The following is a 61,229-nucleotide window of genomic DNA, read 5'->3' on the forward strand; positions in this document are numbered from 1 at the left end:
TTTTTTCCCAATTAAGGAAAGCAAATGGCGAAGCCAGCAGTAAAGCGTAGCTGGGTGCGTATGATTTAGCACTGTTCTTCACGCAGCTCACACGTCTCCACCGCCCGTAAGGACGGACAGAGGCTGGACAAATAGATTTGTTTTCAGTTTTTTCCCACCAAAAGGCAGCACTGCGTATATTCTATGAACATGAGGATTCGGATTGGCAGCAGTGGACGGCGCAGACCTGCGGGTAGACGATAGGTTGCTCGAAGCACTTTCTGCCATCCAGGACAGGACCTGCTCACACTGCTCATTTTCTAATAACCGTCTCCCGCGTGGACCCATTAATTGGGCGATGAATGTGGGGACGCCAGAAACGTGCCTCTCTCTTAATCGCGCAGCAGTCGGCTGCGACACACCTGGATCAGGAGCTTGGCCTGTGCCCACACCCTGACTTGGCCCTCCGCGTCCTCGGCCGCGTCCACGTCCTCTAGGCCTACCCCTACCCCTCAGCATGCTGTATTACCAGTGATTTGATTTCACAGGCAGGAAATAAATTGGCGCAAGACTGCAGGCCAAATATAATTTTTGCCCTTTTTGGAAAACGAAAGGCCCCACTGCCTCTAGTGAATGAATTATCTAAGTTTAATAACTGTGCTGTGTCCCTGCTTATGTGTCACAGAACGTGAGGGTAGCAGAGTTATTATAACTCTGGCAGAGCAGGTATTTTTTTTCCCAATTAAGGAAAGCAAATGGCGAAGCCAGCAGTAAAGCGTAGCTGGGTGCGTATGATTTAGCACTGTTCTTCACGCAGCTCACACGTCTCCACCGCCCGTAAGGACGGACAGAGGCTGGACAAATAGATTTGTTTTCAGTTTTTTCCCACCAAAAGGCAGCACTGCGTATATTCTATGAACATGAGAAGTTTAATAACTGTGCTGTGTCCCTGCTTATGTGTCACAGAACGTGAGGGTAGCAGAGTTATTATAACTCTGGCAGAGCAGGTATTTTTTTTCCCAATTAAGGAAAGCAAATGGCGAAGCCAGCAGTAAAGCGTAGCTGGGTGCGTATGATTTAGCAATGTTTTTCACGCAGCTCACACGTGTCCACAGCCCGTAAGGACGGACAGAGGCTGGACAAATAGATTTGTTTTCAGTTTTTTCCCACCAAAAGGCAGCACTGCGTATATTCTATGAACATGAGAAGTTTAATAACTGTGCTGTGTCCCTGCTTATGTGTCACAGAACGTGAGGGTAGCAGAGTTATTATAACTCTGGCAGAGCAGGTATTTTTTTTCCCAATTAAGGAAAGCAAATGGCGAAGCCAGCAGTAAAGCGTAGCTGGGTGCGTATGATTTAGCACTGTTCTTCACGCAGCTCACACGTCTCCACCGCCCGTAAGGACGGACAGAGGCTGGACAAATAGATTTGTTTTCAGTTTTTTCCCAACAAAAGGCAGCACTGCGTATATTCTATGAACATGAGAAGTTTAATAACTGTGCTGTGTCCCTGCTTATGTGTCACAGAACGTGAGGGTAGCAGAGTTATTATAACTCTGGCAGAGCAGGTATTTTTTTTCCCAATTAAGGAAAGCAAATGGCGAAGCCAGCAGTAAAGCGTAGCTGGGTGCGTATGATTTAGCACTGTTCTTCACGCAGCTCACACGTCTCCACCGCCCGTAAGGACGGACAGAGGCTGGACAAATAGATTTGTTTTCAGTTTTTTCCCACCAAAAGGCAGCACTGCGTATATTCTATGAACATGAGAAGTTTAATAACTGTGATGTGTCCCTGCTTATGTGTCACAGAACGTGAGGGTAGCAGAGTTATTATAACTCTGGCAGAGCAGGTATTTTTTTTCCCAATTAAGGAAAGCAAATGGCGAAGCCAGCAGTAAAGCGTAGCTGGGTGCGTATGATTTAGCACTGTTCTTCACGCAGCTCACACGTCTCCACCGCCCGTAAGGACGGACAGAGGCTGGACAAATAGATTTGTTTTCAGTTTTTTCCCACCAAAAGGCAGCACTGCGTATATTCTATGAACATGAGAAGTTTAATAACTGTGCTGTGTCCCTGCTTATGTGTCACAGAACGTGAGGGTAGCAGAGTTATTATAACTCTGGCAGAGCAGGTATTTTTTTTCCCAATTAAGGAAAGCAAATGGCGAAGCCAGCAGTAAAGCGTAGCTGGGTGCGTATGATTTAGCACTGTTCTTCACGCAGCTCACACGTCTCCACCGCCCGTAAGGACGGACAGAGGCTGGACAAATAGATTTGTTTTCAGTTTTTTCCCACCAAAAGGCAGCACTGCGTATATTCTATGAATAATAACTGTGTTGTGGCCCTGCCTATACAATTCTTTCCCTGCAGTATCAATGGAGGGTGGAATGCTCTGCAGAGGCGATTTTGAGAAGCCCACAAAAAATGCAGCACAGCTAACAGCAGCCTGGACAGTACTGCACACTGATAAATATGGCCCTAGAAAGGACCGTTGAGGTTCTTGAAGGCTACACTCACTCCTAACACTCTCCCTGCCTATGCAGCACTTCTGTCCCTAATGCCAGGTGCAACGGTCTGCAGAGGCGATTTTGAGAAAAAAAAAAATCCCACTGCTAACAGCAGCCAACACACAGCTATCAGTGGCCCTAATAAGGACCTTTGGGGGGTCTTGAAGCCTACACTAACTACCAATTCTTTCCCTACAGCAGCTCCGGTATAAACAGCACTGTCCCTCATCTAACTCACACCGCATCTGAGGCGAGCCGCGGGAGGGGCCGACTTTTATATTAGGCGAACACCTGATCTCGCCAGCCACTCACAGCAGGGGGGTGGTATAGGGCTTAAACGTTGCAGGGGGAAGTTGTAATGCCTTCCCTGTCTTTCAATTGGCCAGAAAAGCGCGCTAACGTCTCAGGGAAGGAAGTGAAAGTAACCAGAACACCGCATGGTGTTCGTTACGAATAACGAACATCCCGAACACCCTAATATTCGCACGAATATCCAGCTCGGACGAACGCGTTCGCTCATCTCTAGTGCTCGCACATCTCTAGTTACAGATGGTTCCTTTGATCGCTTCAAGGACTGCAAGAAGCGTGAAGAGATTGAAGTGGGCAAAGCAGGACAATTCATTCCGTTTGTGTGTCGCGTTGGGAAACTTTTGTGCACCCACAGTATAGGCGAACCCCTGAAACTTTTCTGTAGCAAGAGTATAGGCGAAACCCTGAAACCTTTCTGTAGTAAGCATATAGGTGAACCCCTAAAACAATTCTGTAGCAAAAGTTTAGGCAAAACCCTGAAATATTTCTGTAGCGAGAGTATAGGCAAACCCCTGAAACATTTCTGTAACAAGAGTATAGGCGAACCCCTCACACCTTTCTGTAGCAATAGTATAGGCAAACTCCTCAAATCTTTCTGTAGCAAAAGTATAGGTGCACCTCTGAAACATTTCTGTAGCAAGACTATAGGCGAACCCCCTGAAACATTTCTGTAGCAACAGTGTAGACCAACCCCTGAAAATTTTCTGTGCCAAGAGTATAGCTGACTCCTGGAAAAAATGGTGTACCAAGAGTATAGGCGAACACCTGAAAAGTTTACCTACTAAGAGTATAGGCGAAGCCCGGAAAAATTGGTTTGCTATGAGTATAGGCGAAGGCTTGAAATATTGGTTTGCTGTGAGTATAGGCGAAGCCCAGAAAAATTTGTTTGCTGAGTATAGGCGAAGCAAAGAAAAATGTGTGTACCAAGAGTACAGGTGTACCCCTGAAAAATTGGTTTACCCATGGTGCATAGGGTAATCCAGAAACTTTTTTTAAAGATAAAGCTCGTAGTTACTAGTTGCTTAATTCGCCAACAGAGCCTGGAGGCATCCCTCCAAAAAAAAATAGTTTTAACAGAGCCTTTTGGCCTGCAGAAAAATTGGCAGTTCAGATTGATGACATGCTGTTTTAGTTGAAGGAGGAGGAGTAAAATCTGAAAGGGATAGACCAAGCTACTTCTCCCCTTTTTGTGATGATAGAGGATGCATGGTTCTCCTATTCCACATGAAGGAATCTTTGTGTTCTGCTGCTTTCCACTGGTAGAGAAGAGAAGTCTGGGGAAATCCAGCTTTGCTCATCTTAATTAGTGTAAGCCTGTCGGCGCTGTCAGTTGACAGGCGGGTACACTTATCTGAGATGATCCCCCCAGCAGCACTAAACACCCTCTCTGATAACACGCTAGTGGCAGGGCAGGCCAGCACCTCCAGGGCATACAGTGCAAGTTTGTGCCACGTGTCCAGCTTTGACACCCAATAGTTGTATGGAGCAGAGGGATCACGGAGGACGGTGGTACAATCGGCTACGTACTCCCTCACCATCTTTTTACAGTGTTGCCTCCGACTCAGCCTAGACTGGGGAGTGGTGACACAGTCTAGCTGAGGAGCCATAAATCTCACCTGCTTCTTGGCCCACTGAACTACGTCCTCTAGCACTAGCGCTGTCAGATGGGAACTTTAGCATCAGTTTTTCCAGCAGGGCCCTGTAGTATTGCATCACTCTTGTACTCCTTTCCTCTTCAAAAATGAGAGTGGAAAGGTTCTCCTTATACCAAGGGATAAGGGTGAACACCCAGTAATCTGTGTTGGCCAAAATGCGTCTAACGCGAAGGTCACGGGAAAGGCAGCCAAACATAAAGTCAGACATGTGTGCCAGAGTCCCAATACACAAAACATTGCTGTCCTCACTAGGAGGATGACTCTCATGTTCCTCCTCATCCTCCTCCTCCTCCTCAGCCCATACATGCTGAACAGATGAGAGGGAAGCAGCATGGGTACCCTCTGCAGTGTGTGCAGCAGTCTCTTCCTGCTCCTCATCCTCCTCCTACCCCTCATCCTCCTCCAAAACGCCCTAAGATACAGATGTAAGGGTGGTCTGGCTATCAAGCGACATACTGTCATCCCCAATCTCCTGTTCTATCTGCATAGCGTCGGTTTTTATGCTTAGAAGTGAATTTCTCAGCAGGCAAAGCTGCGGGATGGTTACACTGATAATGGGTGCATCGCCGCTCACCATTTGTGTAGACTCCTCAAAGTTTCCAAGGATCTGGCAGATGTTTACCATCCATGCCCACTCCTCTGTGAAGAACTGCAAAGGCTGACTACCACTCTGACGGCCATGTTGAAGCTAGTATTTTACAATTGCTCTACGCTGCTCGTAAAGCCTGGCCAAGTCACCTAAGCTGAGTAGTTTCAGCATGGCTTGCTGACGCTTCCCCACTGCAGTGCTGAGGCACTTTGCGCTACCGACTGCTGGCGACAGTTCTTAATTGAGAGGTGGAGATGGCGGCAGAGGAGAAGGAGGGGGGGGGATTGGAGGAGGTGGCATAATACACCGGAGAAACCATCACCGAGGTAGTGGGTAGCACGTGAGCGGTCCTAGGATCTGACACGATCCCAGCCTCCACCAAGTTCACCCAATGTGCTGTCAGGGAGATGTAGTGTCCCTGCCCACCAGCACTTGTCCATGTGTCTGTCGTTAAGTGCACCTTCCCAGTAACCGCGTTGGCGAGGGCACAGTTTTTGCTGCGGGAGACGTGCTGGTGTAGGGCGGGGACAGCGCACTGGGAATAATAGTGGCGACTGGAGACCGAGTAGCAAAGGACCGCCGCCATCATCATGTTGCGAAAAGCCTCCGTTTTGACTAGCCTGTATGGCAGCATCTCCAGGCTGAGTAATTTTGCAATATGTACGTTTAACCCCTTCCCGCTCCATGACGTACCGGTACGTCATGGAGCGGCAGGGTATGTATGAAGAGAGGTTGCGTAGCAACCTCTCTTCACACAGTGCGGGTGTCAGCTGTTTATAACAGCTTTCACCCGTGGACAATAGCAGGGACTTGAGAACAGTTCCTGGGAGTATGCCTGTTCAGAATCTCTCCTTTTCCTGGAGTGACCAGGCTGGGAGGAAGGAGAAGCAGCCTGAGGATTCAGAGGTGCAATCCCTTGGCCAGCATACGTGGACTGCGTGGAAGACTGGGTATTGGATAAATTGCTTGTTGCGTTATCCGCTAACCAAGTCAGCACCTGATTGCACTGTTGTGCTTGTAATAAAGGTCTACCACGCGGACCTGCAAAATGTGAGATGAAGCTGGGGGCGGAGATACGCTGCGCTCTACTAATCCTCAGGAGCAGGCACTGTTTCACCCCGCCCAGGAGCTTGGCCTCTTCCCACACTACTTCCCAAAACTACTGTTTATCATGTAGAATAAAGGATAGAGCAGGGCCCAAATAAATTAACCCACTGTATAACACTGAGAACTGGGACTAATTCACCTCACACAGAGACTTGTAGAAACCATAGGCTCTATACTGTGACAGAGAAAATTAAACCACTGTATTGCTCTAATACCTATGGGTAATTTACTGCTCACAGAGACATGCAGGCTGTTTGCAGTGCCAGAAAAAATTAACACACTGAATAGTGCTGAAAACTGGAGCTAATTAACTGCCCAAAGAGACTTGTTGATATGAGAGGCTGTATGCAGTTTCAGAAAAAATTAACCCACTGTTTAGCGATAAGAACTACGACTAATTTACCGCACACCGGGAATGGTAGATGTGAGATGCTCTGCACAGGCCCAGAAAAAAATAACCCACTGTTTAGCTATGAGAACTATGGCTAATTCACTACACACAGAAACTGGTAGCTTTTATAGACTCTGAGCAAGGCCAGAAAAAATGTAAATTTAGAATGGTAAATTGAATTCTTATGTACTGTGTGTACACCACTAGCAGTACACTGCATAAAACCTCTACCAGTAGACACAATACAATACATTCAGGGTGCTTGAAAAAAAAAATTGGTCCACTACTTCTCCTAGCCAGCCAAAATGCTAATGCACACAATGAGGTGTAGCCCTAAGAAGGATTGTTGGGTTCTTGAAGTCAGGATCCCTACACTAACACTTTCCCTATCTCAGCAGCAGCTCCTTCCCTAACTTCTGCCAGCATGCGGTCTGAGGCAAGCCGCGGGACGCACCAGTTTAAGTATTCGGCAGTCAACTGATCTCACCAGCCACTCACTGCTGTATACGTGCACCAGGTTGGCACGTCACAGCAGGAAGTGGTAATGCCTTCCCTGCATGACTAGTGGCTAAAAAATGGTGCTAAACATGCGGGGAGGAGAAATGAAATTTACTTGAGCACCGAGCATCTCGAGTAGCCTAATACTCGATCGAGCATCAAGCTCGGATGAGTGCTTGCTCATCTCTTCTAATGAATCATATTGCTCAATGCTTGTCTAGCTCATGTATATTTCATGGATAAACTTTTTAAACACATGATTCAACCTTCAGAACATCTAGTATTGTATAATAGATTTACTAAAACAAACATTGTCTGCAGTTCACTCGAAATATTACGCCACTTGGGATCCAACACTACTAATTAACCACCTATTTCCCTCCAACCAAAGAAAATACATAGAGTGGAATTTAAGTGCTCATTCAATATCATAGACAATATGGGTGCATATACTGTACGTAACATATAATACTGTATTATAGCAGGGAGAAAAGAAATGCAACACTTGAGGGAAAAATAGCAGGTGATTAGTAGAAACCTGAGATGGCTGAGAATAAAGTTAAGCTGAAATCCTGTGTTATCAGCTTAAAGTCTATGTTTAACAGTTACCGTTATCACATTTTTGCAGCTTCAGTTGAGCGTATATCACAATATGCTCACTCCTGCGCAATATTTTTGCACAGAAAACAAGTTTATTTTGCATGGATGCTTGCGCAAATACTGTGCATATGTGCACAGGCACCACTCAGTAACACAGGTGGGGAAATCACCTGTTTTAAATGGCTAATAAGTCTATCAAGATGCCGCTGACTGCGGGTATGGTTAGCATTTTAGGCATACCAGCACTTGCAGATGCGTGTGTTTACTCACCTCCCATACACCTCTATGGGGTACTTTGGTAAGTAAATATGCACAAGATAGTGTAGTAGAAATGATGATTAATTAGCGTAAAATGTCTATTGATTTGCATAAACTAGATGCATTAAGCAGCTGTAGTGATTTAACTCTGTAGAGGCTAATGGCCGCATAATTTCATTATGGTAATTGCTGGACAATGGCATGGTAAAAGATGTGTTCTATAACATTAACCGAATGTAAAGCTCTAGTGTAGCCTCTTAAGGGTTAAGTCTCATTGCTATACTATAAGACTGAAGGGAAAATCCATCTTGGGTGTTTCTCCAGCCCCCTTCCCTCACCCTCAATTTCTGAGACAAAGAAGCTGATTTTTGCCTGACCACATGTTGAGGAGACAAAGGTTGGCTTGAACACTGGACTTGAGAGACGCGTGGGGAGGGGAGGAGGATTCTATATGGCCCAATGAATGAAAATCTATATATGTTAATGATGCCATGTGTTATACACCCATAAAGGGCAGGTATTATGTGTTTTAATAAAACTGAAGATCTAAGCATTGTACGCGCAGACCCAGTTTAGATCCGAGACTAGTAGCTTGTGTCTGACTAGTTATTATAAGCCGTGTGCATGCCATACTACATAATTAGAAAGCTACAGAATACCTCGAAACCTGCTGGAGAAATTGGAGTCCAGAACAACAGAGCAGGACCTATTTTTTTGCGCCCTCAAGAAACACAGGTGCAAAAAGGGGGAGTGAGAATGACCCTATTGAAATCAATAGGTTCTATTCTCTGCATTTTGCAGGCAGGATTCTCTCTAACACGCTCGTCTGAAACCACCCTTTTACATGGAACATATGTCAGGCACTTAACCTCTCCACAGTTGTCCCAGCAATTATCGCTCTTGTACTATCACACTTAATGGCGGAGGAGTTAGACGGAGATCTCTTCCGCTCGTCTGCCTCCTACCACAGTAAACAGGCAGCTATTTATAGATTAAAATGTGTAATCAGGCAGTCAGCCATAACCTGAAAGATAATTGTTCAGTGTAGTCATTAGTTGTGCTAGCTTATCTCTGCTAAACTTGCAGCTGTAAAGTAAAGACCTTGACTGGAGAGAATCTGAAGAGAAAACACCATAAGGGATATTTCATATGATGGCATATTTCAGCAATATGCTCTGAAAGACAGAAAATTTCACACCAAAATCCATATGGTAACATGCGGGTATTGGAGCAGAATTCTGCAGCAGCAGATTAAGGCCTAATGCACACGGCAGGATCGGATTCTGACTGAGATTCTTGCAGCATGATGTGATCTGTGCCCCTGCATTGACCTTTCGCTTATCCGTCCGCTGTCTTCTCTCTCTGTTATGCAGTGTGCCCACCAGCACACAGCTGCACATGTGCAGTGCTGGCGCATCAGCGAGGCTCACACAGAAACAGGACATGCTGGGACTTTGTTACTGCGCATATTTTTCGCTATCAAAATCGCGTCTGTCTGCATAGGATTGCGTGCACACATGCAATCCTATGGCATAGCGCAAGTGCAGAAATTCCGTGCAGAATCTTGCTGCGGAATTTCCGTTCGTGGGCATTAGGCCTAAGCTGTGTTTTTCAGTGTATGTTATGGAAAAATTCCACTTGAGTGAAAGGTCACCGAGGCCACTTTCAGATAAGCATATTTTTAGTCTGTGTTTTGCAGACCATGTAAGTCTATGTAGCTATTGACATGGATGTTTATTTCATGGCCGTGTTTTTGAAATGCAGCATATGCTACTTTTGTCTGTATTGTATATAAGATCTGCCCATTCTAGTCTATGGAAAGTAATTAAAATGTGGATGCATCACTATTGTCATCAGCATTTGATCTCTATGTTCTTCTGAATTTGCATTTATTGGTATTATTTTCTATTGAGCAAATGCTGATACATATTTGCCTAGTAGAAAATTAAAGCAGTCACTGCAAATACAGTGGCATATGCAGATCAAATACTGATGACATATGGTTGCAATACAAACTATAACATGTCCATAATCCAATAGTCATCCATAATCCAATAAAACAATTAAAATACTCCAAATATATTATTGTAATAATTAATACTACAACAGTTCATTACATAGATACAGGGCCAGAACTAAGATCAATAAAGAGAAAAACTGTAAACTCAAATCAGCCTATATTTACATTTGTACTTCCTAAAACAACCTGAACAATAGCAAAGAATGATGGGAGTTGTCAGTACACAAATAAGAATGCTGCTACCCATTATCATAGACCATACAGTGCCTACAGGATTGATCAGAGGCAGCCACTGGCCAAATAAACAATGGCATTCTGACTCAAACATGTCATCTCTAAAAAGCATTGTCATTTGCTTCAACATCCCATCCAGACCACCATGACAACTTCTCCAGGACATAGTTTGTCGCTTCAAAGGTTACATAGATGTCTTTGATTCTTTGCTTTTTCATAACCATAATCCCTATATTAATATAAATATTTAATGGCTTCCCCTAAATACTTTATAATGGTGAAACTCACAGCACTCCCTGAGTAATGAATAACTCAGCCTTCCATCCTTCCGAGGTCGGTAAAATGAGCACCCAGCTTGGTGGAGGGTAATAAATAAAAATTACCTGAAAGCGCTGCGTAATAAGTTGGGGCTATACAAATAACAAGATTTATTGATTTATTTAATTACACCCCTATAATGAACAGTGATCAGCACTGTCCCCCTGTAGTAATAAATAGCCATAATGTATTCTGTGGTATATATCCATAATGCCCCTTGTAGTACTAAATAGCCGTGTTGTCTCCTTGTAGTAATTAATACCCATAGTGCCCCATGAAGTAAAAAATAAACATACTGTCCCCCTGTACAAATAGCCATAATGCCCCCTGTTGTAATAAATAGCCATACCCCCCCCCTTTAGTATTAACCATACAGTCCCCCAAGGGGAAATAATAAAGTCACCCACCTCCTCCATGGTCTCATGGCACCTTAAATGCACTGCATGAACTCTTCTGGCTGATCATTGTGTGGAATGATGCAGGAGATGCAGTGCACCACCTGCACTGCACAGACGGTGACAGGCAGAGGTGTAAGGAGCTCAGCGTGACTTACGGTGCCAGCACTGCCACTGTTAATTGTATCCATGTCTTAAAGATGCACATACCATTAACTTCAAATTTTGCTATAGAGGAACATTAGGCTGTGTGAGCAGCTCGCTGATCCCAGGCAGGCAGTGCCTCTTTTAAAAAAAATGTTGCCCTCCTGCAGTAGGGAAGTGGTGCCGCCTGAGGTACAATGCTCAACTTGCCTCATAGATGGAGCACCTGTGTAAGTTGAGATGCATGGAAGGTGTACTGGATGCTGCTTTCAAGGCCAACATTCAGATTGGCTGGTGTTAGATATTGTTAACAAGAGGAGATGTAGATCAGTTGTGCTTTGTTTCAGAGAGTCGGGAATGGTATTGTTTCTCCTTAAGGAGAGCACCTAGAAGGTTAATGAGGAGATTTATTTTTAGGATTTGAACCGCTGACCTCTGTTGATTGAACTACTTAGCATGCTGGATAGTGCCCCTGATTCCTGATACCTTGTTCCTCATCCCTTGTCTCCTGTCCCTTGTTCCTGATTGCATGTTCCCTGTCTAAGTCCACTCCATGTCTTCTCACTTCCTCAGTTAGCCCTCTATATAAACTTGTCCCTGTCCCTTCATGCATTGCATGATTATTATGCTCTGCTGTCTTTATCAAGCTTTATCTCCTAAACCTGCTCCTCTCCTGAAAACTGACCTGTTAACTACCTTTGGCTCTCCTCCCAAAAATGCTACCCGCCTCCTCCATTTGTACTGCAAATGCGACTACCTGGTAACGACCTCTGGCTCTGCTCCTCACAACGCTACCCGCCTCCTCCATTTGTACGGCAAACTGTGAGTACCTGTTAACGACCGATAGCTCTCGTCCCGACAACGCTACCCGCCTCCTCCATTTGTACTGCAAATCATGACTACCTGTTAACGACCTCTGGCTATCTCCTGACTGCTCTCTGGTCCCGCATGGCTTTAGCACTCATGGCTCCAACCTAACACTATTTATGCTCCTCTGGGAAACATGTATATATGGTAGAAGGAACAATACCTCTGCAGTGCCACCTATTGGAAGGCAGCATTCCTGCAAGTGAATGTCAGACTCTTTAGACAAGCATTTTAACAATGACTGAGAGCAATAAGGTAGGCTAGCCAAAAGGACCCACACACATTAAAGCTGATGAAAATGGATGATGTTACCCAAAATGATCATTTGTTGGGTGAAATTTAACAATGAATAATCATTTTAGCAGCGCTACAGTGTGACAGGCTATCATTGTCTGGAAAGAAGTCAGCCACATTTGAAATTTTCATTCAATAATCATAAAGATATTTTGTTCAAAGAAATATCTTTTGCCCACAAATAGTTTTGCTTTGAATGAATGCTTCCAGCGAGAAGCCATTGCCATTGAACATGTATAGCCATTCTGACAGCATGTGAAGGCCAATATGGACTGCAACATGTTTGGCTGCATCTGTCTCCGTGAAGATTCTTCATTCAACAGTTATTCAACCATCAACTTACTTCTGTATAATGTTGATAGCTGTATAACCTTTAGGCAAAGGAGGGTAATCTAAAAAAGCTCACATGATTGTATAATATATTAAAGGGCTTGTCTCGCAAAAGCAAGTGGGGTTCAGCACTTCTGTATGGCCATATTAATGCACTTTGTAATATACATCGTGCATTAAATATGAGCCATACAGAAGTTATTCACCTACCCACTCCGTTGCTGGTGTCCCCGTCTCCATGGCTCCGTCTAATTTCAGCGTCTAATCGTCCGATTAGACGCGCTTGCGCAGAAGGGTCTTCTCCCTTCTGGTCGGTCCGGGCACGAGCGGCGTTCTGGCTCCGCCCCCTTCTACGCGTCATCGTGTAGCTCCGCCCCGTCACGTGTGCCGATTCCAGCCAATCAGGAGGCTGGAATCGGCAATGGATTGCACAGAGCCCATGGTGCACCATGGGAGAAGACCCACGGTGCATCGTGGGTGAAGATCCCGGCGGCCATCTTGGAGGAAAAGAAGGAAGAAGTTGCAGAGAGGATATTCGGGTAAGTAAAATATTTTTTAAAATTTCAACACCTCCCTTGGGTTTGTCCTGCACTGAACGGGGGGCCTATGCAAAAAAAAACAAACCCATTTCGGCGCGAGACAACCCCTTTAATTATTTTTTGGGGCCTACAGTCCAAAAGGGCAATTGATAAGATGACGCAATGTACAACATCCATCCATCCTACAGATAACTGGCAGATGGAGAAATACAGAAGTATTGAAAATGTTACCTCCAGCAAGGCATCTTTTAACCCCTTTAGTGACATGCCTGGAAAATCTCCTCAAAAAAATCAGTGTTGAAATGTGCTGAAGACTACCTGAATCTGCCACTGAAGGGGTTGAATGCATGAAGAAGAACAAAACCAAAATGGCCTGTCTGAGGAATGGGAAGCCAAGAGACAAAAAAAGATGTCTGTGTCGTTACTGGCCTAAAGTCTCAGGTCTAAGCAGAGTGAAGTTTGAACAACAGCAGCTCTGGCATTCATACACGTGACATTTACCATGAATTTGGTACGTTTTTGACAGAGCATCAATAACCCTTCTGCAGTAATTAGGGACTATAATGTGTAATATTATAAAGCTCAAGAAAGCGGTCCAAGCTCCTCTTAAACTTTTGTCGAATTTGCCATCGCCACATCCTCAGTCTTAGAGTCCAATATTCTCACTGCTCTTACAGTACAGAGCCCCATTCAATGTTAGTGTAAAAATCCTCTCTCCTCTAGACGTGTGACATGTATTTCCCCTACACATATTCATAACCTGACATTTATCAGTGTTAACTCCTTAACCCCTTGAGTGGCACGCCCAGAAATTTTCTGGGACGAGCTCTACTGCCCATAGTGATATAGCCCAGAAGATTTCTGGGCTATGTTTCACAATGGGACCTGCAGAGCACAATGCCATAAGCTGTGGCATTGTGATCTGCCTGCACAGTCCCTCATAAAACAGTATAGGACTTTAAGAAAAGAAGCAGGAAGATAAAACCGATGTGCAGCAACTTCCTGCTTCTATTTTTAAACTCCAGCATTGCTTTGTTTATAGGTTGCCATTGAGACCATGGGCTTGTCGGAAGCCAGCTGATGGTCTCTGTGGCAGGGAGAGCTGGTGCTCGGCTGTCAGAGGATAGCCAGGTACCAGCTCTTACAGCAGAGATCGGAGAAAACCTTTGATCTCTGCTGTGTTACTCCTTTACGTGCCGCGGTCTACGAGACCGCAGCATGTAAAGGACTGACAGAGGGAGGGGGCTCCCTCTGCCAGAGGATAGCTGGGCACCATCTCTTGCACAGCAGAGAATGGAGAAAACCTCCGATCTCTGCTGTTTAACCCTTTATATGCCGCTGTCTATGCGACCTCAGCATGTGAAGGGCTGACACCATCGGATCCCCACAATGTGATCAGGGGGTCCTGATGGGTCTCTGTTGAAGTCCCCTAAAAGAGACAAACATTTAGAAAAAGTAAAAAAATAAGTAAAAACACCTTTCTCCCTTTACTTTTTAAAAAACTTAAAAATTAAAAACAAAATTACACATGTGGTATCCCTGCGTTCATAGTGACCCAGAGAAGGAAGTTAGTACATTATTTAACCCCTTAATGATGCAGCTCCTTTTTGTTTTTTCCTCCTCCTTTTAAAAAATCACGACTCATTTATTTATTTATCAACATCGCTGTATGAGGGCTTGTATTTTTTAATGGTGCTATTTAAAGTACCATAAAATGTACTGAAAAACTTTCATAAAATTCTAAGTGGAGTAATATGAAAAAAAAATGACATTCAACCATCTTTCATTGCGTTTTGTTTCTACGGCACACAAACTGCAACAAAAATGACATGATTAGAGATGAGCGAGCACACTAACCCGAGCTTGATGCTCGTTCGAGCATTAGGGTGTTCGAGATGCTCGTTACTCGAGACGAGCACCACGTGGTGTTCGAGTCAATTCCATTTCCTTCCCTGCATGTTTAGCGCCATTTTTTAGCCAAAAGACATGCAGGGAAGGCATTACCACTTCCTCCTGTGACGCGCCAGCCCTATCCCACCCCCCTGCAGTGAGTGGTTGGCGAGATCAAGTGACCGCCGAGTACTTAAAGCGGTCCCACCCGCAGCTCGCCTCAGACACACACTGGGAAAGTATAGCGAAAGTCCTGCTGCTGCTATAGGGAAAGTGTTAGTGTAGGATCCTGTCTACAAGAACCCCAACGGTCCTTCTTAGGGCCACATCTGACCGTGTGCATAACTGTGTGGCTGGCTGGGAGCAGTTTTGCACATTTTTTTTTTTATTTCGGGCTGTGCAGGCTGTTACAGCTATAGTGTTCTAAGTCTGCAGTCTGTAATACAGAGTATAGGGAAAGTGCTGCTGAGATAGGGACAGTGTAGGATCCTGTCAACAAGAACCCCAACTGTCCTTCTTAGGGCTACCTCTGACCGTCTGTATTTTACAGGGTGTCTGGTGGGAGTTGTAATGCATTACTATTGCACAGCTAGCCCTTTTTGCAGCCTTCCGTATAATTTTTTTTCTGGGTGCAGTTTGCGTTACAATACCACTCTTAGCGTCAAACTGTACGCCAATAATTCCATAATTATTTACACCGGTCAGTGTCTGCAGTGAACTTAACGCACAGCGTATGGCCACAGCCACTGATAGAGCGAAAGTCATATACACACTATATAGCCTGTATTCTTTTAAAAAAAAAAATCAGAAAAAAAGCTCCTTCATTGGGCTACCTCTGACCATCTGCATTTAACAGGGTGTCTGGTGGGAGTTGTAGAGCATCACTATTGCACAGCTAGCCCTTTTTGCGGCTTTTCTTACAATTTTTTTCTGGCTGGAGTTTGCGTTACAATACCGCTCTCAGCGTGAAAGTGTATGCAAATAATTCCATAATTACTTAAACCAGTCTGTGTCTGCAGTGAATTTTACGCACAGCGTATGGCCAACACAGCCACTTATAGAGGGAAAGTGATATACACACTATACAGCCTGTATTCTTTTTCCAAAAAAAAAGCTAATTCGTTGGGCTACCTCTGACAGTCTGCATTTTACTGGGTGTCTGGTGGGAGTTTTAGTGCATCACTATTGCACAGCTAGGCCTGTTTGCAGCCTTCCGTATTCTTTATTTCTGCCTGGAGTTAGCGTTACAATATCGCTCTCAGCATGAAAGTCTACGCAAATAATTCCATAATTATTTACACCGCTCTGCGTCTGCTCTATTCGTAATACATCATGCTGAGGGGTAGGGGGTCGAGGACGTGGACGTGGACGAGGGCGAGGACGCGGAGGTCCAAGTGAGGGTGTGGGCACAGCCGAGTTCCTGGTCCAGGTGAATCACAGCCGGCTGCTGCGGGATTAGGAGAGAGGCAAGTTTCTGGGGTCCCCAGCTTCATATCACAATTTATGGGTCCACGTGGTAGACCTTTATTACAAACAGAGCAGTGTGAGCAGGTCCTGTCGTGGATGGCAGAAAATGCATCCAGCAATGTATCGACCACCCAGTCTTCTACGCAGTCCACTGCTGCAACTCTGAATCCTCTGGCTGCTGCTCCTCCTTTCTCCCAGCCTCCTCACTCCATGAAAATGACACATTCTGATGAGCAGGCAGACTCCCAGGAACTGTTCTCTGGTACCTGCCTTGATTGGGAAAAAATGGTTCCGCTCTCACATTTGGAAAGTTCCCGGGGTCTGGGTGATGAGGCGGGGGACTTACGGCAACTGTCTCAAGAGCTTTCAGTGGGTGAGCTCGGAGGTTTTCTCTTTCTATTTCTCATCAATTCTCAACAGCATTGTGGGCTATTGCCCACACTTTCAAAGAGGGTAGCTACCTGGCCCTGCCAACCCTCTGCAGTGTGTGCCTCCGGTTCCTCTTCATCGCAGACGCACTTGGAAATAGACGTGAGGGTGGTGTAGCTATGAAGTGAGCGTGTGGCATGAGGGCAGCTGAAGGCTGGGCAGGAAACCTTTGTGTGCGCTGTGGACGCAGGGTCATACGGGGGATTGGGCTGCATGTAACCCAGGAGAAGAGGCTGCGGTGTGACCCCCAGGCAGTAATTGTGCTTGGTTGCAGGTAGTGTGGTGCTTTGCTAAGGTGTGCCTTGCTAATGAGGGTTTGTCCAAAGTAAAAATTGTTAGGGGGGGGGGGGCAGACTCTTGCCCCTATTGTGGCTTAATAGTGGGACCTGGGAGCCTGAGATGCAGCCCTGCATGCTGCCCCTGCTCTGCCTTATCCGTTTCATGGTGTTTCCATGGATTTGGGATGTTTTTTGGTTTTTCACAAGTGAAGACCTATCAGGAGCATCGGTCATATACAGAAATGCTTGAGTCGCCCATTGACTTCAATGGGGTTCGTTACTAGAAACGAGCTCTCGAGCATCGCGAAAAGTTCGACTCGAGCAACGAGCACCCGAGCATTTTGGTGCTCGCTCATCTCTAGACATGATAACTTTATTCCATGGGTGAGTAGGATTACTACGATACCAAACTTGTATAGTTTTTATTTTTTGCTGTAGTACTTGTATTTTTTCAAGGACATTTAATTTTTAAAATTATTATTTGCTGCATCTTCTGCGCACAATAACTTTTTTATTTTTCCATTGACTTAGTTGATCAAGGGCTCATTTTTTGTGGGATTTCCTGTAGTTTACGATAGTATCAATTCAGAATACATATGAGTTTTTTATCGCTTTTTATTGAATTTTCTCTGGGAGACAGGGTGACCGAAAAAGTGCATTTCTGGCATTCCTTATTGTTTTTCGGACAACGTTCACCATGTGGGGTAAATAATGCAATACTTTGATAGAACAGATTTTTATGGATGCAGCGTTACCAAATATGTATTTTTCTTTCATGATTTAGATTTTCTTACTATAGATATGGCAAAAGGAGGGTGATTTTAACTTGTATTACTTTTTTTTTTAAACTGCAAAAAAGTCGCGAAAAAGAAAAAAATTATTACAATTTGGTATGGGTATAATCGTACTGGCCTGTAGAACTACTTTAATGTATTATTTATACTGCTCAGAGAATGCAGTGAAAAATAAAAGTAAAAAGCATGCCAGAATTACAGATTTTGTTAATCTTAACTCTAGAAAAATCGGAATAAAAAGTGATCAAAATTTTACATGTTCCTAAAAATTAGATAAATAAAGACTAGAGTTCATCCTACAAAAAAACAAGGCCTTCTAGGGCTCTGGCAATGGAAAAAAATAATAATACGGCTCTTGGAATGTGACAACACAAAAGCAAACCTTTAAGAAAAAAATGTTTTAAATGTACAAAAATAGCAAAACATAAAAAAACTGTATAAACATGGAATCGCCGAAATCATGTTGATGTGCTGAATGCTGTAAAAAGGAAATCCAAAAAACAAATGGCAGAATTTATTATTTTCCCCAATCTTCCCACAATTTTTTTTTACAAAAACTTGTTCCGCAAAAAAACAGCCCTCATATGGCTGTGTCAATGGAAAAATGAAAAAGTTATGGCTTTTGGAAAACGACTGGAAAATTAAATGAGTGGCCCATTTAAAAAACCTGCCCTCGTGGGTCTGACAGGGTGGTAAGAAACCAGCCCCTGCAGGGGTTAAGGACCAGGGTGTTTTGGACCTAAAGGGCCAGACACTTTTTAGGGATTTTAACCATGTGGTGGTTTACTGCCCTATTTTTTTTCTTCAGCTGTCAAAACTATTTTTGCTGCATTTTTTCCCCATAACATATCGTGCAATTTTTAAATATCTTTTTCACTGACTTTTTCCCCCTTTTTTTATTTTATTGGGGGTTAAACACTTTAAAATATTTTTTTAAAATGTATATCTTTATTTTTCAAATTAGTATATTTATCCTAAAATAAAGCATGGAACTGGGTTCCTTTTGTTTTGGACACATACTCACATTGGGTTTTTTTTGTTATTTTTTTGTATAAAGACACCCCAGGATCACGTGATTACTGGGCCACATAGCAGAAGTAATACTTCCACTTCTACTCTTTAGTACACAGTGCTCATTGAGAGCTATATACCTTGGAAATGAGAAGGCAGAAGCAGTTAAAAAAACACTTCTCCCTTCTCCCCTGCATCCTCGGCTGTGTCTGACACCTGAGGACGAGACCTGCTTCTGCTTGATTGCAGGAGCAGAATCTTTAATCCTCTGCCACACTAGTGCTATTAGCCAGAAATAAAGCCCAGGGCCAAGGGCTGTATATTTACTGTGCTTGGTCCTTAAGGATTAAACCTCATTTGCCAGTTTTCTACCAAATTCCCCAACTGATAGAGATGCTATTGCAACTGCATTCTGTCCTCTCTTGTGTTAATTACTTTACATAGTTTTGTATCCTCTGCAAATATTAATATTTTACTATGTAATCCCTCTACCAGGTCATTAATAAATATATTAAAAAAGAATAGGGCCAAATACTGACCCCAGTGGTAACTCACTAGTAACTGTGACCCAGTTAGAGTATGTACCATTAATAGCCGCCCTTTGCTTTCCAGAATTGAGCCAGTTACTTACCCACTTATACACATTCTCACCAAGACGAAGTATTCTTATTTTATATACAAACCTGTTATGCGGCGCAGTATCAAACCCTTTGGAAAGACCAGACACACAAGATCCAATGGCTCTCCTTGGTCCAGTCTAGAACTTACCTCCTCAAAGAAGCTGATTAGATTGGTTTAACAGGAGCGACCCCTCATAAACCCATATTGATATAGAATCATAGAATGGTAGAGTTGGAAGGGACCTCCAGGGCCATCTGGTCCAACCCGCTGCGGAGTGCAGGAGTTATACTGCTATTTTTCTTAGGGTATTCCAGGATAGCATCTCTTTGCAACCCTTCAAATATTTTACCCTCAATAGAAGTATGACTTACCAGCCTGTAGTTTCGAGATTTAATTTTTCTCTTCTTTTTGAGTTTTAGCACTACGTTGGCGATGCACCAATCTAGTGAAACAGTCCCTGTCTCTATAGAATCCTTAAATATAAGAAACAATGGTCTGTCAATGACATTACTAAATTTACTTAGAACCCAGTGGTATATGCTATCTGGACCTCACGATTTGCCAATTTGAATCTTTTCAAAGTGAATCTGCACTTCCTCCTGGATTAAATTGGTGACATTTAGTGGAGAGTTTACTTTATCACTCTGTATCTCATTTGATATTTGGTGGTGCTTTTATTTAGCACGGTGGGTCCACTGTACACGATTGTATATAGATACAGAAAAACAGATATAGGTCATTAGGGATAATAAAATCCCCATAAACACTTGTTAAATTACCTACTATTTATTTAGATACCCCCACTCAGTTACCAAGATTGCCTAATAGCTTAAATGGCCTTTAGATTATTAAACGCCCTTATAGTCACACATACCCTGATTTATTGTGAATGTTTATGTAGTCCTAGATAGATTAAGTAGTGATGGCTTGAACCACAATCTACCTCACATTAAATCAACCTCACAATTGGCTGTAAATAATCCTTGACAAATAATGCAAAGGTGACCTTCCATGAAGAGGCGCAGACTGTATGGCCCAGAGCTAGCTTCATATATGATTAGGATGTTAAGGTGCTTATTATGCTCGGAGAGGGTAAATAACCCAGCATATGAAAGACCAACTACCTATATTCATGTTATCTTATAAATGGAGATACCAAAAATGCACTATGCTGTCATGCTACAAGCTCTTATGTGGAGCTTCAAACCTATTGCTGGAAATCTAATCTATTGTTTCCTAATGCTCCTTCCCCCATCAAGACGTTTCCACAATGAAATGCATATAGATAGATTCATCAGGATGGAGCTTAAACAGTGTGTATAGATTGGCCTTTATGGCCAGAACAATTGGTTACAAATATATAAAGATGTTTGTCAGTCTAAGCGACCATGATAGCAGCCATTAAGGCTGTGATAGAAATGTATTTTCATTTCAATGGTCATTATTAGAAATGAGGGGACTTTTGAAAAGTATGAATCATCCAGATTGCAGAATTTTAGCAAAAAGTTCAGTTTTGACCAAATTAGTTTGAAGGAACTGGAACTTCACCAATACACCTAAAACCAGTGTATAACACTGTGTAGGTGTTGTGTTTGTATTTTTAACCACAGCTGTTTATCTAGGGTTAAGTTCATTATATAACTACCAATGTTTTCCATTTGAAATATTATATAGAAACATGCTAAATCCGAGGCTTCTCATTACATGACTATGTTGATGCCAAGCTGTGAGATTTGGAACACTATCTGTGCTGATATCATAGGAACAGCAGTATAAATAGAGTAACATTTCCCTGTACTAACAGATCTACCACAGGAGCAGGTGACATTATGAATTCACCATACACCAAACAGGAAACTTACATTAAGGAATTTAGTCCCATTGATTACTTCAACACTTACTATGCTCCAGGAAAAGGGCTTCTTTTTGGAGAATGGACTGATTTTGTTTTAAAGAATCTTCATGAAACCTTTACTTCAGGTAAAAATACAACAATTAATCTGTAATATAAAAATACATAATAGAATTGAATCTTAAGAGGTTGTCCAGGGTTAGAAAAACATGCCTTTTTTCTTTCAAATACAGTACTATTCTTGTCCATAGGGTTGTGTGTGGTATTGCAGCTCAGAAACACTGAAGTAAATGGGAATTGAGGTGTAATATCAGTCATGACCCACAGAAAAGGGTTGTCAGTGAAATTCTGCGTACAGCACCAATCAGGCCCACCCCAATGCCCCGTTGCCGGTGGTAAATAAAAAACACCACACACGGAGGTCTGGTATAGTTCCTCACACGGGGAGTAACTGCACACTTTATTACAGATTACATGGGGTCTTATACCCTTTGGTCACGTCACGTCACTAGGAATGTGTAATGGTCTCATTGGCTCAAATCCATCGCATAACCATATGTCTGCAGTTCCGCCTGAGGCAGTGTTAGTCACATAAGCATTCGTTATCTTAGATAAGGTGCTTCTGGGAAAACAGCCAAGCATGCGGCCTTTGCATTTTGTTCCTCCTTGTGGTTTTCAAGATACATTTTTCTTCGCCTTACAAAGCCTTGGCATATCTGATATGATTTTTAAGGCTACATATTAAGTTTTTGTACTATAGCATAGAATTAGTATGTATAGAAAAATAGAATTAGTATACGTATAAAAAGAAAGACTATATATATATATATATATATATATATTTTTTTTTTTTTTCGTATTTTCTACCTACAAATGTATATATTTCCCTCTCAGGGTGGTGCTGTGTTTGGAAGTAAGTAGCAATGTTTTTCTAACTCTGGACAACTCCTTTAATTCCCAAGTCCACTCAGCTAGCTGTTCCCAAATGTCACACTCATAGGATTCCAGGAAGCAGAGTTGTTTGTTGGGGTTCTCTCACTGCAGATCTGCCAATGTCACTCACTTTGGCATGAAGGGAACAAGCATAGTAGTCACTAGTTTTGCTCTGGGACTACGAATGCGGGTTGTAACAGAATTTGAAGTTATCCCATTTCCATTGCAAATCACACCAGTTAAATGTGATGAATAGAACCCATTGAATTAAATGGGTTCTTTTTTTATGATCTTGTTATCGCACGCAATTCCTGCTCGCGAGGAAAATAGGACTTGCTCTATTCAGATGTGCTGAACGGCTGTAGAGAAAGTCACAGTCTACAGACTTTCTCGACTTCAAATTCATGCTCAGAACCTACAACCTAGCCCTCCACCATGCCAGGCAAGTCTATTTAACCTCTCTCGTCTCCTCACTATCTCACAACCCTAAACAACTCTTTGACACTTTTCACTCCCTTCTGAGCCCTAAATTGCAGCCCTCATAATGGATCTCAGTGTTGAGGAGCTGGCTGGTTACTTCATAAAGAAAATAAATGACATCCATCAAGAAATGACCACCCAATCCCAGACTAGCCCTGACCCTGGTCTTGTCAGTACTGCGTCTAGCTCTTGCTCACTCTCTGTACTCAGACCAACAATAGAGGAAGAGTGCTCCAGATTGTTTTGCTCAGCTCACCCCACCATCTGCGCTAGCGACCTTCTTCCCTCACACCTCCTCAGGTCTCTCTCCCCAGTTTTCACCTTCCACCTCACCACTATATTCAACCTCTCTCTGACCTTTGGCATTTTCCTCTCATCATTCAAAGATACTATCATATCCCCCCCCCCCCCCCCCCCCGCTAAAGAATTTGCCTCTTAATTCATCCTATGCTGCCAACTACTGACCCATCTCAGGTCTCCCCTTCATCTTCAAATTATTAGAATGCCTAGTCTACTCCCTCCTTACAAGCCATCTCTCAGAAAACTCTTCTTGACCTCCTAAAGTCTGTCTTCCACTCTGTACAATCAACAGAAACTGCCCTTACAAAAGTGTCAAACAACCTCCTGACAGCTAAATCGAGGGGGTGGCTACTCACTACTTATCCTCCACGACCTCTCTGCAGCATTTGACACTGTTGACCACAAACTGCTCTTCAATATGCTTAACTCCATCAGTCTAAAGGAAAATGCTCTTGGTTCTCCTCCTACTTATCTGACCGCTCATTTAGTGCATCCTTTGCAGGCTCTACGTCCTCTCCTCTTCCCCTTTGGGGTCCCCCAGGGATCAGTCCTTGGCCCCCTCCTCTTCTCTATCTACATAGCCCATATTGAACAAACCATCAGGAGATTTGGCCATCAGTACCATATCTATGCTGACGACACCCAGTTATACACCTCCTCCTGTGACATCACAGCACCATTCCTACAGAATGCCACTGACTGTCCACTGTCTCTAATACAATGTATTCTCTATACCTAAAACTAAAGCTCTCAAAATCTAACCTACTCATATTTTCGTCTCTGCTAACCAACCTCATCCTGACTCCTCCATCTTCATGTGTGGCACCACCATAACTCCCAGACAGCTCGCCCACTGTCTTGGGGTTATATTTGACTCTGATCTTTCCTTATCCCTGTAATCCATTCCTTGCCCCAATGTGTCACCTGCACCTCAACAACATTGCAAAAGTCCACCTTTTCCTCAATGTGGACATGCTACAAACACTCCCTGTTTCTCTCATCCACTCATGGCGCAATTACTGCAACTCGCTGCTGATTGGCCTCCCATGCACCAGGCTCTCCCCTTTGCAATCTATACTGAATGTTTCAACCAGGCTCATCTTCTTGTCCAGCTGCTACGTGGATGACTCTGCCCTATACCAGTCACTACACTGGCTGCCCGTTAAATATAGGATTCAATTCAAACTCCCTACCTTCATCCATAAAGCTCTCCATAGCATCGTGCAGCCCCCTATTGTATCCCTCACCTCAATCCACCATCTAGCCGGCGCCCTCTTCTGCCAATGAAATCAGATTAAGTGCCCCTTTAACTGAAAACTCCCATTCCCACCTCAAAAACTCATCCAGGGCAGCACCTGTCCTCACTAATGCGCTACCCCAAACTATCCATGCAATCCCTAACACACACCATTTCAGGTAGCCTCAAAAGCACATCTTTTCATGAAGGCATACCATATCTCCTAAACTAAACTCCTCTTTACTTTCCCCTGATAACATGCTCCCTGTCCTACTAATTGCAATCCCTGCAAGCCGTCATCAACCTCCCCCCTACAGTCATATCGATTCGGCCACTATGCGCTCAATTTGACCATTGTCTATGTGTATAGCATCCTAGACTCTTCACCTCTCCTTACCGTGCACAGCTCCAGCCTCTTTACCACCTGTATCACCCCACTATTTGTAGTATGTAAGCTTGTTGGAGCAGAACCCTCACCCCTACTGTCTCCATCAGCTGATTGCTAGACGTAACTGTGGTTTTGTTTCTGTTACACCTGCTTTGCAAACGCTGCAGAATATGCTGTCGCTATATATATAAGGATTGCTATTTTTTCTGCGTTTTAATCGAGAAAGCTGCCATAGAAGTCTATGTGAAGTTAAAAAAAGCAAGGGGAAAGATGTGACCCTCGTAAAACACAGGGTAAAAAATACAGCTGGCCCTTATTAGACTTTAAATAGCCATTCTTTTCCACAGAAAGAGTATCATATGTGTGTGTGATTGGCCTTTCGAACACAAAAATTACAGTACCACATGCAGACACGTGTATCAGCCTGATTATGGCCAACTCCAAACCTCATAAACAAATGGATTCCTTTATAGCAAGCTTATTTGTTCATGCGCTTGTCTGTTGAAGCCCTCAAACATAATTGTTGTTCATTTTCATCAATAATATTCTTTATTTTCAAATGTGTTTCATTCTTAAGGAGGTGTAAAAGGAGACTTACTAATTGACTTTGGAGCTGGGCCCACAATTTACCATCTGCTCTCTGCTTGTGAAGTGTTCAACAATATCATAACCTCTGATTTTCTTGAGCAAAATCGAGCACAACTGGAGAAGTGGCTAAGAAAAGACCCAGATGCCTTAGACTGGACTCATATTGTCAAATATGTGTGTGAACTGGAAAGTAACAGGTACGTAAAATAGAAAACTAGTAAAATGTACACAAAAAAGTTAAAGGGATTTTTTTTTTACACAAAATACCAAAATTCTCTACAGCATCAAAAACAGGCCACTTTGCCATATACTTACCATGTTTTCCTGAAAAGAAGCCCTATCCCAAAATAAGCCCTAGCTACACTACATGCAAATTGCTTGCTGGAGGCAGGGTATTCAAGCCCGCTACCAGGAATAAATGCTCTGTTGGCATTCAGGACTACACTGTAGCAGTGACAGAGACCAGTTCAAGGGACCCAAACACTGCCTGCTAGGTGAGTATCAAGACACCTCCCAAAAATAAGACAATGTGTCTCTTTTGGGGCAAAAATTTATATAAGACAGTGTGCTATATTCGGGGAAATACTGCATACATTTTAGAATCGCCACCGATTTTTTGATTGCTCCATGGGTCATGTGATGCCACCACCTCAGGTTTTATGGCTTCCACTAATGTCACATACATTTCAGTTTTGATGATTCCTTCCAGCCCCTTCAGTAGTTGGCGCCAGAAATGTTTTCAGGTACAGAACATGCATGATTCAAAGCATACAAGTTTGTACCACACATACTTAAAGGAACCTGGCATAATCCCCACAACACAATAAACTAAGGTATGGTGCTGTTAGATGATGTGATAGAGAGCCAGATGACCGCTAATGCGATCCAGCATTGTGTCCCCTAAATTGTGCATGCAGCAAAAAAATCTGATACTTTCAGAGTTCTGTGCACACGCCTTTCTATACAAGTCTATTCTCTAGAATGTCAAGGTACACCTCTGTACTTATGGTTCTTGCCATTATTACCAACAGACTGAGATCATGCCACATAAAACATCCCCAGACCACAATGGAACATCTGTTGTACTTAATTGTAGACACAACACACTGAGGCAAAAGGTGATCCCCAGGATCCTCCACACCCAGTTTTGTCCATCTGATTTGAAGATGGAGTAGCGTGATTCATCACTCCATAGAACATTCTTCCATTGCTCAACTGGCCAATGACAATGCTCATTGGCTCCTTGCACTATCATAGACAGGTCAATGCATTGCACCTTGTGTGCAGGGGCATAACCCATATATCCAATAACATGGAGTTGCTATCTCAAACTGTGGCTGATACCCCCAAGGGTCTGCATCTTATGTGGCATGGTTTAGGACATCTAGCATGCTAACAAAACACAATCTATTCTACTGATAGAGATGTCCAAATAATTTTGCTAGGAGAGAGTAATATAGTGTGGTGCACAGTGGATTCCAAGATGGCACTGAGAGGTGCAGTTGGCAGACTTGATAAGTATGAGGGAGGTGTAGTGGACACTTTCACAAGCTGACTGAGATGCCAGTGCTATGTAGTTTGCAAAATGAAGCCATAGCAGACCAGAAACTACAATGGACTGCAAATCAATTATGTAAACAAACCATCACATGCAGGGGACCTGTTATCCTCATGAAATAGGCTCAAATGTGTTAAAAAAGGGTATATGAAGGTATCTGCAGCTTAACAATGTGGGTCATGTGTGGTGCAGACTGTTAAGGCAGCAGAAATGCAGTCCTAAGCTCTCACTCGCAACCTAAAGGTTGTGGGTTCAATCCCCACCACATGGTTCAGGTTGCCGGCTCAAGGTTGACTTAGCCCTCCATCCCTCTGAGGTCGGTAAAATGGAAGCACTGCAGAATAACTTGGCGCTATACAAATAAAAAGTCCCTTCCTCGGAATATGGGGAAGTCAATTGTAAAAATGTCCTGACTTCCTATTGATGACCCATTTTCAATTGATTTTGACCTCCCGTTTCTAACCAAGCTTTTAATTTTCTTTTGAAACCATCCATCCAGTACTACCTTACTGTCTAGCAATATATTTCTCCACTCCTCTATGTTCCCTCCTGATAAACTGTTATTGTTAAATCCATTTTTATTTAATGTGAACTCTGACACCAGTCATAGTTTCTACCTCTAGGACACTACTGTGACATTTGAATGTTAACCAGAATGGTTTTTACCTTTATCATTTAGGGCGAGCACCCACTGGCGTTATTTTACCTGCGTTTTGCGTTTTTCCTGCACAGGCATAGAGATAACATGTGTTCCTGTCCACTGGCGTTTTTTTTGCGTTGCGTTTGCGTTTTTAACATAGGAACTGTCAGTTGCATATGTGTCCCTATTTTTCTCCCAATGCACCCATGAATGTCAATGGAAATTAACGGAAAACGCCGCGAAAACGCCGCGAAAAACGCGCGGAAAAACGCGCGGAAAAAACGCGAGAAACGTGGCGAAAACGCTGCGTTTTTTCCCGCGGAGAACGCAAACGCCAGTGGGTGCTCGCCCTTAGACTGCACACATCCATTTAGTTTGTATCAACGTGAAGGAAGCTTAGCCCATAGACACGGTTCCCCTACTTCCCATTGTACACTCGCCCATTCAGATCCTGAGGTAACATCAGCCAGCACAGATTAACACCAGCAGTGCCCCCATAATCTATAAGCAACTAACAAGATGCAGTGCTATCCTGTGATATGGGACATATAAAGACATGCTGCAGGTTTTCCAGGACAGTAGGACAGTACCGTACTCGGTCTGAGCGTCATAGCCTGACTAATACCCTGCTATGCCTCAGCATAGCAGAGTATTAGAATAATAAAAAGTATTATGCAAGTCCCCTAAAGGGACAGAAATTTAAAAAAAGTTAAAAAATAGTAAACAAATTATAAAAAAATAAGAATAAAAATTACAAAACCTCACTTTTCTCCCTTTACTTTGTAAAAAATTAAAAGCAAAATTACATATGGTATCCCTGCGTTCGCAATGACCCAGAGAAGGAAGTTAGTACATTATTTAACCCCTTAATGACGCGGCCCCTTTTTTTCCCCTCCTCCCATTTAAAAAAGCATAAGGGCGAGCACCCACTGGCGTTTGCGTTTTCCGCGGGAAAAAACGCAGCGTTTTCGCGGCTTTTCCATTAATTTCCATGGAGAAAAATAAGGACACATATGCAACTGACAGTTCCTATGTTAAAAACGCAAACGCAACGCAAAAAAAACGCCAGTGGACAGGAACACATGTTATCTCTATGCCTGTGCAGGAAAAACGCAAAACGCAAAACGCAAAACGCAGGTAAAAAAACGCCAGTGGGTGCTCGCCCTAACCCCTTAATTTATTTATCAACGTCGCTGTATGAGGGCTTGTTTTTTGCGGGACAAATTGAATTTTTCAATGCTGCCATTTAGAGTACCATATAATGTATGAAAAAAAAACTTTTAGAAAACTCTAATTGAAGTAAAATAAAAAAAAAAAACAACATTCCACAATCTTTCAGTGCGTTTTGTTTCAATGTCGCACAAAAAAATTAAAATGCTAGGGGTCTTTGAATTCAGCGATAAAAAAAAAAATAAAAAAAATAAATATATATATATATATATATATATATATATATATATTTTTTTTTTTTTTAATGTGAAAAAGGAATGAAAAAGTAAAAAACTATTACAATTTGGTATTGGCATAACCGTACCGGCCTGTAGAATTACTTAATATATTATTTATACTGCTCAGAGAATGCAATGAAAGATAAAATAAAAAATATGCAAGAATTACAGATTTTGTTAATCCTGCCCCTAGAAAAAAAATGGGATAAAAAGCGATCAAAAATTTACACATTCCTAAAAATTATATGAAGACTAGAGTTTATCCCACAAAAAAACAAGGTCTTCTAGAGCTCTGGCAATGGAAAAATTAAATCAATACGGCTTTTGGAATGTGGTGACACAAAAGTAAACCTTTTAGAAAAAAAAATGTTTTAAATGTAAAAAAATAGCAAAACATAAAAAAACTGCATAAACTTGATATCGCCGGAATTGTGTTGACTCAGAGAATAATGGTATCACATTATTTATTCTGCACACTGAACGCCGTAAAAATGAAATCCAAAAGACAAATGCAGATTTTTTTTTTCCCCCCAATATCCCTACACATTTTTTACAAAAGTTATATATTCCCAAAAATGATGCCAACAAAAAACACAACTTGTCCCACAAAAAACAAGCCCTAATATGGCTGTGTCAATGGAAAAAGTAAAAAGTTATGGCTCTAGGAACGCGACTGGTGGGTCTGACAGGGTGGTAAGAAACCCGCAACTGAAGGGGTTAATGCAATATAGCTTTGTTTAACTATGTGACTGAAATGAAATTAGATTTCCTTACCATAGCACTTGGTTTACAAAGCCAGATGTCCATTTGGGAGAAGGATGGAGAAAGTAGTTAAATAATGAAACTTGCATAGTTTGCACCTTATAGTTTGAGATATGTAGTTCTGCAAGTTTGCACAACTTATTAACTGAGCTGATTGTGAAACGAATAGAGAGAATCATCCATTTGTCCAATGACTTTTTTGACAGTGATAATTTAGAGAGAAAAGAAGAAATACTCAGGAGAAAAGTGACAAAAGTCTTGAAGTGTGATGCGCTTGCAAAGAAACCATATGACCCTGTGCCCATGCCAGAAGCTGACTGTCTGATTAGCTGTCTCTGCTTAGAAGCTCCATGTAGAGACCTGGAAGATTTCACCAATACACTGAAAAAGTTTCAGGAGTTACTTGAACCCGGAGGTCACATTATAATTCAGAGTGTTCTTAACTGTACCTTCTACTATGTTGGTAATAAATGGTTTTCCTGTCTGTTTTTAACTAAGGATGACCTGGAAAAGGCCTTCAAAGAGGCCGGGTATGAAATTGTAAAAGTAAAAGTGACTCCACGGAATGATAAGTCAAGGATGGACATAAGTGATTATGATAGTTTTTACTTTGTCCATGCCCGTAAACCTAAGAATCAATGAGCTGATTAAACACTTGTAGCTCATGATAAGTGAGTTATTTTCCTTACCAAGTTCAAATAAGGTGTCGTTCACACAAGCATAGTTTTAGCGTAGTATAGTTGCGTGAAAGAATCGCGCCTATGCTGCACTAACAATCGCGTGAACGGGCAGCTGTTCACTGGAGCAGCTGCGCTTAAACGGAGTAGAGAGAGGGGTTAAACTCCCATAGCCCCTCTCTCTCTCCCTGTTTTGGGGGATTAACTTTCTCTCTCTTCCTGCTATGGGGATCCTCAAGGAATATCCCCATAGTAAATATACAGTGAGTGGGACTAGAGAGTGGGGTGGGGCTATAGGGCTTCCCACACGAATTCCCTATAGCAAAAAATGGGGGTGGGGCTAGAGGGTGGATCACTCTCGCCCTGCCCTCTCTTCCAAGACTCTCAGGGAAGCCCTGTAACCCTGCCCCCCCTCTCTCCCTGCCATAGGGGAGAGAGGTGGGGGGAGTTCCCTACTGCCCCCTGCTGCTGGGCAATTGCCCAATAGCAAGGATGGAGGAATTCCCAGCTGCTTACAGCAAGTCATTTAAAACATGCTGCCCAGAAGCATATTTTAAATTTCTTGCTGTAAATTCATGTTAGTCCCAGCGGGATTTAAGGGAACCCTCGGGATGTCCCCGCATCCCCTTTGGAAATAACAGGAGTTTACAATTGGACATTTAAAATGTTTTCTGGGAATAATGTTTTAAATCTCCCGCTGTAAGCAGCGGGGAATTCCTTCTGTCGGCAGATCATCCTTATGAGATTTGTAATCTCATTTTCCTGCGCAGGAGTTTCCATAAACTCCAGCCCCCATTGGAGTTGATGGAAAATTCTGCACATCACGCACAAAAAAAAAGTTCAGGTCCTATTTTTCTCACGCCATGGACCTTAGATGCGAGCTTTGCAGTCACATGTCCTATCTCCTAACATTTAGTAAATCTAAAATTCCTTAATGTGAACGCTTCCATAGGAAACCATTGGTTCTTATAGAAGCGCTCTTTCAGGCACCTCTAATGCACGAAAACAGCGCTCGTGTGAACGAGGTCCAAGTCTCAACCCTCTAGGAAATTATTAAGAAGAGATAATTTTCAGATTACTCATTAACTCAATAAGTAAATGCATTTCTTTTACATGCATTATTTAATGTTTTCTTTATGTGATACTGTTATGCAAAACATGTAAAAGAAATAGATGAATGCTACAATTAATTTTGACAAAATCAATATGCTTGCTGCCTTGCCCTTATAAATCAATTGCAATAATAAAATAATTTGTTAATTTTCACTTATTTTGTCATTTCAATCTTACCAAGCGGAAAACATTCAAAACCTACATTGATATCATAAGCTTTTCTGCAGTGTCATCCATTAAAAGATCTCCCTACAACCAATTGTAATGGAAGGTTTAAAGAGTATTCCAGCTCTTAAAAAAATGGATGACTTAAGGCCCATTTAGACACAATGATTATTGCTTAAAATTCACTCAAAAGCCATCTTTTGAGCATAATTGTTGTGTGTAACTGCACTGACATTGTGCAGTTTTCGTTAAGCAGTCGCTCATCATTGTCTTTCAGCATGATGAGCCTTATCAGGAATTCACAGTAGAATACAGCTGATACTATTGCTTCAGCTGTCCAGCTGTGTTCTGCATTCCCCGCTCGAAGCACTCGGCTTTATAACAGCTGAGCAGAGAACAGCTGGATGAAGAAGGCAAGTGACCATGCTTCCTTGCTCCATACGCCATGAACGTGGCCAGGCAAACAGCTAATTAATAGGGGTCCCGAGCATGTAGAATGCTGTCAATTAGCTATTCATGACCTATCCTAAGGATAGATTACCAAATTTTTTTTTAAGCTAGAGAATCCCTTTAAATCACATTGGGTACAAGAGGTACCCAAGCAGTTCAACAACCTAGGGGACTTACCCAACCACTCATCCTGAATTAATGTAATATACTTGCTCTTGACACATGTTCCCCGGTGAGTATGATTCAGGGGAGAGTGAACGGTTTACAAGGAATGCATATAGTTATACACTCACTACTGACCATTTATCAGAAGAGTTTTTATATTACAAAGTTAAAACTTATAATGCAAAACCATGAAGCTAATGGGAGAAGTTTGGGCATATTTTGCTAACTATCAGTCATCAGAGCACCTTGTCTTATGCCTGATAAATAAGTAATTAGAGATGAGCGAGCACCAAAATGCTCGGGTGCTCGTTGCTTGAGTCGAACTTTCCGCGATGCTCGAGAGCTCGTTTTGAGTAACGAACCCCATTGAAGTCAATGGACGACTCGAGCATTTTTGTATATGACCGATGCTCCGCATAGGTCATGACTTGTAAAACTCTGGAAAACATCCGAAAGTCATGGAAACACCACATAAATGGATAGGGAAGGGCAGGGACAGCATGCATGGCTGCATCTGAGGCTCCCAGGTCCCACTATTAAGCCACAATGGGGGCAAGAGTCCCCCCACCCCCTAACAATTTTTACTTCGGACAAACCCTCATTAGCAAGGCACACCTTAGCCAAGCACCACACTACCTGCAACCAAGGACAATCACTGCCTGCGGGTGACACCGCTGCCTCTTCTCCTGGGTTACATGCTGCCCAATCCCCCGCACGACCCTGCGTCCACAGCGCAAACAAAAGTTTCCCTGAGCAGCCTTCAACTGTCCTCATGCCACACGCTCGCTTCATAGCCACACTACCCTCATGTCTATTTATAAGTGCGTCTGCGATGAGGTGGAACCGGAGGCACACACTGCAGGGGGTTGGCAGGGCCTGGCAGCGAGCCTCTTTGAAAGGGGGGCGATAGCCCACAATGCTGTTTAAAATCGATGAGAAATTGATGTACGATCATTCCAATCCCATGCCACCTCCGTCGCAAAATTGTCAGGAGCCGCAAACGTGGGCATAAAGGGGACTCAGGTGCCAGCCCAGCACTTCTACACATCTCCACAATGCAGCAATAATCTGTGTGGGAAGTATGTGAGTGGGTTCTGGGTCAGGCTCGGTCCCAGCAAACACCTTGTGTGGCCCAAGGTGCCGCGAGTGACATAGCAATGGAGAATCCATGTGTCCACACACTACTCATTCTGTTTGGGTGCTGGATACCTCATCGACAACGCAAGCGGAAAGCCATCTGAACTCTGCACCCTACCCAAGTCAGTCGGTGTATTTGTGCCAGACAGGTAAAACACCGCTATGGGAAGTCTGTGTGCACCCACAGCATGGGTGAGTCCAAGGAACCCCAAGACATGAACCATGAAGAAATCAGAGTGCCCAAACATGGCAGATTTTCACTGCGCCGAGGACATAGGCCTCTGCACAAACCCTCAGCAATCACGGGCATAAAGCGGACTCCGATGCTAGTGCAGCTGTGAACGTCTCATTAGTGCAGTATCGCTCCTCTTGTTTGGCCCAAACCAGTGCCGCGGATAACTGTGGTAACGTGAGAGAGAATACATGTTGCCCAGTGCTGATCCCATGACCCCAAGCTGGAGGAGGAGGTGGCATTACAAGGCCAAGAAACCATGACCAGGACCCGCTATAGTCTGTTTGGGAAGTATGTGAGTGGGCCCTGGGTCAGGCTCGGTCCCAGCAAACACCTTGTGTGGCCCAAGGTGCCGCGAGTGACATAGCAATGGGGAATCCATGTGTCCACACACTACTCATTCTGTTTGGGTGCCAGATACCTCATTGACAACGCTAGGGGAAAGCCATCTGCACTCTGCACCCTACCCAAGTCAGTCAGTGTATTTGTGCCAGACAGATAAAACACCGCTATGGGAAGTCTGTGTGCACCCACAGCATAGGTGAGTCCAAGGAACCCCAAGACATGAACCATGAAGAAATCAGAGTGCCCAAACATGGCAGACTTTCACTGCGCCGAGGACATAGGCCTCTGCATAAACACTCAGCAATTGCGGGCATAGAGCGGACTCCGATGCTAGTGCAGCTGTTAACGTCTCATTTGTGCAGTATCGCTCCTCTTGTTTGGCCCAAACCCGTGCTGCGGATAACTGTGGTAACACGAGAGAAAATACATGTTGGCCTCGGCCCACAATTCATGCCCTAGTCAGTCAGTGTATTTGTGCCAGATAGGTGGTACCCCACTGTACAGCACTGACAACTGGGTCTTAATTCACCGCATGCAGAGACTTGTAGATAGCGGAGGCTCTATGCTGTGAGTAGGAAAAAAGTAACCCACTGTCTTGTGCTGATACCTAGGGGTAATTTACTGCTCGCAGAGACTTGTAGATTATAGAGGCTGTGTGGAGGGGGAGAAGACTCTAAAGCCGGTGGATAGTGCTGGTAACTGCGGTGATCTCAACCCCACCAACGGAAATGGCATTGTGGGACGTTCTGCACAGCGGCTGACCTGAAATACTTTGCAGTGGCCCCGGTAATATTACGGTACTGTTTTGCAGTGAGACCGCTGTCTAATTCACTGCAGACACAGAATGGTATAAATAAGTTTGTTGGCAGCTGCAGGCTAGAAAAATTTTTTACGAAAGGCTGCAAACAGGCCTAGCTGCGTAATACAAAAATGGTAGCACTACAACTCCCAGCAGGCCCCAAGTAAAATGCACACGGTCAGATGTAGCCCTAAGAAGGAGATTTTGTTTTTTTGCACAGACGATACAGGCTGTATAGCGTATATAACAGCTTTGCCTCTAGAAATGCCTGTGGCCCAACGCTCTGCGTCTAATTCACTGCAGACCCAGAACGGTATAAATACGTTTGTTGGCAGCTGCAGGCTAGGAATTATGTGCGTGCACTTTCACGGTGAGAGCAGTATTTTACTGCACACTCCAGCCAGAAAAAAATATGACGAAAGGCTGCAAACAGGCCTAGCTGCGTAATACAAAAATGGTAGCACTACAACTCCCAGCAGCCACCAAGTAAAATGTACACGGCAGATGTAGCCCTAAGAAGGACCGTTGGGGTTCTTGTAGACAGGATCCTACACTAACACTTTCCCTATCTCAGCAGCAGTACTTTCCCTATACTCTGTATAATAGACTGCAGACTGAGAATGCTATAGCTGAAATGGCCTGCACAGCTCGAGATGAAAAAAAAAAACTTGTGCAAAACTGCTCCCAGCCAGCCACAATAATGCACAGTAATGCACACGGTCAGAGTAGCCCCAAGAAGGACCGTTGGGGTTCTTGAGGACTGGATCCTACACTAACACTATCCCTGAATGAGCAGCAGCACTTTCCCTAATCTCTGCCAGCGTGTGTCTGAGGTGAGCCGCGGGCGGGACCGCTTTAAGTACTCGGGGGTCACTTGATCTCACCATCCACTCACTGCAGGGGGGTGGGATAGGGCTGGCACGTCACAGGAGGAAGTGGTAATGCCTTCCCTGCATGTTTATTGGCTAGAAAATGGCGCTAGACATGCGGGGAAGGGAATGAAATTGACTCGAGTACCGCGTGGTGCTCGTCTCGAGTAACGAGCATCTTGAGTACCCTAATACTCGAATGAGCATCAAGCTTGGACGAGTGTGCTCGCTCATCTCTAACAGTAATGCTTTCTCAGTGACAAACCTGTCATTTTATGGTTCCTAAGACACATAACAGAAAAATCTTTGGACAGCACTATTTACCCGTAGAGCCCCTCTTGACTGGATTTTTAGTTCAGGTAGTCAGCCAGCCCCGGAACATTGGTGTTTGATTAGCCTAGGTGTTACCAGATTACATGAGGGTGATTTTGAAATATGATTGCTAGAGGGAAATGACAACTGAAACTTTATGTAGATGACTTGGACATACCGGTATGAGGCGAATATTATCAGACTAGCAAAGCTCAATAGTATAGGTCAGACTGATCTGGGATGTGGTGTGGTGGAATAATCAGGAAAGCCATTAGATAAGACATGGTCAGATAGCAAAAGTAAGGCACGGTGGGATTGTGATCCTATGAAGGAGTCAGAAGAGTGGCCAGGCAAGTCAAAACAGAGCAGTTCAATACAGGAAACAGAACACACAAATCACTCAAAGGTCAAAACAAGGAATAATCAAAGTATTAACGACCACTTGTCTATCCGTCCATGTGTTCCATGTGAGTTGCTCCGCCCCTGATTGCATGGGGGTGATGTCATTGCAGGGCCTACAGAAAAATAAAACATGCAGAGCCTGATAGCAGCCATATGCTCACAGGACCTGTGATCAGGACTTGGGCTCTGACCTCCACCACTGATGATCACATGACAGTGACGTAATCACAAGTCCTAAAGCATAAAAACATGCAGAGTCTGATAGAATCCATGTTCTGACAGGGCCTGTGATGATATCACTGTCATGTGATTAGCCACCAGCTCTTAGCATCATCCCTGACACATGATAGTGAACTCATCACAGGTGCTTCACTTTATTTAAAACCTGCAGAGCCATACAGTAGCCGTAAGCTGACAGGACCTGTGATGATAGAAACATGTAGCACAACTGTGTGTGCTGTATGTGACGTGCATGTAGCAGAGCTGTGTGTGTGACGCGTGCATGTAAGCAAAGACGGTGATGCCATTACAGGTCCTAAACCAGCCCATCCTAAAACAGTAGCTGTGTGTTTACAACTCTAATTCCTTTCACTATATTATATTAGTAAGTGGTGTGTTGCGCCACCAGAAACACGGGTACTATAATTGCCTAATAATTACTAGTCCTCTACATATTTGGCACACATGGCAGTAAGACGCTTCTCAAATAGTGCAGTGTATGGTTTAATTAGACAACTGGCATCCCTACCTGCTCCTAGATACTATACACAGGCAGTAGGCTGTAGCATGAATGGCCACGTTTATTATAATGCAAACTTGTAATAATGTCTCCAAGTGTAAAACATTCGTGGCCCATTCTTAAATGGAATGTACCAAAATTTCAAGTTATCCCTTATCCGCAAAATAGGAAATAAATTGCTGATTGTGGGGGTCTCACCGCTGAGACCACTGATCATCTCAAGACTAGGACTCCCATTGCAACACCCCATATAGGTACCCCGGAAACATGACTAACGTGTAGAGCTGGGAGGGTTAAGTGTTGGCTTGTCATGGCAGCACTTACCAGGCTCTGGTCCCAGAGTAATGACACGTAGCCAAGGCCAAAACAGGATTGCAGGCCACCTTCGACACCTCTAGGATAGGGAATGCCAATAGACAGGTTGATGTGAGGTGGTAGTATTTACCACTCATGACGCCACCATTCCCACTCACCGGTATGCTACATGGCAGAGAATAAACACAGTGACTTGTGTATAGTACCTCGGATCCCTAGGAACATTTAGTGCCCGGTATAAACTTTACTTAGTGAAATAACTGTGGCAAACAATTTTTAAGGAAATGCAAAGTACAATTCTTTTAAGTACAAGTATACTAGAGCTTAGTGGTCATGGAGGATACTCAGGATGAAACTGGTCTTACACGTTATCTGTACATTAACGTTCCTGGACTGGGGGCACTCCAGAGGAGAAAGGGGGGTAGGGGTCACTCCGCAGACACTCCAGCAAAACAATTATTCACTTAAATGATTAACAATAACATCCCGCACAGCAGGCACGTGGGTATGTCTCAGTAGGGTACCTATATGGGGTGATTCTGATTCTGGACGGCTGTATAGGCAAAACTTTTGGTATGAATTGGTACCTGAACGATGGGTCTCCATATGCAGAATTATTGGGAGATGCTCTCTCTTAGGATCTTGGGACTGACATCCAGACTCCAATTGCTACAGAATGGCTCTACTCTTCCTCCGTCTTCACCTATATGGAAGCTGATGGTGCTTCCATGTGGCTCTGTGTTAGTATTCTCTCAACAGACAAGATGGAATACCTCTTCCCTTCTCTCAAGCACTCACATTTATACCTTCTTACACACCACATGGCATGACAGACTGATACAGCTACATGCAGGCAATGATTTTATTAGTGTTAGCCTCTCAAACCCTGCAGCTGTGCAACACACAGACTGGATATGACAAGACAAGCTTTGCACAGTGCATCTACATAGGACAAACATGTATGACATTTATGGAGGGGACCAGGATTGTGTTTTTGACCACTACACCATCTCCTGCTCACTTCTATTCAGGAATTTTACAACCTGGAACAGAGGCCTATCTGAGTCATGATGGCAGTCCTCAAGGGGCCTTTCCTGTTCCATCAATTTCACACAATACAGGTGCCAGATAACTGGATGAACACTAACTGTCCTGGTTGCTAATCGGAACATATTTCGAATGTAATCAGTGTTATTAGGGGATGCACATTGGGAAGAACACTCAGACTCCATTCTACTGCAGATGCTGGTATTCCTCTTCTCTCTCTACACCAGGTAAGACAGCCTGCATTAACACAGAGGTTTCCTCCATTTCTCACATCCAGCTTCCATGCTGTCTCCAGGAACTAGCGCCCATACACTCACTGTTGCTTTCCTTTTGCTTCTCTACTGCTTGCCTAGCAGCAGGGTAGGAACTATCCTAAATATCTCCCCCTGGATTGCCAGGGCAACAGAGAATAAGGCGTGCAACTCTGGCTACCTAATATATAATGGGCCGAGAGCACCTGCCTTTCAGAAGAAAGAAGATCTGGCCGCGATGAAGGAGAGCCCCACAGCATCCAGACAGGAGAGAAAAATGTCATTTTGGGCCTCATGGCTGCGGGCACGGGTGGAAACTGCTCTGCGAGTCTTCCCCAAGAATCAATGCGTGTCCGTGGACAAGAGGCCTTAATCACATACCTCTCTACACTCCACCATGATGTCACAGTGAATGGAGCACTGGCCAACCATGTGTCGTCAGCACTCCATTTATATCAATTGGGCTGACGGAAATAGCCAAACAGCACCTGCTTGGGTATCTCTGCACTAATATTGAGAGCAAATGAAGAGCTAGTGAGTTTGTGCGATCAGCACTCCATTCAGTATGCTCCTCACTGCAGGAAGTATAATAACCCTGCAGTGAGGAGGATAGGGACACAGGACCCATGATCTTGAGATCAGTGGGGGTCTCAGCAATTAGACTCCAAACAATCAGCAAGTTATTCCCTGTGGATAAGAAATAACTTGCAGTTGTGGTACAACCCTGTTAATGAATTGCTCATGGCACTCCTTTGAGAACTGCAAATTTACACATTCATTGCTTATAGCCATACAGCAACTCATCTGTATGCATACCATTAACTTCTGTGTTAATACATGGATTCAAATGTTGCATGACTCAGAAATCTGTCAAACTGTTTTGGCAAAAGTAAATGTACTACATATGCTAATTCATGAAAGAAAAAAATTCAGGGCACAGATATTAACATTGTTAATTTATATTAAAGTTGTGTTCTATATAAATTAGAAATCCTGTCGTACAGATGCAAGTTTTTACTTGCACTCTTAATTTACTTAAGTTTTTATTACTGTACTTCTATATAAGAGAAAATTCAGAGGGGCAGAAAGAGTTTATATATTCTTAAGGCCCTTCATATTATAGATGTTTCAACTAAAATTAATACCTTTATTAGATTTCATTAAAATAGTGTGCTACAAAAAAATACACAACACATATTACAGACTATCATAATATTGTAGATACCCATAGCTAACGAGCATTGGTTATAGTTCGTAACCTCAAGTTCGCTTTCGTAAATCCCTGATCGAGGCTCAGGTAAGTATCTCAGAGTGAAGTAGACTAATTAGCTCAAAACATTCGGTATCACTTTGACTCCCAATGGAGATTATCAAATCAGGGTGATCAAAGTATTAATCTAACTGATGTTATTCAGTTCTTCTGATAGATGTTATATGGTTCTAATAGGTGTTATACTGTTCGGCGCATGCTATTAAATGTGGGTGTTAGTACTGCATTTTTGCCAAAACGCATAGGCTTACGTCCCAAGGCAATGCCCCCATGAGTCCGTCAGCAGCTACGGTATCTCACTATTAACTACATTAAAATCACTGTGGCGTGTATGCGGTTTGCTAGAGATTTGGGGAAAGCCCAAGATGTCAGCCAGTGTGGCCCACTTTGGAGATAACAGGGCAAACCACTGCTATGTCAGTGAGAGTTGCTATCCTGTATGGTGGGGCACACCCACCTTTGGCTGGCTTCTTAGGTATCATTCACATGTGCGGGCTATGTTTGTTTGCAGTTGCTCCTCTCCAATCTGGGCTGGGTTGAGTGGATGACTGCATAATAGTCTGCACCGAACAAGTAAAATTTGTTAAATTTCTGGTAAACAGCAGTTCCTCCACTACCTCTTCATTCCGATTAATGAAACTAAACATAAGCTAGCAGCAATGCTTTATTGTCTCTAACTGTTGATTCATCAATTTGCATTACAAATTCTACCACCCCCTTTATGTTCCAATGCCCCCCTGTAACCCCTTTAGAAGTAAAAACGCCCCCCAGGGGGCAATAACGCCCATGTTGAGAACAACTGATCTAGATGATCTATACTCAACCCACCCCTGATGGCATCACAATAATGGCCACTGAGGGTGTAGTTCTAGGGAGGTTTTAAAATCAAGTGGGTTCCCTACTCTAGTTGTTGGACCCAGAGTGATATTGAATGTAAGTTGACCTTATTTCTGTGGCAACTCCCTGTGTATCAGGATTATCTGAAACAACATAGATTGGAATTTTCTCTTATTTTGGAGCTTTTGTTTTATACTGTTTATGTATACTTTTATGCTCCTTATCTGTTACGTAAATCATCTTTTATATATTTTTTTTTATCTGCTACCTTTTTTTGTAGAATAAATATGGAAAAACGTTATTAGTCTTCCTTGAACGCCTTAAGGGATACATAATTCCAAAGCGTGCAAAAAGAAAATAGTGAATCCAGGCAGCATAAGATGAAGTAAAACTTGCGTACTTTATTCCTCCATAATAAAAAAACAGCGACATTTCGACACACCCAAGGGTCTTTATCAAGCTTGATAAAGACCCTTGGACAGGTCGAAATGTTGCTTTTCCATTTGAATGCTGTTTTGGGTCTTGATTAGAGATGAGCGAGCACCAACATGCTTGGCTGCTCGTTGCTCAAGTCGAACTTTTCATAATACTTGAGAGCTCGTTTAGAGTAACGTACTCCATTGAAGTCAAAGGGAGACTTGAGCATTTTTGTATGGGACCGATGCTCTGCATAGGTCATGACTTGTGAAACACCAGCAAACATCAGAAAGTCATGGAAACACCACAGAAACGGATAGGGAAGGGCAGAGGCAGCATGCATGGCTAGATATGAGGCTCCCAGGTCCCACTATTAAGCCAAAATGGGGGCAAAAGCCTGGCGGTCACCCCCCTAACAATTTACTTGGGAGAAACCTTCATTAGCAAGGCACACGCGCTGGCACATCTTAGCTAAACACCATACTACCTGCACCCACGGACAATCACTGCCTGCGGGTGACACCACTGCCTCTTCTCTTTGGTTACATGCTGGCATTGCTGTCCAACCCCCCACATGACCCTGCGTCCACAGCGCACACAAAATTTTCCCTGTGCAGCGTTCAGCTGTCCTCATGCCACACACTTGCTTCATAGCCACACCACCCTCATGTCTATTTATAGGTGCGTACTGGATGAGGAGGAAGCGGAGGCACACACTGCAGAGGTTTGGCAGGGCTAGGCAGCGACCCTCTTTGAAAGTCTGGGTGATAGCCCACAATGCTGTTGAGAATTGATGATAAATTGACGTACGATCATCATTCCAATCCCATTCCACCTTTGTCACAAAATTGTCAGGAGCCGCAAACGTGGGCATAAAGGGGACTCAGGTGCCAGCACTTCTACACATCTCCACAATGCAGCAATACTCTTTTCTGGGAAGCACGTAAGCGGGCCCAGGGTCTGGTTCGGTCCCAGCCTCCACCTTGTGTGACCCAAGGTGCCGTGAGTTACATAGCAATGGGAAATCCATGGTGTCCCCACACAGTTCATGTTGTGTAGGTGTCGGATAGCTGAACACTGCAATGGGAAGTCTTTGAGTTCCTTGGGCTCGCCTATGCTGTGGGTGTACAAAGATGGTATTACACAGGAAGAAATCAGAGTGCCCAAACATGGCAGAGTTTCACTCCGCCAAGGACCTCGGCCTCGACCCACATTTCTGCCCAAGTCAGTCCGTGTATTTTTTTGCAGACGGGTAAAACAACACGATGGGAAGTCTTTGTGCACCACAGCATAGGTGAGCCCAAGGAACTTAAAGATGGTATTACACATGAGGAAAACAGAGTGCCAAAACATGGTAGAGTTTCACCTAGCCAAGTACCTTGGCCCACATTTCTACCCTAGTCAGTCAATGTATTTGTGCCAGACAGGTAAAACAGTGCGATGGGAAGTCTTTGTGCACCCACAGCATAGGCAGATCCCAGTAACATTTCTGTAGCAAAAGTATAGGTGGACCCCACTAACATTTCTGTAGCAAAAGTATAGGCGAACCCCAGAAACATTTCTGTAGCAAAAGTATAGGCGAACCCCTGTAACATTTCTGTAGCAAGAGTAGAGGTAAATGCCTAAAACCATTCAGTAGAAACTGTATAGGCAGACCCCAGTAACAATTCTGTAGCAAAAGGATAGGCAGACCCCAGTAACATTTCTGTAGCAAGAGTATAGGCGGACCGCAGTAACATTTCTGTAGCAAAAGTATAGGCGAACCCTTGTAACATTTCTGTAGCAAGGGTATAGGCGAACCCCTCAAACCATTCAGTAGCAACTGTATAGGTGGACCCCAGTAACATTTCTGTAGCCAGAGTATAGGCGGACCCCAGTAACATTTCTATAGCAAGAGTATAGGCGGACCCCAGTAACATTTCTGTAGCAAAAATATAGGAGAACCCCTGTAACATTTCTGTAGCAAGAGTATAGGCGAACCCCAGTAACATTGGTATACCAATAGTATAGGCAAACAGTACACCTGTAAAAATTTGTTTACCAAGAGTATACGCGAAGCCTGGAAAAATTAGTTTGCTAACAGTATTGGCAATGGCCTGAAAAATTGGTGTACCAAGAGTACGAGTGTACCCATGAAAAATTGCTGAACGCCAAGGCAGGTGAAGCCCACAACATTTTTTGAAGATATAGCTCATTATTGGTTAATTTGTAACAGAGCCTGGAGGCAGCCCTCCGCAAAAATTGATTTAAGTTTAACTTATAAACTGAGAATTTTGGGCCACATAGAAATTGGCAGTTCAGCGTGATGACATGCTGTTTTAGTAGGAGGAGGAGGAGGAGTAATAATATGCGAGAGGGATACACAAAGCTAATTCTCCCCTTTTTGGGGGTGATAGAGGATGCATTTTTCTCCGGTTGCAGCGAAAAGAATCTTTAGGATTCGCTGCTTTCCACCGGTGGAGAAGAGAAGTCTGGGGAAATCCAGCCTTTGTTCATCTTTATGAGGGTAAGCATGTCGCCACTGTCAGTTGACAGGCAAGTACGCTTATCTGTGATGATCCCCCCAGCAGCACTAAACACCCTCTCTGACAAGACACTAGCGGCAGGGCAGGCCAGCACCTCTAGGGCGTACAGCGCAAGTTCGTGCCACATGTCCAGCTTTGACACCCAATAGTTGTATGGAGCAAACGCATCACGGAGGACAGTGGTACGGCTATGTACTTCCTCACCATCTTCTTACAGTGCTCCCTCTGACTCAGTCTTGACTGGGGAGTGGCGACACAATCTTGCTGGGGAGCCATAAAACTGGCAAAGGCCTTGGAGAGTGTTCCCCTGCCTGCACTGGACATGCTGCCTGATTCCAGCGCCTCCCCTGCTAGTTGGCTCTCTGAACTGCGTCTTCTACCGCTAGGGCTGTCAGATGCGATCTTTAGCATTACTTTTTCCACCAGGACCCTGTGGTATTGCGTCATTCTCGTACCCCTTTCCTCTTTGGGAATGAGAGTGGAAAGGTTCTCCTTATATCGTGGGTCGAGAAGGGTGTACACCCAGTAATCCGTGTTGGCAAGAATGCGTCTAACGCGTGGGTCACGGGAAAGGCAGCCTAACATGAAGTCAGCCATGTGTGCCAGAGTCCCAGTACACAACACATCGCTGTTCTCTCTAGGAGGAAGGTCCGCCTCCTCCTCCTCAGCCCATACACGCTGAACAGATGACAGGCAAGCAGCATGGGTACCCTCTGCAGTGTGGCCAGCAGTCTCTTCTCCCTCCTCCTCCTCGTCCTCGTCCAAAACCCGCTGAGATATAGACATGAGGATGTACCTGAAAAAGTTGAATATGCAGCAGCACTCCTGTATGTACGTCACCACAGGTGGGGATGCGAAAAGTATCAAGCCGTGCACGCTTGATCAGAGTCCAGACTTCTCAATGGGCTCAAAGAAGATATTGGTCAGCAAAAGCATTGTAAACCAGCAGCACCTGGCAAATAGCTTGATGTGAAGAGGATATCCACCGCGAGAAGATTTTGAAGAAAACAGCGTATCTTTATTATGTATCCCAGACAGCATAAAAACGGACAGCAACGTTTCGGCTGAAAAAACAGCCTTTGTCAAGGGTTGGTAACGCTTATGATGGCCGCATCGCTGCTCACCATTTGGATAGGCTCCTCAAAGTTTCCGAAGACCTGGCAGATGTCGGCCATCCATGCCCACTCCTCTGTAAAGAATGGCGGAGGCTGACAACCATTCCGCCGCCCATGTTGCAGTTGGTATTCCACTATTGCTCTACGCTGCTCATACAGCCTGGTCAACATGTGCAGCATAGAATTCCAGCACGTAGGCACGTCGCACAGCAGTCGGTGCTCTGGCAGCTGAAACCGAAGTTGCAGGGTACAGGGTGGCATCATCCGTAGTCGACGTACGGAAATGTGCGCACACACGGCGAACCTTGACGAGCAGGTCAGACAAGCGGGGGTAGCTTTTTAGAAACCGCTGAACCACCAGATTAAACCCATGCGCTAGGCATGTCACTGTAAGGACTGGCGGTTTGCGGGTCCGTCGTGCCCGCACCGCCGGTCCGATCACACGTGCGGCCGCCATGCGGCGCAGGGGAGCCCCGGTCCTCGTCACCTCCCCTGGCCGCCAGGCTCCGCCTCGCCGCCGGGTTGTTAGGAACGCGGTGGGTGTTGCCCCGCGTCGCGTCCTAGGTATCCTGGCAACCAAACGTGTGTCTCCTGTCCTGCCTCCTGCAGGGCTGGGGGCGGGTTCCCCAGTGCTGCTGGGTGCACTCAGCTGCTGTCAGGCTCCCCGCCCCAATCAGCTGCTAGGGCGGGAGCTCTGACAAAATTTAAAGCTGCTGGTGTCTCCTGACCAGTGCCAGTGTTAGTCTTGGATTTCCTGCTACACCAGCGTACTGCATCTTTCTGACTCCTGACTCCTGTTACCGACCCTCCGCCTTTTGACCTGACGTTGCCTTTGCCTGACCCTCTTGTACCGCGTACCCTCTCGTTGCTGACCCGGATTGTCTGACTCTCCTAGCTGTTGTTTGTTCCAGTGTCTGTCTGTTTGTTAGTCCCCGTGTCCCCCTTCCTTAGTGAGTGTAGGGACCGTCGCCCAGGGGGGCAAGTAGGAAGGGACAGGGGTTGCGGGTATTTTCAGGGACCTCCAGTTTCCCGGACCCCGAGTCCTGACAGTAACACTGGCCGAACGGAAGTTGGATCCCTACATCCGACCAGCAACCTTGAACCCCGCTATGGAGGCTGTGGCGGCCTTAGCCAACCAGGTACATGTTCTGACGGACCTGGCCCAGGACCTGACTGCTCGCCTGCAGCATCAGGAGCAGCGAGGGGCTTCTAATATGGTGCAGCTCCCTGCCACTCCTGGTACGGTTTCTGAACCCCGAGCAACACCTCCTGACTTCTTTTCCGGGCAAAGAAGTCAGTTTTTTGTGTTCAGAGAAGGCTGCAAGCTTTATTTTGACCTCCGACACCACACCTCTGGCACAGAAAACCAGAAAGTGGGTTTCGTGATAACTCGCCTGAAGAGAGAACCCCAAAATTGGGCCTTCTCCTTACCAGCTGACTCCCCCACCCGACAGTCACTAGACGCCTTTTTTGCTGCTTTGGGCCAGCTGTATGACGAACCTGACCGGGCTGCCTTCGCAGTCTCTAAACTCCTGGTCTTGCGACAGGGGCGGAAGGTGGCTGAGGACTATTGTTCACAATTTCGCCAACACTGCACGGAGTCCGGGTGGAATGACGCGGCCTTAAAGGATCTGTTTTTGACCGGTCTGTCGGAAGGCCTCAAGGACCTCTTGGTGGCACATCCGGAGCCCAGAACTTTGGAGCAAGCCATGTCTCTGGCCATCCGGGCTGACCGACGCTTGAGGGCCAGACGCTCGACTCGGACCAGCCCTGTCCGTACGTCTACACCTTCGGTGGTTCCGACCTTAACCCCTCCCTCCACTGAACCCATGGAGCTGGGAACCATGACCCCGAAGCAACGTCGGGAATATCGTCTCAGGATGAACCTCTGTCTCTACTGTGGGGAGTCGGGTCATCGCATTGGGACCTGCGAGAAAAAGTCGCGGCAGGAAAGACTTCCGCTCCTAGGCAGTCATCGGGAGGACTGTCTAGGAGCTAAGGTACTCCCTGTAAGGTCTAAAATGTTGTTGCCCTGCACCTTAGAATTCCGGTCTTTCTACCGTGCTGGGCAAGCTTTTCTTGATTCTGGAGCTGCTGCTAATTTTGTTAATTTCGATTTTGTTGCTAAGCTGTCTGAGTATTTTTTCCGTGTAGAACCCCCTATTCTGGTCTCTGGTGTCGACTCTACTCCCTTGCAGGCTGGTCTTGTAAATCTGGTTACCCCGGAGGTCCAGTTCACTATTGGGGCCTTACATACGGAATCCTGTACATTTTTGGTTATGAAGAACCTGTCTGTGGATGTTGTGCTGGGGCTACCCTGGCTAAGGGAACACAACCCTGTAATTAACTGGGACACATTGGAACTGGTCAAGTGGGGTTCTCGCTGTGACAGCCACGTGCGCCCAGTGGGGGTGAATGTCTCCACCTGCGAGGGAGCTGAACTGCCTGACTACCTCTCAGAGTTTTCGGACGTCTTTTCTAGACAGCTATCAGAAGCCTTGCCTCCCCATAGAGAATGGGACTGTAAGATAGAGTTGATCCCGGGGGCCAAACTTCCTAAAGGTCGCATCTATAATGTTAAGGTTCCAGAGAGGCAGTCTATGAAGGACTATATCCAGGATAGTTTGTCCCGGGGGCACATCCGGCCCTCCAAGTCTCCAGTAGGGGCTGGTTTCTTCTTTGTGGAGAAAAAGGATGGGAGTCTCAGACCCTGTATTGATTACAGGGAGCTAAACAAAATCACTGTCAGGAACCAGTACGCCCTTCCGCTCATCCCTGACCTCCTCAACCAGGTCACCGGTGCCCAGTGGTTCTCTAAACTCGACCTAAGGGGAGCTTACAACCTCATTCGTATTCAGGAGGGGGATGAGTGGAAGACGGCATTCAATATGCCCCTCGGTCACTTTGAGTACCTGGTCATGCCTTTTGGGTTGTGTAACGCCCCTGCTATATTTCAAGGTTTCATGAACTCAGTTTTTCAGGACATCATGGGGGTGTTCGTCGTAGTGTATCTAGATGATATTCTGATTTTTTCCCCCGACTGGGAGACACACCAGGTGCATGTTCAAACGGTCCTGTCACGACTCAGGGCTAACCAGCTGTTTGCTAAGCTTGAAAAATGTGTTTTTGGGGTACAGAAGATAACCTTTTTAGGGTATATCATTACTCCATGGGATATCCAGATGGATCTGGGGAAGGTGAAAGCCATCACAGAGTGGGCCCAACCAGTCACTCTAAAGGCCCTCCAGCGCTTCTTGGGCTTCGCTAATTATTATCGGAAGTTCATTAAGAACTTTTCGGTGGTGGCTAAACCCTTAACGGATCTCACCAGGAAAGGGGCAGATGTTGGTACCTGGTCTCCAGATGCGCTGGCGGCCTTCGCTACCCTGAAGGCTGCCTTTTCCTCCACACCTGTTCTTGTCCAACCAGACCTGTCGTGCCCGTTTGTGGTGGAGGTGGATGCCTCTGAGTTTGGAGTAGGGGCGGTCCTTTCTCAGGGGCCGTCTACACTCACAAATCTTAGACCATGCGCTTACTTTTCCAGAAAATTTTCCCCTACTGAACAAAATTATGATATAGGCAATCGTGAGTTACTTGCTATAAAATGGGCGTTCGAGGAGTGGAGGCATTTCTTGGAGGGAGCACGCCATCAGATCATGGTACTCACTGACCATAAGAACCTGATATATTTAGATTCTGCTAAAAGGTTGAATGCTCGACAAGCTCGTTGGGCTCTTTTCTTCTCTCGTTTTAATTTTCTGGTTACTTACCGACCTGGTTCAAAAAATGTTAAGGCTGATGCTCTATCTAGGAGTTTTGGTATTCCGGAACCTCCCGAGTCGGAGCCTGAGACTATCCTTTCCCCTGGGGTGGTTCTCGCTGCTGTCTCCTCTGACCTCTCACCGCTAATTCAGGCTGCGCAGCAATCAGCTCCTGAAGCACTTCCAGAGGGCAAACTCCTTGTTCCGTTACCATTAAGGTTGAAGGTGTTAGAAGAGACGCATGCCTCGGTCCTGGCTGGGCACCCCGGTATCCGAGGAACGCAGGAATTACTTTCCAAAACTTATTGGTGGCCTCATATGAGTAGGGATGCTCGGGCGTTTGTCACTGCTTGTCCGGTGTGCGCCAGGGGGAAGAGTGTCAGGAGACGTCATGAGGGGCCTCTTCTTCCCTTGCCCATTCCGTCCAGACCCTGGACACATCTGTCAATGGACTTCATCACAGATTTGCCGCCGTCACAGGGGAATACGGTCATTTGGGTCATTGTAGATCGGTTCTCCAAAATGGCACATTTCGTTCCTCTGAGCAAGCTACCAAACGCCAAACTGTTATCTGACATGTTTATTAAGGAGGTGGTGCGGTTGCATGGGGTCCCTGAGGATGTGGTCTCAGATAGAGGTGTACAGTTTGTCGCTCGCTTCTGGCGAGCTTTCTGCAGGAAATTGAATATTGGTCTGTCCTTTTCGTCTGCTTTCCATCCCGAGTCGAATGGGCAAACTGAGAGGATGAATCAAGAATTAATCCAATACCTGCGACTGTTCGTTTCGGACAATCAACATCTGTGGGTTAACTTCCTACCTCTCGCCGAGTTTGTCATTAACAACCATGTAAATTCGTCTTCTCATGTGTCACCGTTCTTTTGTAATTATGGTTTCCATCCTCTATTTTCTTTTTCTGCGCCCTCAGTCTCTGACATGCCGTCTGTGGACTCTGCCATTAATGAACTGTGCACAGTTTGGGCCCAGGTTCGTAAGAACCTTCAGGGTTCCCAGGATAAACTGCTTGGTCAAACTAATAAAAGACGCACGATCTCTCCACCGTTCGTGGTTGGGGAGCAGGTATTGCTGGCCTCAAAAAATTTGAGACTCAAGGTTCCATCCCTAAAGCTGGCTCCCCGCTTTGTTGGTCCGTTCACCATCTCCCAGGTGGTCAATCCTGTGGCGTAAAGATTATCTCTTCCGCAGTTGTGGAAGATTCATGACGTCTTCCACAAGGGGCTGCTGAAAAAATATGTAACCCCAGTTCTGCCCGCCCAGAGCCCACCCACTCCTACTCTTGTACAGGGGGAACTGGAGTATGAGGTAGAGCGTTTGATTGATGCTCGGCGTGTGAGAGGTAGTTTGCAATATCTTGTACATTGGAAAGGTTTCGGCCCTGAGGACCGTACATGGATTCCTGCCCGGGACGTACATGCACCCCTATTGGTCCGACGGTTCCACAGAGCCTTTCCCCTCAAGCCTGCTCAGGGCCGTGGGGGTCCAGTGTTCCCCTGTAGAAGGGGGGGTACTGTAAGGACTGGCGGTTTGCGGGTCCGTCGTGCCCGCACTGCCGGTCCGATCACACGTGCGGCGCAGGGGAGCCCCGGTCCTCGTCACATCCCCTGGCCGCCGGGCTCCGCCTCGCCGCCGGGTTGTTAGGGACGTGGTGGGTGTTGCCCCGCGTCGTGTCCTAGGTATCCTGGCAACCAAACGTGTGTCTTCTCCTGTCCTGCCTCCTGCAGGGCTGGGGGCGGGTTCCCCAGTGCTGCTGGGTGCACTCAGCTGCTGTCAGGCTCCCCGCCCCAATCAGCTGCTAGGGCGGGAGCTCTGACAGAATTTAAAGCTGCTGGTGTCTCCTGACCAGTGCCAGTGTTAGTCTTGGATTTCCTGCTACACCAGCGTACTGCATCTTTCTGACTCCTGACTCCTGTTACCGACCCTCCACCTTTTGACCTGATGTTGCCTTTGCCTGACCCTCTTGTACCGCGTACCCTCTCGTTGCTGACCCGGATTGTCTGACTCTCCTTGCTGTTGTTTGTTCCAGTGTCTGTCTGTTTGTTAGTCCCCATGTCCCCCTTCCTTAGTGAGTGTAGGGACCGTCGCCCAGTTGTCGCCCTGGGGCATAGCCCAGGGGGGCAAGTAGGAAGGGACAGGGGTTGCGGGTATTTTTAGGGACCTCCAGTTTTCCGGACCCCGAGTCCTGACAGTCACGTGTCTGAGGCTGCCAAGCTGCAGAGCTGCCACCAGGTTACGGCCGTTGTCACACACGACCATGCCTGGTTGGAGGCTCAGTGGCGAAAGTGAGAGGTCAGTCTGCTCTGTCAGACCCTGTAACAGCTCGAAGCCGTGTGCCTCTTGTCACCCAAGCTGATTAGTTTCAGCACAGCTTGCTAACGCTGTACTGCTGCGCAGCGCGCTATTGACTGCTGGCGACATGCATACACTTCATAATTAAGAGGTGTAGGTGGTGGAGGAGGGGAGTTTGGAGGAGGTGGCATAATACGCCGCAGATACCAGCACCGAAGTAGGACCCGCTATTCTTGGTGTGGGTAGCACCTGAGTGGTCCTAGGCTCTGATTCGGTCCCAGCCTCCACCAAGTTCACCAATGTGCCGTCAGGGAGATATAGTGGCCCTGCTTGCCAGTACTTGTCCACGTGTCCGTCGTTAAGTGGACCTTTCCAGTAATTGCGCTGTTGAGGGCACGGGTAATGTTGCGGAAGACGTGCTGGTGTAGGGCTGGGACGGTACATGGGGAAAAATAGTGGCGACTAGGAACCGAGTAGAGCAGGACCGCCGCCGCCATCATGTTTTTGCAAGCCTCCATTTCCACAAGCCTGTACGGCAGCATCACCAGGCTGATTAATTTGGCAATGTGCACGTTTAAAGCTTGTGCATGCGGGTGGGTGGTGGCATATTTCCGCTTTTGCTCCAATGCTCGTGTTAGTAAAAGCTGAACGCTGCGCTGGGAGACATTGCTAGAGGCCATGAAAGACCGTAGAGGTGAGGGTGTGGGTGCAGGCCGGGAGGCGCTCATGCCTACATCCTGGGAGGGGGATTGGATGTGAGTGGCAGATTTTGGCACAGGGGAAGAGCCAGTGGTGTGACCCGTAGGAAGTGAATGACCTTCGTTCCACCTTGTGGGGTGCTTGGCCATCATATGCCTGCGCATGCTGGTGGTGGTGAGGTTGGTAGTGGTAGCTCCCTGGCTGCAGCACAGGTTGCACACCACTGTTTGTCGGTCGTCCACGCTCTCACTAAATACATCCACACCTTTGAACATCTAGACCTCTGCACAGAGGCTTGCCGCGAGAGGGTGCTGTGGGAAACTGTTGGGGGATTTTTTGCTCTAGGCCTGCCTATGCCCCTGGCAACCCCACTACCTCTTCCAACCTCTCCTGCTGCTGCACTTGCCTTCCCCTCTGAAGCCTTGTCTTCAGTAGGCTTAGCAAGCGAGGTGGCGTTAGTCACCTCATCGTCCAGCAGCTCTTCCCCCGAATCCTCTGTGCACTCCTCCCTCTGACTTACTTCCCTTACTACTACCTCACTGACAGACAACTATGTCTCATCATCCTCATCCACAAAAAGCTCTTGAGACAGTTGCCGGAAGTCCCCAGCCTCATCACTCGGACTCCGGGAACTTTCCAAAGGTTGGGCATCGGTCACGACAAACTCCTCAGGTGAGAGAGGAACCATTTTTTCCCACTCTGAGCAGGGACCCGAGAAAAGTTCCCGGGAGTCTGCCTGCTCTGAATCTGTCATTTTCCTGGAGTGACAAAGCTGGGAGGAAGGAGGAGCAGCCAGAGGATTCAGAGGTGCACTCCCTAGGCCGGGAGTAGTGGACTGCGTGGAAGACTGGGTGTTTGATACATTGCTGGATGCGTTATCTGCCATCCACGACAGGACCTGCTCGCACTGCTGTTCTTGTAATACCACGCGGACCCGTAAATTGTGATATGAACCTGGGGAGCGAATGGACTTGGCGCTCTCCTAATCCCTCAGCAGCCGGCTGAGATCCACCCCGCCCAGGACCTCGGCCTGCGCCCACACCCTCACTTGGACGCCTACGTCCACATCCACGTCCTCATGTTGGATTAAGGATAGAGCAAGGCCAAAATAAATTACCTCACAATATAGTGCTGAGAACTGTGGCTAATTCACCGCACACAGAAACGTGTAGACACCGGAGGCTCTATGCTGTGACCGGAAAAAATTAAACCGCTGTCTTGCGCTGATACCGAGGGGTCATTTACCACTCACAGAGACTTGTATATAATAGAGAGGCTATATGGAGTGGGAGAAAACTAGAAAGCCAGTGGATAGTGATGGTAACTGCGGCTTCCTCAAACCCCCCAAAGAAAGGGTATTGTGAGATGCTCTGCACAGGGGCAGAAAACTATACAGCCAGTGGACAGTGCTAATAATTGCGTACTGTTTAGCGATGAGAGTGAGCCCTCTGCCTAAGGCACTGCACACATAGAAAAGTATAGCTGCAATGATCTGCAGTGGCCCAGGAAATATTTGCGTACTATTTAGCGATGAGAGTGAACCCTCTGCCTAAAGCACTGCACCCGTAGGACGGTATAGCTGCAATGATCTGCAGTGTCCCAGGAAATATTAGAGTACTGTTTAGCATTGAGCCCTCTGCTAATGCACTGCACACACAGAACAGTATAGCTGTAATGGCCTGCACAGGAATAGATGCTTAAAAAAAATTGGTGCACTACAGCTCCCAACCAGCCACAACAGTAATGCACACAATGAGGAGAAGCCCTAAGAAGCTAAGAAGGACCGTTGGGGTTCTTGACATGAGGATCCTACTCTAACACTTTCTCTATATCAGCAGCAGCACTTTCCCTAACCTCTGCCAGCATGCGTCTGAGGCAAGCCGCAGGCGGGACCAGTTTAAGTAGTCAGTGGTCACCTGATCCCGTCAGACACTCACTGCTGTTGGCGGGCAGAGGGCTGGCATGTCACAGCAGGAAGTGGTAATGCCTTCCCCGCATGTTTATAGAAAATGAGGCTAAACATGCGGGAAAGGGAAATGAAATTGACTCGAGTACCGCGTGGTGTTCGACTCGAGTAACGAGCATCTTGAGTACCCTAATACTGGAACGAGCATCAAGCTCGGACGAGTCTGCTCGCTCATCACTAAATGCAACGCTATTCTCGGCTCAAGTCCTAAGTGGGTCTGGTTGGCACATAAAGCTTATGCAAGAGGTATATTCATCAAACTTGGGGCAAGATTTAAAAAAAAAATCTATAGAAGTAGATGATCTAATTACCAAAATTCAAGCAACTGAGAGTGACCTGCAGAGATCTCCCTCGGATCACTCACATAAGCAACTTTTTCAACTTAGAGAAAAACTACGTCAATCTCTCTTTAGTGAATTCGATAAGGAATTAACTAGACTCAAGACAAATATGTATGCTGCAGTAGGGAAGCCATCAAAAATTTTAGCCAGACAGATTAAAAAGAGAGAACCTAAAACTGGAATCCCTTATCCATTGGACCCCAAGGGACAAGGCTTTAAGATCACCCATCCTGAGCAAATAGCACACACATTTAGAGCTTACTACAATAACCTTTATAATTTAAAAAATTACCCTAATATCTCACACCCATCACCAGAAAGTTTGGAAGACTTTTTCCCCAAGATCCCCCTACAGACTATATCTTAAGAGGATAATAACATATTGGAGGCCCCTTTCTCTTCAGCAGAATTAGAATCTTTGAAACCCCTAAAATACCCTGGTCCCAATGGGTATGCAAACGAGTATTTTAAAAATGTCACAGACTATCTTTTCCCATGTTTACTAGAAACATTAAATCTAGCTGCAGGCAAAGAATTCCTTCCAGAAGAATGTTTGCAAACTACAGTATTGACCCTACCAAAACTGGGAAAACAGCACACCTCACAAGCAATTTCCGCCCAAATATCTTTGCTAAACACAAATGCAAAAATCTATGCCAAACTTATAGTTAACCATCTACTGACTAATTTCCCTAAGGTTATCCATTATGACCAGGTAGGATTCACCAAAGGCAGACAAGCACCAGACGGTACACGCAAAGTTATAAACTTGATCCATTTATTGAAACAATCACTTACACCTACTTTGTTTTCAACGTTGGCTGCAGAAAAGCTATTGGACAGGGTTCACTGGGACTTGGCTTTTTTAGCCCTCAAAAAGTTTGGCTTGGGTAATACTCCGATTAACAGAATCAAATCACTTTTTTTCATCCCCTACGGCTAGAGTTCTGATTGACGGCACACTTTCGAGACCTTTTAATATCTCCAATGGGGTAAGTCAGGGTTGCCCACTGTCCCCTTTGCTTTTCACTATGACAATTTAACCTCTGGCTGAATTGATCCGTACCAACATGGGAGTGCAGGGCTGTCACCCCAGGCTCAAGCAACCATAAATTAGGTTTATTTGTGGATGATATCATTCTGACCTTAACCAAGCCTCTTCAGTCTCTGAGGGAGGTTTGGAGGACTATACTGTTATATAGTAAAGTGTCCTAGTACAGCTTAAACGCCACCAAGTCCCAAATTCTTGGAATAAATATCAAACCCAGCCACCGTGATGCTTTGAAGAAAGAGTTTCCCTTTCGAGTGGCAGGAAGATAGCATTCCATACTTGTGGATTATTTTGTTCCATCCCTTAAATCTGATAACAGAAAAATATTTAAACCATTTGATGGATTTCCTTTGGCAGGAGCTAGACTCATACAAGTCCCAGTACTCATCATGGTTGAGCAAAATTGCAATTTATAAAATAACTAGCTGATATACCCGGCTTCGCCCGAGTTAATTTGGTACTGGTGTTTATCTGGTGTTCACATGGAAAATCTTATGAAGTCGTGCTTACTTTAGAGATACTGAGGAAAAAAATATGTTCACCATTTTGTATAGTTCTCTGCGTTACCTAGGAAATACCCACGGGGAGGTAACCATTCGACGGTTCCTTTATATAAAATGACATCAGGAAGTGAGAGAATTTGATTACGTACATAAAATTTGGACACTAATTCTTTTGCGCATAGAATTGAATAATCAAGTTGGGACCCATTAGCTTTTCCTATTCATGACATAATCAATGCTCGTGCCAAATTTCCCGTTTCTAGGACACCGGAAAGTGAAAAAATTACATTCCGCACGTAAAATTTCGATGCCAATTATTTTGTGCTAGAATTGAATAATCGAGTTGGGACCTATGAACTTTTCCTATTTATGACAAAATCAATGCTCGTGCCAAATTTCACGTTTCTATGACACCGGAAAGTGAGAAAATTAGATTCCGTACGTAAAATTTGGACGCTAATTCTTTTGCGCATAGAATTGAATAATCGAGTTGGGACCTATTAACTTTTCCTATTTATGACATAATCAATGCCTGTGCCAAATTTCATGTTTCTATCACATTGGGAAGTGAGAGATTTAGATTATGTACGTAAAATTTGGATGCTAATTGTTTTGCGCATAGGATTGAATAATGGAGTTGGGACCCATTAGCTTTTCCTATTTATGACATAATCAATGCTCGTGCCAAATTTCCCGTTTCTATGACACCGGAAAGTGAGAAAATTAGATTCCGTACGTAAAATTTGGACGCTAATTCTTTTGCGCATGGAATTGAATAATGGAGTTGGGACCTATAAGCTTTTCCTATTTATGACAATCAATGCTTGTGCAAAATTTCCTGTTTCTATGACACCGGAAAGTGAGAAAATTACATTCCATACGTAAAATTTGGACGCTAATTCTTTTGCGCATAGAATTAAATAATCAAGTTGGGACCCATTAGCGTTTCCTATTTATGACATAATCAATGCTCATGCCAAATTTCCCGTTTCTATGACACCGGAAAGTGAAAAAATTACATTCCGCACGTAAAATTTCGATGCCAATTCTTTTGCGCTAGAATTGAATAATCGAGTTGGGATCCATTAGCTTTTCCTATTTATGACATAATCAATGCTCGTGCCAAATTTCACATTTCTATGACACCGGAAATTAGAAAATTAGATTCCGTACGTAAAATTTGGACGCTAATTCTTTTGCGCATAGAATTGAATAATCAGGTTGGAACCCATTAGCTTTTCCTATTTATGACATAATCAATGCTCGTGCCAAATTTCGAGTTTCTATAACACCAGGAAGTGAGAGAATTAGATTCCGTACGTAAAATTTGGACGCTAATTCTTTTGCGCATAGTATTGAATAATTGAGTTGGGACCCATTAGCTTTTCCTATTTATGTCATAATCAATGCCCTTGCCAAATTTTAAGTTTCTATGGCATTGGGAAGAGACAGATTTAGATTATGTATGTAAAATTTGGACGCTAATTCTTTTGCGCATAGAATTGAATAATCGAGTTGGGACCCATTAGCTTTTCCTATTTATGACATAATCAATGCTCGTGCCGAATTTCCTGTTTCTATGACACCGGAAATTGAAAAAATTACATTCCGCACATAAAATTTCGACGCCAATTCTTTTGCGCTAGAATTGAATAATTGAGTTGGGACCCATTAGCTTTTACTATTTATGACATAATCAATGCTCGTGCCAAATTTCCTGTTTCTATGACACCGGAAAGTGAGAAAATTAGATTCCGTATGTAAAATTTGGACGCTAATTCTTTTGCGCATAGTATTGAATAATCGAGTTGGGACCCATTAACTTTTCCTATTTATGACATATTCAATGCCCGTGCCAAATTTTAAGTTTCTATGGCATTGGGAAGTGACAGATTTAGATTATGTACGTAAAATTTCGACACCAATTCTTTTGCGCTAGAATTGAATAATCGAGTTGGGACCAAATTTCTTTTCCTATTTTGGAGATAATCTATGCTTCTGCCAAATTTCATGTTTCTACGACATCGGGAAGTTGGAGAACTTTTGGCGAGTCAGTCAGTCAGTGAGTCAGTGAGGGCTTTCAGCTTTATATATATAGATGACACTCCCTAAGCTCTTGTATGGTTTTAGATCTTTCCAGATTGTGTTGCCCATCAAACTTCTTAAAAAATTACAGAGACATGTCACCCACTTCATCTCGGAGGGAAAGAGACCCAGAGTGGCTGTAAATATTTTAGCATTGAGAATGGGTAAGGGTGGAGTAGGTGCACCAAAAATAGAAGCGTATTAAAAGGCTGCAATTACAAATCAGACAAGATACTGGTCATCCCTGGCTAGAGATATGGGTTGGGTAGCAATAGAGGAGGCATCTATCAAGCAGAAACTCTTGAAGACGCTACTATGAGCCTATATTCTATCCCTTCTAGGGAAAATCTCCACACCCAATATTATATATTTTGATTTACCCCCCACAGTACAGGCCTCTTTAAATGCCTGGAAATACCTGATCAAAAATCTTGAGCCTTCCCCTCAATCCGATAAACCCAACATTCCCATTCAGACACTGGAGTTTTTAATAAAGACATGGTCTTAAGATCTTGGAAATTAAGAGGTGTACACCATCTAGATGAAATTTTAGAGAAAGGGGCCATAATTCCCTTTGAGTCACTCAGGAAAAAATTCAGCTTTCCTGAAGGCGAACAATTGAGATACTACCAGATTAGATCTTTCCTTCTCTCAACTAATATCCATAAAATCAAAATTCCCATAATACTATCTAAGTTTTTGAAAACAGACCTCCCAGTAAACAAATCCCAGATGGGTGTGGTGTATGATAGTATAACTGGGAAAAAGACCTAAAGTAACTATTGTTGAGGAAATCTAGGAGGCAGCATTTCAGCTAACGACAAGATCAACTAAAGGCTTTGGAATTTTTGAGGTCTATATTAAAATCATTACAAGATGCTATTTAACTCCAGTTTCTCTCAAAAACAGGGACCCGTGCGGGAATGACGAGTGCTGGAGGGGGTGCGGTGGTAAGGGTTCTTTGACCCACATTTTTTGGGAATGCTCGTGTTTATCAATTTACTGGAAAGACCAATTCGAGTTAAATAATACGTTTTGACATGGTTAAAAACTGTTTTGTTGATCCTTTCAACTACTGATTAAACTTAAAGAGTATTTCATCATATTTAGAATTTATATCGCTGCATAAAATGTAGAATTTGAAACACTCAGTAACAAGAACTTTGTAACGATGTATACAATGTCTACTGCATATGTAATGTTTGTATATGTACTCTTGATCTATTACAAAACCCACTAAAAATTATTTGAGAAAAAAAAAAATTACTGGAAAGACATATTTCTTATGATCAAATATATCTCAAACCTCAAGATCGCCAAATGACCCGAAAGCGCCCTCCTTCTCTTACACATGGAAGGGATACATGACCCACTTAAAAAGATTACAGGACATATTCTTATGTCTGTGTCTTATCTAATTGCCAAACAATGGAAAAAGGTGTTGCCCCCGAGAATAGAAGACCTTTGTGATTTGCTGTCTCTCATGACTTGATTGAGAAATTATTGGCAATCCGTTCTAATCATTTGTCAAAATATAAGAAAATGTAGAATGTATGGCTTTCAAAATACATCAAATAGATATACAGAGAGCAAATTTTGTTTTTTATTGTTTCTTTATTTTTGGATATTGTTGTAGTTACTGTATTAAAAATGAAAAAAAAAATCATCAGGATATAATCTAGAAAGCTTGTACGCATCTACCATGTAACTCGTATAACAATTTTCAAATAAGCTTTTTACATGCTTGCAATATCTGTAATGTAGCACAAAGTTGTCCTGTAGAAAATAAAAATGTTTTAAAGATGTAAAGAGGAAACTAGGATTAACTCATAATCAAATATATGATCAATAATCAATGATAATCAATGTCCAACCCATTAGGTGCTAATGTATTCAACGTATATATCCACCTAAGTTCTTTCTTTCTTAACATTGCTACTGGGTCACCACCCCTAGGTGGTCGTGGTACATCATCAATGACTCAATAGCATAACTGGTTAATTGTGCGCTTTTGGTCTAAGTACGAATTATGCTTTTATGCTTCGTGATGTGGGAGTGAACTTCCATTATAGTTTCACGGACGTATGCAAAACCACAGGGACAGGTAATAGGATAAATTTCAAATAACGATGTACAGGTATATCGCTTCTTAATTTTATATTTTTCACCCATAGATGGATGATAAAAGATATCTCCTTTTTCTCAGCATGAGCAATTACAGCAGAGAAAATTGCCTCGTTTAAGTGGGGCCTATAGAGTCTGAGATGTTCTGTGTGACCAGCGATATGCCAAGATTGGTCTCTCAACAAATTCAGGAATATTTGTACAACCTTTGCTCAGGATTGGCCAGTGTCTATTTATGATGTTTGAAATCCTACCACTAAAAGGTATTATAGGTAGAAACAAATGGGATACGTTTAGAATTTGTTTAACTTTCTCTAGGTGACAGGAGATTACTATGGTCAATCATATGGACCTTCCTAGCTGCATCATTAACTAATTGTTTAGGGTAACCTCTAACCATAAATTTTTCACACATTTATTCCAACCTTCCCCCTCTGCTCACTCCCGCAACCCACCGCTCACCCACGCCGGCAACCGAATCTTTTCTGATGAGCAGGCAAGTACCTGAAAAGGACGATAGTCGCTCGAGTATTTTCCCTTAATGAGTATGGTCGCTCATCTCTATCCGTTACCATTCGTTCCCGCAACAACTGGCTCCATGGTAAAGCCTGGATCATATTCCAAAGATGGATGCTGTTGCAATGTAGAATGAAATTTTTGTCCATGGGTTTCACATACAGATCAGTTGTTAGTCTCCCTGCATTCTTAAAGATCATCACATCAAGGAATTGCACACGGTCAAGCGAAGAATTCTGAGTAAATTGTAATTTTGGATTTATACAGTTAAGATGTTTCTCAAAATTCAATAGCTCAATAGACGATCCCTTCCAAACAAGGAAAACATCATCTATATATCATGTCCAGATTTTAACTTTTGACCAATTAATGGAGGAGTATACATAATCCTCTTTATATTTACACATAAAAATGTTCACGTATGTGGGTGCTACATTTGAGCCCATGGCTTTGTCCTGCCGCTGCCCAAAGAACACCCACACCCCAAAAAAATAAAATAATTTTTGGTAAGCATGAACTCGAACAGCGACAAGGCAAAACCAGCCCATCTTGAGGGTCAACTAGAAGAGTCAACATAATGGCTTGCTGCCTCTAAACCTTTAGAGTGTTCAATAGACATACAGCGATACAACATCAAAAGATGCTAATATCGCTGTATCCAAAATGTCCAATCCATTTCTTTTCTGTAGAAAATTGCTTGTGTCACTACAATACGATACTGCCTGCTCTGCAAAGGTTCTAAAAATGTTATCCAGAAATTCTGCCACATTGCTGAATATTGAATTACATCCTGATACTATCAGTCTACCTGGGTGATTGCATGGATCCTTACGGATCTTTGGTAAGACGTAAAAAGTTGAAATACTAGGGTGTAATATTGTAGTAGACATGATGATTAGTTAGCAAAAAATGTCTATTGATTTGTATAAACTAGATGTATTACGCAGCTGTAGTGATTTAACTCTGTAGAGGCTAATGGCTGCATAAT

The 61,229-nt window shown here is 44.3% G+C and overlaps 1 protein-coding gene across 1 annotated transcript; it reads left to right on the forward strand.

Annotated features, from left to right (window-relative positions):
• The first annotated feature begins 21,352 nt into the window (after positions 1–21,352).
• Positions 21,353–30,351, forward strand: LOC136631337 (nicotinamide N-methyltransferase-like). Its single transcript, XM_066605596.1, has 3 exons — positions 21,353–21,503; positions 25,294–25,498; positions 29,916–30,351. The coding sequence occupies exons 1-3, from the start codon at positions 21,353–21,355 to the stop codon at positions 30,349–30,351; spliced, it is 792 nt and encodes a 263-aa protein (XP_066461693.1).
• The last annotated feature ends 30,878 nt before the right edge of the window (positions 30,352–61,229 follow it).

This window comes from Eleutherodactylus coqui, chromosome 6 (genome assembly GCF_035609145.1).
Source record: "Eleutherodactylus coqui strain aEleCoq1 chromosome 6, aEleCoq1.hap1, whole genome shotgun sequence".
NCBI classification, from domain to species: Eukaryota; Metazoa; Chordata; class Amphibia; order Anura; family Eleutherodactylidae; genus Eleutherodactylus; species Eleutherodactylus coqui.

Excerpts from the sequence above, each read along its gene's own strand:
- LOC136631337 (XM_066605596.1), top strand. The coding sequence starts at position 21,353 with ATGAATTCACCATACACCAAACAGGAAACTTACATTAAGGAATTTAGT. Across the intron at positions 21,504-25,293 it reads TCATGAAACCTTTACTTCAG|GTGTAAAAGGAGACTTACTA; the intron begins GTAAAAATACAA and ends ATTCTTAAGGAG. Across the intron at positions 25,499-29,915 it reads TGTGAACTGGAAAGTAACAG|TGATAATTTAGAGAGAAAAG; the intron begins GTACGTAAAATA and ends CTTTTTTGACAG.